This window comes from Mercurialis annua, linkage group LG3, assembly GCF_937616625.2.
Source record: "Mercurialis annua linkage group LG3, ddMerAnnu1.2, whole genome shotgun sequence".
Lineage (NCBI taxonomy): Eukaryota > Viridiplantae > Streptophyta > Magnoliopsida > Malpighiales > Euphorbiaceae > Mercurialis > Mercurialis annua.
The window spans coordinates 76,040,979-76,113,067 of record NC_065572.1 but is presented as its reverse complement, the minus strand read 5'-3'; the positions used below and the strand labels follow the sequence as shown (position 1 = coordinate 76,113,067).

General features: G+C 32.8%; 5 protein-coding genes, 1 long non-coding RNA gene and 2 pseudogenes across 17 annotated transcripts; 5 read left to right on the top strand and 3 right to left on the bottom strand.

Annotated features, from left to right (window-relative positions):
* The first annotated feature begins 5,039 nt into the window (after nucleotides 1–5,039).
* LOC130015304 (uncharacterized) lies at nucleotides 5,040–6,258 on the top strand. The gene is made up of 2 exons (XM_056105116.1): nucleotides 5,040–5,856; nucleotides 5,966–6,258. The coding sequence occupies exons 1-2, from the start codon at nucleotides 5,040–5,042 to the stop codon at nucleotides 6,256–6,258; spliced, it is 1,110 nt and encodes a 369-aa protein (XP_055961091.1).
* Nucleotides 6,259–6,678: 420 nt separating this feature from the next.
* LOC130014733 (uncharacterized) lies at nucleotides 6,679–7,552 on the top strand. The gene is made up of 3 exons (XR_008790503.1): nucleotides 6,679–6,912; nucleotides 7,142–7,286; nucleotides 7,471–7,552. It is a non-coding gene; the product is annotated as an uncharacterized LOC130014733 (long non-coding RNA).
* Nucleotides 7,553–7,902: 350 nt separating this feature from the next.
* LOC126671267 (G-protein coupled receptor 1-like) lies at nucleotides 7,903–11,373 on the top strand (annotated as a pseudogene).
* Nucleotides 10,877–16,476, top strand: LOC126673714 (uncharacterized). The gene is made up of 8 exons (XM_056105115.1): nucleotides 10,877–11,136; nucleotides 11,794–12,476; nucleotides 14,892–15,016; nucleotides 15,097–15,165; nucleotides 15,342–15,517; nucleotides 15,616–15,682; nucleotides 15,764–15,804; nucleotides 16,122–16,476. Exons 1-7 carry the CDS (start codon nucleotides 10,877–10,879, stop codon nucleotides 15,800–15,802), a joined length of 1,419 nt encoding a protein of 472 aa, XP_055961090.1. The 3' UTR covers nucleotides 15,803–15,804; nucleotides 16,122–16,476.
* A 21,868-nt stretch (nucleotides 16,477–38,344) lies between these two features.
* On the top strand, nucleotides 38,345–49,148 carry LOC126671087 (uncharacterized). 12 transcript variants are annotated; one of them, XR_008790408.1, is made up of 8 exons: nucleotides 38,345–38,555; nucleotides 38,635–38,882; nucleotides 38,960–39,149; nucleotides 39,250–39,365; nucleotides 45,331–45,384; nucleotides 47,177–47,319; nucleotides 47,397–47,900; nucleotides 48,011–48,687. XR_008790408.1 is itself a non-coding variant. In XM_050364788.1 (5 exons), exons 1-5 carry the CDS (start codon nucleotides 38,415–38,417, stop codon nucleotides 40,142–40,144), a joined length of 726 nt encoding a protein of 241 aa, XP_050220745.1. In that variant the 5' UTR covers nucleotides 38,345–38,414; the 3' UTR covers nucleotides 40,145–40,728. The 12 variants fall into 12 exon arrangements, 7 of the variants coding, with proteins under 7 accessions (XP_050220745.1, XP_055961192.1, XP_050220749.1 ...); XR_007638915.2 differs by lacking the exon at nucleotides 45,331–45,384 and adding an exon at nucleotides 48,706–49,148 and having other exon boundaries at nucleotides 47,177–47,900; nucleotides 48,011–48,577; XR_007638916.2 differs by lacking the exon at nucleotides 45,331–45,384 and adding an exon at nucleotides 48,944–49,148 and having other exon boundaries at nucleotides 47,177–47,900; nucleotides 48,011–48,875.
* LOC126671086 (peroxidase 66-like) lies at nucleotides 39,774–42,576 on the bottom strand (annotated as a pseudogene).
* LOC126671084 (uncharacterized) lies at nucleotides 43,972–48,509 on the bottom strand. The gene is made up of 2 exons (XM_050364784.1): nucleotides 46,466–48,509; nucleotides 43,972–44,169 (listed from the first exon to the last, which is right to left on the bottom strand). Exon 1 carries the CDS (start codon nucleotides 48,507–48,509, stop codon nucleotides 46,524–46,526), a length of 1,986 nt encoding a protein of 661 aa, XP_050220741.1. The 3' UTR covers nucleotides 43,972–44,169; nucleotides 46,466–46,523.
* A 4,767-nt stretch (nucleotides 49,149–53,915) lies between the features above and the next one.
* LOC126671085 (protein HOTHEAD) lies at nucleotides 53,916–56,345 on the bottom strand. The gene is made up of 4 exons (XM_050364786.2): nucleotides 56,161–56,345; nucleotides 55,414–56,055; nucleotides 54,174–55,128; nucleotides 53,916–54,096 (listed from the first exon to the last, which is right to left on the bottom strand). Exons 1-4 carry the CDS (start codon nucleotides 56,231–56,233, stop codon nucleotides 54,039–54,041), a joined length of 1,728 nt encoding a protein of 575 aa, XP_050220743.1. The 5' UTR covers nucleotides 56,234–56,345; the 3' UTR covers nucleotides 53,916–54,038.
* Nucleotides 56,346–72,089: the final 15,744 nt, after the last annotated feature.

The following is a 72,089-nucleotide window of genomic DNA, read 5'->3' as shown; positions in this document are numbered from 1 at the left end:
AATATTACTTAAGAAAAGGAGACGGACAAAAAAAGTTCGGAAGATTGAATATGTATCAAATATGTATAGGAGATGTATCAAATATGTATCGAAAAAATATCAAATGTATCAATCGTGTATTAAAACTAAAACGCGTCGTTTAACTATTTGTATTTTAAATAATAAATCTATAATTATCTAATATATCGGAAAATATATCAAAAATGTACCAGAGATGTATTGAAAATATATCAAATATGTATTGGAAGCGTACTAGAGATGTATCAAATATGTATTAAAATATACGTATTACAACTAAAAAAAATAAGAAAAAGGTCTGAACAATTGAATATGTATCAAGTATGTATCGGAGATGTATCGGAAATGTATCGGAGATGTATCCATTATATTATTACGATATCTGAATTATATTTTAAATCCAAAGTAACATATTTCAAATCTCCAAGTATAAATTAACTAAATTGGCGTTACCTATAAAATAAGATACAAAACATTAAAAAGTTAACTAACTTAAACACTCAATTGAATAAAAAATAAATTGGGATACTGAAAGAGAAAAACATAAAAAGTTGAGATGTAATTAATTCATCTCTTTCAAAACAAGTGGTTTGTTTTGCAATTTCTCCTTTCTTTGTCTTGCATCTATTCTTCAGTTAGTTTGTATTCAGACCCAAATTCAAACCGAGAATCAACAAAGCTCCACAATTTCATGGCAAGACATGTTTAGATTCGGTTCATATCTAATTAATAGTAGATATTGTTTTTGCTACTTTTCAAAATCACGAATCAATAATCTATAAATTATCTAAATAAAATCCACCAATTACTCAAACCTTATCATAGCCATTGTTGATTCTTTTTGAAGACGGCTCTATCATATTAATTATAATAAATGTATCAAATATATATATCAAAAATATATCATGATAAAAAAAATTAACAATCATCTATTTTTAACATAAATTACAAATTAATACTAAATATGTCGGAGATGTATCACATATGTATCCGAGATGTATCATATATGAATTGGAGATGTATACATCTTTCATACATATCAGATAGACAGATACTAATAAAAAAAGTGTATCTATTATGTATAATTTATGTATCTAAAATGTATCTATAAAATATATCATGTATAAAATATATATTAGAGATGTATCAATTAAATATATTTAAAAACATATATCAAACACGTATTAAATATGTATCTTTATAAATTTGTAAAAGTTTAATAATGTATAAATTTGTAAAAGTTCATATAACGGAAAAAATAAATAAATTCAAATGAAAATTCTTGACTTTTAAGCATACTATTTGATGTCAATTTTCTCGAAAGACCCACCATTAATTCAAATTGTTATCTTGGTATTTTCTTTTAGGCCAAATGTCTTAAAAAGGCCAAACCTTTCATAAAAGTTTCACAAAAGTCCTGACCTTTTAATTTTGTCAATTTTGGCCAAAAATAAATTATTTGGTTTCAATTGTGGCCAACTCTCAAATTGATTTCAATTTGCCTATTTGGCGTCTATGTGATGCTTATGTGTCATGTTAAATATTGAAATATCAGGACTTTTGTGAAACCAAATAATCCATTTTTGGCCAAAATCGACAAAATTAAAAGGTTGGGACTTTTGTGAAACCAAATAATCAGTTTTTGGCCAAAATCGACAAAATTGAAAGGTGGGGACTTTTGTGAAACTTTTGTGAAAGGTTTGGCCTTTTTACAACATTTGGCCTTTCTTTTATATTTATTATCCCATAAATCATTTTCTTCTTCCTTCTTGTTCGTCCTCTTGCTATACTTCTTTATGCAACCTAACCACAAAGCATTGATGTTTGTTTTTAACTCTGTAAGTCCCACAAAGCAACATTCTGCAAATTAAAAAATCCAACATTAAATCAAAAGTTATATGCGCAGATCTGTTATTTTCTTCTTTTTTTGTATAATTATTTTTTAAACCATGTGGAAAAGCAGCCCCAGAGACCACCCATATTGCCGCCGGTGACCGGTGGTTCTTCCATACCACTGTGGGTGACCGGTGACAACATTGGCAGCAATTGACTAATTTTATGTCGATATTGATGATGATCGGCCTTTAGTTAGATAATCAAATCTCTTTTCTGTTGATTTTCATTTATCATCTCTTTTTTTTTGGTCTGCTGCGATAATGACGGCTGCCGTGATTTGTTTATGGGCAGAAAAAGAAATGAGAAAGTGGATATTGGAGCAGAGATATGGCGTGAGGAAGAAATAGACAGGTGTTTGACATAACAAAGAAAAGGTGGTGATGAAAAGAATTGATGAAAAATGGTACAGATGTAAACGGTACCAATAAAAATACAGCGCGTGTAAATTGGGCTTATTTTTGGTCTTTTCTTGTAATTTCTCTATTTATAAATAAAATTATTAAATAAAAAATTATTATAATAATGAGTTAGAATATAAACTAAAATAAACTATTTATAATCTTCTGTTAAGACAATTTTTTAGAGTACTAAATCAAAATAGACTATTTATATATATATATATATATATATATATATATATATATATATATATAATCTTATGGAATAAAATGAAAATAGATTACATTGAATGTCTAATTATTATTTAATCATATGAAATTCTAACTAAAATAAATTATTTCTAATAAATTAGTATTTTAACTATTTGATATTTTTATTTATATTCTCTACAAAAAAATAAACTATTCCTAATACTACTAATTAGATTATTATATGATATTTTATAATTAAATAAAATTTATAGTTTTAAAACAATTATTAATTAAATATAACTATCATAATTCATTGTAAATATAATTATTATTGTTTGACGAGTCACGTTACGAGCCACGTGCGCAGCACGTAAAGCGAGACTAGTAGTTGTAAAGCTAAGAACACACGTAGAATATGATTCATGCACATCACCACTGCCTGCCTTCTGATCCGGTGAGTGAGACCTGCAAAACAAGGTAGAAGCTAACCGGACGGTGGTGGTCCGGTTAACTCTCTGATGCTAAAGTTAGTTTAGTGTTTTGAGCAACGTTTTGAGTATGTGAATGTAGTTGTGTTTTCAGGCATACCTCATACTCTTTTTTCTAGTAGATGATTGCATACCTAGCAGTGTTGTAGTAGGAAAGTGAATCATACTTTGTAAGGATTGATCCCGATTTGGTGTGATCTTCCTTATTCGGATATTAATCCTTTTTAGGAACGTCTTCCTGAATAGTCTCGTCTTCCTAAGTTAGAGCTTATCTTCCTAAGTTGGAGTTTGTATCCAATTAGCAAAGATACTTCGAGATTATGTAGTAGATCTGGCGATCTATCTGAATCCTGGGATCGGCACGCTTTGTCCGAGTCCAATGAGATTCGGTCTTCACCTTGTTGGATGATATAATGGCGGATCCTGTGGATTCAACCATCTTTCTTATATGTTTGATTCTTCTGGCGAAAGTTCGATATTGTCTGAGAATGGATCTCCTCCGACTCGACTCCATTGTAGTTAAGATAGGATTCGGTATCCATCAACCACCAAGCAAATAAAGAAAAATAATATTATTCGGATATTGCTTTCTAATTATAAATTAACAATATGCGTGCTTTTTTTCTCTTACAATAAAAACACATCAATTGAGCATAAACAATAAAAAATTAATTATAAATAATTTTATTTTTTATGAAATATAAATATATTTTGTCATTTGAAAAGATGAAAAATACATACTTTTTTTTAATATCCAAGTGCATACATGTATATAAAATAAGAAATTATGTATATGAATTTTGATTGATGTTTCTCATTTATAATAGAAAAATAGTCTTTTCATATTCATAACTTACAAATATTAATGATATAAAAGACTTTAAAGATTTCATAATAAATGACTTTAAAAACTTACAATTAATTAAATTTATAACTAATTAAAAATAATAATTGATTTTATAGTTTGTAACATTAATGATGTATAAAAAAACTCTTTAAATTTGATTTTTTTATATCACAATGGATTTAAACCTTCTTTTTTAAAATTTAAAATTATCTTTTTAATAAAATTTCTTTCTTTAAATTTTAATTCCACAATTTTATTTTATTTTAAAGGCCTTATCACTCAAAAACCCCTCACCTTTAAACTTTTTTTCAATTCTACCCTGACGTTGAAAATTTGTCAATTTTACCCACTTTTGAATTTTCCGTTTTCAATTGTACCCCAATATTTTAATTTTTGTTAATTTTTTTACTTAAATGATGAAATCATTCAATTAATTAAGTCTAAACATGAAATTAATTTTTTTTTATTCAAAAAAGTACAAATAAGTCCTTTATTTTTAAAAACTAACTAAAAATCATAATCAAATTAACACTAATTTAAATTCTTAATTAATTTAACTAAATTTAAATAAATTTTAAAAATATACAATTAATATATGCGAGACATGTAGAATGTTTTAAATAAATTTCCAAACGCAAAAGACGTTAATTTAATTTTTCAGGGTACAATTGAAACACAAAAATGCAAAATAAGGTAAAATTGATAAATTTGCAACGCCAGGGTATGATTGAAAAGGGGCTAAAAGGTCGGGGTTTTTTATGACATTAGGCCTATTTTAAAATACAATGGATTTAAACCTTCATTTTTTAAATTTAAAATTGTATTTTTAATCAATTTTTTTTAAATATATTCTATGTCATAATTTAAAAAAATAAAAAGTGAAACAAAACTCTTCAAATTTTATAATTTATATTAAACTTTTTGAATTTCATAACTATAAATTTATTATGTGTTTAAAAAATAGTTAATTAAATTATATAAATAAAAACTAAAATAAATTTAAATATAGTTGTACACATAGATGAAATATAGGAAGGCATTTGGCGAAATTGTGTAAAAACTCTTTTGGAGTTCAAGATTATAATATATATAGAAGATAGATATATGATGTGTTGGAGAGCTTTCCTTGGATATTTACCCACTGAAAGCAATTTACAGAAAAAAGGGTTTTATTTAGCCTGTAGATGCAGTTTGTGTAATATGGCTAAAGAGGATATTGAACATTTCTTTGTTTCATGTCCGTTTGCTCAAAATCTCTGGTCAACAATTTCTTCTATCTTTGGCAGAAAAATAAACAGTTATGGTTCTCTGCAAACGTTGATTATGGATGCGTCTAAAGAAAAATTTAGTCCCCAAATCTATTCAGTTTGGAATGTGGCAGTGGTGACAACCGTGTGGTTAATTTGGAAGCATCGAAATTTGATTATTTTTGAAGATCACCAACCTAATATTCATGGAGTGATTCGAAAAATCTTTTGCGCTCTAAAGGATTGTGGCTTTTTAAAACTTCGTCATTGTAATAACTCTCTATCAGACATGACTATTTTGTCTCGCCTTCATATTAGGAGAGTTCCTAAAAAATCCATTAGAGTTGTTTCAGTTTATTGGCGTCCGCCTCCGACGGGGTGGATTAAGGTGAATACTGACGGTTCTGCATTGGGTACTCCGGGTCCTGCAGGAGGTGGTGGTATTTTCAGAAATGCAAGAGGATATTGTCAAGGTTGCTTTTCTATTAATATGGGTGTTTCGTTTGCTTTTTTAGCAGAGATTGAGGCTGCTATATTTGCTGTTCTAAAAGCAGCGGACATGGGTTTTCAATTTGTTTGGCTAGAATGTGATTCCATTTATGTTGTGAATCTTTTTAAGAGAAAGGACATGCAAATTCCCTGGAAGTTAAGAGTGAAGTGGATTGCTTGTTTAAAGTACATTAATAGCATTAATTTTGTGGTTTCTCATATTTTCAGAGAAGGCAATGGAGTGGCGGATATTCTGGCTCATCATGGTGTTTCCATTCAAGGTTCAATTTGGTGGAATCAATCCCCGAATTTTTGCAATCAAACTTTGTATGAAGATTTTTCTGGAAAAGAAAGGTTTCGAATTATTTAACTTCTCCATTCGTTGGATAGGAAGTGGTCTCGACAGATTTAGAGTTGGGTTTGGTCTCAAGGAGAGTCTAGAGCTTAGCAACCCGTCTCGTAGACCTGCCTCATTACTCGTCGAGTTGTTCTATACTGATCTGCTGACTTTGGTGATTTCTGTTCATGATGTTGTGCAGCTGGTGGTGCATATTGCTGCTTCTAGTGATGTTTATTGCTTTTGGTGGCGTTGTTCTTCCTTAATAGGCGGGTCCCCTACATTATTATGGAAATTGCATGGATATTTGCTAGTTCATGCAAATTCACGTTCTTTACTCAGTTGATTCCTGGTGCTTTTCTCATATGCGCCGTCCTAATTTAGCTTTAATCATTGATTTAGTTTCATTTAGTTAGTAGCTTCTTTGAAGAAGTTGGTGTTTTAATTAGTTTGTTTTCTTCTTTTGTACCCGGATTTGGTTTTTTTTCTTCTTCTATTTAATATAGGTAGCAAGGAAAATGATGTATTTGCTAAGAGAGTGTCAACCTAGTTGAGATGTTCGGGTGCGATTCCTGATTTCTTGACTACAATTTTAGATAAAAAAAAATATAGATATAGATTATAGCTGGGATGACATAAAATTATTAAACAATTTAAAATTAAAGGGGTAAAAAGAGTCAAAATGCTCATTTTAAGGTTGTTTTCGTTCATAACACTTGTTTTAATGGTGTTTTGTCAAAAACTACAAATTTGACATTTAGTTGATTTTGTGTCAAATTTTAGAGGCAGAATGTACTTGGATGGAAACAAAATTATGCAATAGACAGAAAAGAAACATTTCGGAATAGCGACGCCTGTGAGATTCGAACTCGCGCGGGGAAGCAGTCGGCCAAACCGACATCGTCTGGTTGCTCCTCTTTTTGATATAATTTTTTTTTCCTCTTAAGACTGAAAAATTAGTTTTGCACAGTTCCGGCGTTTGTATATATAGCATACGGAGGTCAGTGAACGGTGGTGTATCGTTTTTGGGATCGAGCTTGATTGTTGTGTGTTATCTTCTCTTCAAAAAGCTCCGCAAGTTCCCCTTCAACCTCTCTCTGAATATTCTTATTACTCCATCCTTTCCTTTTGACTAGTCACTAACCCCAATTAACCAACTTTGATAATTGCAGCTACTTGCACCTTCTTAAAGCTATCTTTCATTTCACCCACCGTTTTTGTTTGTGCAGGGAATGCTTTGCAGTTTCTTCAGCATTGTCATCTTGCAGGGACCCTTCCAAAGGATTCTTGTGTATTGCTCGGGGCTACTCCACCCATTTCTTCTGTGTTGCTTCTTTTCTCTGGACTACTACTATTATCCTATTCCTACTGTTGGTAATAGCTCCTTAAATTCTACGCCATGCCCACTATATCAACTTATAGCTCCATAAGGGGACGGGGACCACTTATTTATATTTTTCTTGTTACCTCCTCAAGTCTTTCTCTGTAGCTGCCTTACATGTTCATATTTACTTCCAAATTATGGAACTGGAACTTAAATTTTGGCTACTTCCTGCAGGAACCTCATTGCTTGTGACTGTAATACGCTCCATTGGGCAATGCGCATGGACATTTAGGTCAACAGGGAGAACAAGAAAGGCAAGTTCCATCTAGTTTCCCCACTGATAGTGAGGCACATTTTCTATGCTCTAGTTGGAATTGTTTTTGTACACCTGTTTTAGGAAATAGTTAAGCTGCAATATTCATTCTTTTCTAAAGCGTAGAATATAGTGCAATGCCCTTAATTTTGCGTATGGAGTGTTTTTTTCCTGAAATGGAGAGAAAAAATTATTAGATTTTGATAAATATTGGTGGCAATGCTTGAATTCTATATCACATGTAATATGCTCATAGTCTCACCAGTGACCGAATTTACATAGGAGCAGCATTTGTTTTATAATTTTAGTCTCTGATGTAATGGCCATCCTTATGTACTTCTATCTACTTATGCAGGCCATTCACTTCATAACATTTTGGATTGGGATTCCCTCAAGTTCATTTTCAACTTGAGGGGGTCATTTAAATCTACACCGTTCATTATAAAATGAACGGCGTAGATTAATTTAATTAAAATTGTATCTTTTTTATCTACATCTGAACATGACCCCCTCAAGTTGAAAATGAACTTGAGGGAATCCCAATCCTAACATTTTACCCTCCACTCTGAGGTGCAATACTTTACAACGGGTTTACATACTTTCAAGTCATACGCATGCTAAGTAATGCAACTCATGTATGTATTGAACTTCAATCACTTCATCTGTTTTTGCTGTTAGATTGAGTGCATGTTGGATGCAAGGCCAGACATGAAGATACGTTCTTTGCAAAGGTTTAATGGATTATTTATCTTTACATTTATGAAAAGGGGTATCTGGAATAGCACCGATGGACATCCTTTAAACTGTAATTCATTATATGGCGATCATTCACGTGATTTTTGCACCATTCTTGTTGTCTCATGTGCTCGATTTCCTTTTCTTTAATCCTCATTAGGGTCAATATATCAGTAGACCATCAAGCGTTTTGAAAGACTCTGGCCTCCTATTCTATTTGTCTATTTTGGCTTCCTATGCTATTGTCGAAATATTATTTTCTATTTCAGGATTTCATATTTACAACTGTTACATCTTTCTACTGCATTTTGCAGTTCTTATGTATTTTAACTGATTGGTGAAGGTAAAAAAGGTTATTACTATTTTTTTATTGCATTGATTTCTTTACTTGTATAGGGTTTGAATCAATGGGGATACTATCTACTCATCCTAATAGGATCATGAGATTTTGGCTCAATCAACTGCATTCATGATGTCATTGCGCCTGGCCATCAAATCCTTTGGCTCACAGTTCTTGATGTTGGAACAGCTTCTCTCATGGTACTTCCTAAAACCTTAATTGCCCTTTTATTTCTAAAATTTTCCCTAGCATGTCCTGCAGTTATTGTGGTTACATTGGTTGACAACTTGACTGCATCGTTGGATTTCTTTACTTGACTAGTAATACTAGGTACCCAAAAAAAATTCTTCAATTTTTTTACCATAGTGGAAATAAGCATTATGATGCATTTGTTTCAGCATGCGGCAGATGAAACATATCCTAATAAATTACTTCCATGAAAAAGGTGTATCCCCTGCAATGAAAATGTTGCCGTGCTTTTTAACCATAAAATGATATGTGGTATTTGTCATTTTTCCTTTTGTGGCATTAGGTACAAAAAAAATCAGAAAATATGATCAGTTTGGTGCCATTGGAGTATTAATCTAGGGGGAAAAGATTATTGTCTTAGTTTATATGAAAATATGATCATGGATGTTATTATCCTGATATTTATGAAGTTAGAAGCTTAAGCAAATGGAAGGCATTTATTAGTTTGCATGCCTGATGTCTCCCATGACAGACTGATTTATTACTTATAATTAAGGGAATGTATTCTAATTAGCTTTTTTAATGCTTCAGGGTCTTTTCAAATCCATAACATATGGTTTTAACATGTATGTATGGCGGATGATACATGAAAGATTAGATCTGTAAGTCACAGAAACCTGATCTTCTTTCTTTCTTAATGCACTTGATTATTTGAAGTCATTAGCAGGGACCTTGCAAACATCTGCTTAGTTTTGTGCATGGAAACAGTGATTGTAGTATAACTTGATCATCTGATCTTCTTATTGAGAGCCTTAGCTCGAATTTTATAATTTTACACTAACTACTTATGTAGACAGTGCAAAAAATATGTTGCATTTTAATTGGAGCTATTATTTATTCTTATAGTACTTTTTGATTATGTAGGAGAGTTTTAAGCGCCACGTTATGATGCCAGTGGTTTTAGTTTTTCTTTTCTTTTCTTTTCTTTTAAATTTTAATTTCTATTATTTGTAGGTCAAATCATGTGGTGCCTGGGCTAAACACCCAAAAAAAAGATCAATATTTTTCATGCAAGCATGACATGAAGAAGCGTAGGATATGTCAAACTACATGTGATGTTTGCATCCCCTACTTATTCATACACCATATAAAAGGGAGAAAAGAAGAGGAAAAAAAATGTTGTTCTTTTATGGTAATGGATTTGGGATATGTCTATGCTAAATAGTGTTTACTCTTGTTCATGTCATGCTTGCATCCCGTACTTATTCATACACCATATAAGAGGGAGAAAAGAAGAGGAAAAAAATGATGTTCTTCTATGGTAATGGATTTGGGAAATGTATATGCTAAATAGTGTTTGCATTTGTCTGACAGGTTGTGGCCCGAGAGGGTTAGAAGATGGTTCCGTAATGGTTTAAGATTGAGAAATGAAGGGCATGAGAGTGAATTAGTATCATTGAAAGTTCAAGATCAGCATTAAATGATGTGACGCTGAGCATACTTGAATCAAAATATAGGCTGCTAAGCAATGCTCAAATGAGTAGTTTGATTGAATGTTTGGAGATGATCAAATGGAAAAAGAAGAGGGAGAAAGCTTTCGAGTCTGATTGTTCAAAAATTGGTGTAACCTGCAAGACAAGGCAGCGGGATAGGCTAGAAATTTAAGAGAGTTTGATGAGCAGACTAGTAGAGTTGGGATCTGAAGAAGGCAACCGGAGAGGTGGATGTGATATGCATATAACGCTTGATTTGAGATAGTGGAAGATAATCTAGATTTTGAAACTCATATGATCTTCCACTATCTCAATTCTCAAATGAGTATATGTGCTGAGAATCTAGATTTTGTTTAGTGAGCAAAAATGTTTTCATTTTATTGGAACGGAGGATAGTATTACAGCATTTAACAGTTATTTTTGGGACAATATACTTGCAATGAATAAAACAATGGATGTTGCAAAGAATAAAACAATGGAAACAAGTGAACACCGATGGAGCGGGTATTGCTAAGGCTGGAGGCTTGATCAGGAATGATTTAGGAAGCTGGGTTGGTAGCTAGCTTCGCTATGACCGTCGGTGTTGATTCTGTTTTAAGAGCTGAATTCAAAAGAGCGTACCAGGGTCTTCTCTTGGCGTGGAATATGGGATACCGTAGAGTGACCCTTGAGGTTGACAACAAAACGGTGGTGGACAAGATCAACAGCTCAGAGATTGCAGCTCAGTATACGAACCTTCTGTTCGCTATTCGATCTCTTATTCGTAGAGAATGGGATGTTCAGGTTCCGTGTTTAGAGAGGCAAACTTTGTTGCAGACCACCTTGCTTCCGTAGGCAATAGTGATGTGATTGGTATTTCAGTTCATGAGTCCACTCGGAGCAGTCTTGTGCCGTGGATTTTGCATGACATGCGAGTTACATATAGCAGAAGTATTATTGCTTAAAGTTGTTTAGGCTTGTGCCTCTTTCGTTATATCAAAAAAAAAAAAAAACAATGGATGTCCATAACAACAATATTCTTAATCTTATTTAAGTTTGAATGCATAGCCTGAAATGAATATTGTTAATTTGCTTAATCTTTAATCAAGTTGTACTAATTATCAAAAGATGCATAGCCTGAAAATGATACCTCACATGATTATTTTAACTGATTTTGATTTTTTATCAATTTTATTCTTCATTAGTTTCAACAATTTCTATTTTATTTTATTAATGATTATTTAATTAATAAAGAAAGAAATGGTAGATTTATTTTTTTAAAATTTATTCTTAACCTCAAGAAATTAATTGGTGTTTTTAAATTGTATAATTAATAGCTTTCAAAATATCTAAATGACTAGATTAAGAATATACAGCAATTAGAAGTAGATAAAAAACAATTATTCCAACTACTACTATTTTTCATGTTAATTCCAACGCATCATATTATTTTCCTAAATGGAACGACAGCGTTTAGCATGAACTTTTCCATTTTTGTTAAAAATTAGGTTAAGTAGCGGTAGAAAGAAGCAGCAAACAGAAGCAGAATTCCAATTTTTGAATCGAGAGAAAATGGATCCGGATCAGGATCCTGATATTACATCGTGGATTATTGAATTCTGTGCACGCCAAAAGATGTCCAGGCGTTTGCTGAATAAAATTGTAAAAAACCTAAGAGTTCCTATTTCAAAGTGCAGTTATCGTAGTAGGGAGACTCTTTTTCTCCGATTTATTGAAGATGAAATTGCAGATGGGTCAGTGTCCGAGGAAATTCTCGATTTACTGCACATGATTGAAGAATTGCACAATGAAAAGTCTGTCCAAATTAGAGATTCAATGAAATCGGCTTATCGAGCCATAGCTGCCGTTTGTACTGTGAAGTGGCTTGGGGGTAATAGCAATGAAGCGGTGAAGAAAATGTGGAAAGAAAGAGTTGATAAATTAGGTCAACTAAAGAGTGAGTTGCTCACCGGTGAACTGATACAGGAAATAGAGTCGGTTTATGATTCAAATGCACTGAGTGGGGAGACAGAGTCTTTGAGGCTGGTTGAAGCCTATCTGACCGACGCATTTGGTCTACTGGGCACTCCTTTTCTTGAGTTAGCATCTATGCAGATTGCTAATGCAGATGTTTGTTTAAGGAGTGCATTAGGGCTTCCTTTTCTTGAGACGACGGACCTTTCTGCAACAGGTAGTTTCTTTTAATATATTATTTTTGCTATGCTTTGAAATTGTATTATAAAATCCATTTCTTAGTACCATGTTACTGTGGATGTGTTTTGATTCTTGTTTTATTAGTATTTTGTTGTTGTTATGCTTAGAAATTCATTTTTTAAGGTTATGTATTGGGAATGTGCATTAAATTTGTTTCATTAGTATTGTTTTTGTTATGCTTTGAAATCCACTTTTTAGGGCCATGTTATTGGGAATGTGCATTGATTCTTATTTTGTTTTTTTTTTTGAGAGAAAGAATTGCATTCTATTAATGACTTTCAAAGGTTACAATTTCGTTTACCGGAAAGGGAACGTTTCCGTTAAATGAGCAACTCCTACCGAAAAAAAATACCCCATGGGCAACAAGATTACAAGATCTGCGAGCATATTGAAAACGCACATCTTGATTACCTTTAATCGCAAAACAATCCTCAATGATAATTTGTGTATAATCAGCAGCTACACTTTGCTGTTGGAGTCTGTTGGCTACTGTCAGAGCATCAAGCTCACAAATAACCTTCTCAAATGGGAGAGATACCATCATTTCCATGCCGAAAGCTACAGCTCTCGCTTCAGCCACTTCAGCGCTTTGAATACCATTCAGAATCGAGACACCACAACAGAGGACTGAACCCGAAGAGTCTCTGCAAACAGCACTAAGAACTGCCATCTTCTTCTCCGTAGAGATTGCAGCATCTGTATTAATTTTCAGAACTGAAATGGGAGGAGGAACCCAAGTCTGATCTGAGATAGTTCCCCTGGCCTGTTGAATTCCTGGCTGGCTGCAGGTGGCCTTTAGCATAGAGGGGATGCACCTGAAAAGAAAAGGAGGAGGCAACCGATCATTGTTAAAACGACATTGTTCCGATCATTCCATATCATCCACGAAGACATGATAAAAAAACTGCAGCTCCTCTCGTTTCAGCGTACTAAACATAAGAGCCAACCATTCCTGCATAGTTGAACACTCAAATCTATCCACTCTCAGGTTCAATGGAGAAGACAACCAAAGACCCCTAACTTCATCACAGTCCTTCAAACAATGGAGCAGTGTTTCTTCTTTCATGCAGCCTCTCGGGCATAAGGGCGAGACCACCACTTTTCTCTTAGTCAGATTCACATTACAAGCCAGAGAATTATGGCAAATCCGCCACAGAAAGTGCTTAACCTTCGGAGGCATTGGGCACTGCCAGATTTTTCCCCACATCTCAGTCCTAGACATCTCCTCTGATGGGCCAGCTCTATCTTTTAGAAGCAAATTGATAGCCGTATAGTACCCCGATTTAACCGAAAAGATGCCATTCTTATTTTGAGACCAGAAAAGTTTATCTGGAGGCAGCCTACGACTGATTGGAATTTGCAGAATATTGCCTGCATCTTGTTCAGAGAAGACCTGATTAATTCTGCCTGTATCCCAACAACCATTATCTTCATCAATGAAGAAACTAACCGGGTAGTTTTCCGGGAGGTTTAAAGTGCCAATTGGTTTCATATAGTGCGAAGTTGAAATCCATTTATCTGTTTTTGCCATAACAGACCTGCCATGCCCCAAGCCAAACCAGCAGATAGAACCTTTTTTCCTTCAAGAATACTTTGCCAAACGAAACTAGACTTGCGGTGGGTACTGACTGAAAGGAAACTCATCGAGGGATAGTATTTAGCTTGGAAAACTTTGCTACACAGCGAATGCGGATCCTGGAACAGTCGCCATGCTTGTTTAGCAAGCATCGCCATGTTAAACGCCCGAAGATTTCTGAAGCCAAGACCTCCACACTTTTTTGACTTACAGATAGTATCCTAACTAACCCACAGAATTTTCCATTTTTCATTTGACCCATTCCACCAAAATCTAGAGATGGAGCTTTGTAAGTCATTACAGAAGGAGACCGGCAATGCAAAGCAGCTCATTATGTATGTCGGGATTGATTGGGCCACTGATTTAAGAAGCATTTCTTAGGGCCATGTTACTGTGAATATGTTTTGATTCTTGTTTTATTAGTATTTTGTTGTTGTTATGCTTTGAAATCCATTTTTTAAGGCTATGTATTGGGAATGTGCATTAAATTTGTTTCATTAGTATTGTTTTTGTTATGCTTTGAAATCCATTTTTGAGAGCCATGTTATTGGGAATGTCCATTGATTCTTATTTTATTACTATTTTGTTGTTAAGCTTTGAAATTGTATTCTGAACTCCATTTTTTGGGGCCATGTTATTGTGAATGTGTGTTCATTCGTGTTTTACAAAATGTTCAAAGTCTATTGAGATGACCATAATACAAGCAAATAGAGAAGTAATTAACAATATTTGATGTAAATGAGGGTGTAATAAATCTTATATTTGTGTTTATGTGCATAGAATAACTTGGTTATTAATTTCTTCCTTTTTATGTAGAAGAACCGGCTGAGACTATGGAGTCTGAAATCACTTCGCCTGAAGTCACCAGACTTAGAGTGAGAAAAGCACTTAATTTCAGCTGCCAAGAGCTGAAATTATTGTTTGGTGATCCTTGTTTTGAGGTGTGGGTTTGTTGTGTTTTGATTAAGTATATATGTTCATGATACATTTTGTTTTGATGCGTTTTATATTTCATTACTAGGCATTGAATAAGAAGACTTCAATCAATACCCTCTCAACTACTGGCACTCAGGATTTTGATTCTTTTGAGGTATGAGTTGCTCTTTTTGATTTAGCTGAAATCTATTTATGTTATATTTTGTTTATATATGTTTTTTTATATTTCATAATAAGACTTGTATTTATTATGGAAAATGAAACTCTCAAGTCAAGTTAGACTTCAATTGAATTTGTTTGTTAACATTTCTTTTTTTTTCTTTGGCTTAGTGCGATAATTCAGTGGATGACCCAACAACTCAAGTTCATTTTGATAGTTTAAGTATAGATGAAGCGCCTGTATCTAGTTGTTCTAATTCTAGACCCACTGAATTATTGAAAAAGAGAAGGCCGGTCAAGAGGTGGACTTTGGAAGAAGAAGATGCATTAAGAGGGGGCGTGGAAGAGTATGCTACTGTATTTATGATGTTATTAATATTTTTTAGTTTTAAAACTGTAGGATTTATGACTTATTGAAGCTTTTTCTTTCACCTTTTAATGACAGGTTTGGAAAGGGAAACTGGAAGCTCATCTTGCGGTTCAAGCAAGATATTTTTGGGAACAGAACTGAGGTAAAATGTTGAAATCCGTACAACAATTTTGTCTGATTTTAAGTTTTTATAAATGCTATAATTTTTTTATGGCACTTGTAGGTTGATTTAAAAGATAAATGGAGAAACATGACTCGATGAAGGTATATCTAATTTTTTTATTTTGTTTAACAAGCATTATGATACATATGTTTCAGTATGCGGCTGATGACACATATCCTAATAAATTAATTCCAAAAAGAATTATTTGTTGCATGACAATGTTGACATGCTTTTTGACCATAAAATGATTAGTGATATTTGTCATTTTTCCTTTAGGGGCATTAGGTACAAAAAAATTCAGAAAATACGATCAGTTTGGCGTAACTAGATATTAATATACTAGGGGAAAAAGATTATTGTCTTGGTGTATATGAAAATATGATCATGGATGTTATTATCTTGGTATATACGAGGTTAGAAGCTCAAGCAACTGGAGGGCACTTATCAGTTAGCATGCCTGATGTCTCCAATGGCAGACTGATTTATGACTTAAATAAGGACATGTTTCTAGTTAGCTTTTCTTTAATGCTTCAGGTCTTTTCATCTCCATAGCATATGGTTTTAGCGTTCAAGTACGGCGGGTTGTACATGAAAGATTAGATCTGAATGTCACTGAAACCTGATTTTCTTTCCTTCTTGATACACTTGATTATTTGAATTCATTAGCAGGGACCTTGCAAATATTTGCCTAATTCTGTGCATAGAAACTGTGATTGTAGTATAACTTGATCGTCTGATCCACTTATCGTGAACTTAAGCTGGAATTTCATAAATTTTACACTTTAACTGCATATATTGACAATGCCGAAAATATGTTGCATTTTTTGTTGGAGTTATTATTCATTCTTTTATGGAGGAGATCCACATTATGACTGATGTGGGTGATGGTATTTGTTTTTTATTTGTTGTTCAAATCATGTGGTGCCTGGTCTAAAACAAACAAACAAAAATATTTAATACTTTTTGTGCAAGCATGCATAGAAAAGCATAGGATATGTCAAAGGCAAAACCCATCATTGGCTCTTTGTTCTATCAATTTTTATTTCACTACGTGCATGTATCTCATTTGGTTAGTAAGTAGTCCCTCTATCATTATTTTTGTCCGCTTGGGGGCTCAATCTAAGGTATGTTATGCTTATGCCTTAAGCCAGTGTCAACTGAGCGTTGCTTACTCATTGGTTGCCATCAACGACGCCTAATTAGATATATTTGTGACAGCCTGGCAACATATACTATCAAACTATGTTGTTTTCCATAAAAAAAAAACGAAGTTCAAAATCCCTAGACACAATTAAAATTGCCAAATCTCTTTAAACATGACCTAATTTTCAAATATACAATTCTATTGTTAATTTCTTTTTCAAATTGAATGTTATTCTGGTAATTTCTGGCAACGCTAATCTCTCTAAAGTTGACATGATTTTTGATGGTGTATGAACAACAGAGACATCTGAGTTTTATTGTTGTGGAAGACTCATATTTACAAAATGGTTGGATTTTTTTTTCCTTTTGTGTTTATAATTCATTCAGTGAGTTATGGCTTGGAGGTTTTTGGGTTTTTTGGGCTGCTCTGTATTCAAGTATAGGGTTACTTTTAAATATTCTCGTTTTTATTTTATTTTGATTGGTGTTTGATATGCTTTTGTGTTTCCATAGCTTGGGGCAAGAGCTGTTACAGAGATTGTAATCGGCCTTCAAACTTCACCAGAAAATTCCGGATTTCCACCTAGCTGCAGAGTGTTTGTTTATCTATCAATCAATCTATAATCTATAACTATCTTATATGTGGGAGGGGGGGGGGGGGGGGGGGGCAGGCAAAATTACGTTAATAGGCTTCATTAAGGGTATAATTTATAATTGAAAAGATAAAACTAATAAAAAGTTACAATTTAAATAATATTATATAATAGAAGCTAAATACAAATTAACGATACTAATGAAACTATATTTGGATTAGGATTGCTTTTTTTCTTTTATGTAGAAGCAAATATAAATCAGAAGTATAAGAATTTGACTTATATAGAAGAAGTGGAGATTAGCTCAAATAGTTATACTATTCCTTTAAATATAAAGCAACAATTTTATTGTTTAGCGCATATATTTATCAATAATGCTTTTGCTGGAGTCAAAAGTTATCTATTTTGTTTGAGAAGACAAAGTATTGATACATATAAATGCTCCCCCGAAAGCTTGCTAAGGTTAGATTGATTTATTTCAAACAAAATATTTTTATATATGAATGGTTCAACTAAGGTAAAATTGCTTTTACAAGTGTCCATGGACAATTTATGGTGAGATAAAATTTCATTATACATGATTGATAGTAATTAAAAATATGAATTTTTTTTCTCGACTATAATTTTTTTTATCTTAATTTTTCAATTTTCTTTTCAGATATTAGCATCTTTAGGTTGGTAATTATTTAATAATTTATCTTCATATTAATAACCAAGTAATAACAATTGATCACTTTTATACTTAATTATGACATAAATCTAATCGTATCTTGAAATTTTGATTTGATTCATTAGGTAAATTTCTGAGAGATGTTCGCTAGAGATATTCTATACCATAAGTTCATCATTTTTTAAATAAAATTATAATATTAATCTTGTAATTCAATTTTGATAAAACAAATTATGAATTTAGGTATAAATATAATTCTAGATTTAATAAAACAATATAATTTAAAACTATGATATGTGGGGGAGAAACTTATTCAAGTAAGAAAATACAATAATAACAATAACATTAGCCTTATAATCTAAAAAAATTATGAAGTTAAGTACAACTCTAATTCTAATAATACAAATACTTTAATAAAATACACTTAAATATATAAATATAAATAATTTTATAGTTTCAATTCAAACAAAAAAAAAACTTTATATAATGTATTAAAAACTAAAATATTTTATTTAATAATTTAGTTGATATGTAATCATTCATAGCAGTATTAAAATTTGAATTTAAATAAAAAATAATTTATTATAATTTATTTAAAACTTAAGTATTATATTTAATAGTCTAATTAATATTTAATATAAACAACGGGTCATGTAAATGTCGCTCACGTGCGTAGCACGTGGCGAAACGCTAGTAACTATCTTATATGTGGGAAGGGGGAGGGACAGGCAAAATTACGATAATAGATTTCATTAAGGGTATAATTTATATTAAAAATATATAATGTTAATAGAAGTTTAATTTAATTAAGATAATGTAGAAAAAATAGCATTTAGTTAAACTTCAAACTCTATTAGTATTTACATTGATTCGTCCAAAATAAAATGGCTTTCCTGCTACCTTTAAATGCGTGCGGACTCAGATCATGAATCAATTTGGTTCCAATGATATGTGTTAAGCATCAACCAAACTCATTTTATAAGTTTAATTTAAGGAACTGTTTCTTCCTTATGTTGGATTATTAGATATTAAAATGGATTATATATAACGGGCCATAATCAATATTTACTATATATAGCGAGTCATAATCAATATTTACTATATATAACAAGCCATGTAAATATTACCATATACTATAATTTTAATTTTATAACTGAATAAATAAGGTTAATAAAAGGTTAATTTAAATAATATAATATATAAAAAAAGAATTAGCTTTTAGCTAAACATAAAACACTACTAACTACGGTACTATTAAGAATTAGCATATGGTTAAATTTCAAATATTGACTACGGTAATATTATTTTTTTATTGCAATCAAACATTAATTAAACTATTATCAATCTTATTAATTAACCTTTCATTAATGGCAGAAGCAAAAAAAGATATGCATGAACTTTGCATAATTATAAAACTGTTATAACACTTATAATTTATCTCACACACTCGGTACACTAACACACTTGAATTATTTTCAGTTTCATAATAAACTATTAAAATATTATAATTTTAATTTCAAATGATTAATATAATTAAAATTTACTATATATAACGGGTCATATAAAATATCATCACGTGTTATAGTTTCAATCTTAAAAATTTGTAATAATCCATTATAAACTATAGTAATATATATTAATAATTCATCAAAAAAAAATTAATAATATTTAATATATATATATATATATATATATATATATATATATACACACACACATAATTAATATTTGCTATATATAACGAGCCATGTAAATATCACTACGTGCTATAATTTTAATTTTATTAATTTATAATAATTTATTATAAACTATAATAATATAGTTTAATAATTTAATATATATATAACGGGTCATGTAAATGTCGCTCGCGTGCGTAGCACGTGGCGAAACGCTAGTACTATATATAAAAGCACGGATGGGGGGGGGGACAGGCAAATTTACGGAATAACCCTTTTTAATTTATATTAAATAATGGTTTTATAGTCATTAACAAATTAATTATAATAATTAATTACTAAAAATTATTATAATTAAAGTTTTAGTTAAAATGAAATTGTATCATAATAGAGGAATATTTATTGAGTATAGAAAAAATAGCTAATGTTTTCTAAATTAATAGAAATGTCAATTTTTTAGTTTGACTACACTAGCAACACAATTAATATTATTCAAATCTTTGTTAGTTATGTGTAAATTTATAAAAAAATTAATTTGATTTTTTTAATTTTATTTTAAAATAATAATACATGAATTGACGAGTCATGTTACGAACCACGTGCGTAGCACGTAAAGCGATACTAGTTGTGAGAGATGATCTGAATTAACCATTAAACAGATATGATCCAAATATTTGCAACTTTTGTTATTATTAGACTGAATTAGCCTTTAAACAGATAAGATCCAAATATTTGCAACTTTTGTTATTATTTGACTGAATTAATTCAGATTATTGATATTGTGTCAAACTCAAAACTGTTTTTCATTTTGGTTAATTTGGGTGCTGCAGTGGTGAGTTTGCAGAAAGGAACGTGAGAAAAGCCCACTAAAACATTAGTGCCATAATGATAAGTGAGATACGGGCAAAATATTTGGGTCATTTTTGCACTCTTTCCCATTAATCAATTAATTTCGTTATTATAATGGGCAAAGCCAAGTCTTTCAAGAACAATTATACATTTGGTTTGTCTTATCCATCTTGATTTCTTATATATGTATATATATAAAAAGTTTAGGAGTTCTAGTAGATATTAATTAATAATTTGTTAATCAATTTGAACCTTTGTACAATAATGGCATGTAACGCATGTCAGACAATTCTGGAAAAAGTTTGCCAATTTTACTTAAAGGAAAGAATAAAAAATTGGGAGCACTTTAAAGAATAATAAAATTTTCTAAAAGAATAACAAAAATTAAATAAATGTGTGTTAGAAGGACTGACGCATGTATCAATTCTTTTGACGCATGCTGAGGCAGCAGATAAAAATATAAAAAAATACTATTTTTTCGTGCTGATGTAATATATAAAAATCGGTAGGTAGTTAAAGAATAAAGGATCAATTCACCCCTTAATTTGGCACGAAAGAATAAAAAGGCCTAAAATAAGATTAAACAAATCCATAACTACGCAAAACCGTTCAAAAACATTCAAAGAGAGTGAGCTAATGAACCCCGCAACTATGCCAAATCGGTAAAAAAAACACCCTACACACCCGCCTCCATTCAGACTTGCGTCTCTGCTCCATTCCGACTGTCAACCTCCTTCCTCCACTCTAAAACCCTCGTTGAACAGATTTGCCATCTCCGCTCCTCAGATGAAGCTCGTTAGAGAGAAGACGCCGGCAGTGATGAGATTTGATGGAGATGAATGTAAAAAGTACAATAAAATACCTATATATTTTTTTTATAAAAAATTATTTGATAAATGAATTTTTAAAATTGTAGGTGTTTTTTTTTTAAAATCTTCAAGCACTAATTTAACAGATCACAAAAATATTAAGCAATATTTTAAATTTTTTACCATTTTTTTGTGGAGAGTGTTTGAAAAGCAGGTGTGAGTGGGCGAGGGTGAGGGAGGTGTGTTTTTGACAAATTTTGCATAGTTGGATTTTTTGACCCCATTTCACGATCTTAGGCCGTTTTGATCTTTCGTGCCAAGTATCACGGGAGGGGGGGGGAGTTGATTTTTAGCGACGGACATGCAATCCGTTGCAATTTTTGGATGAAATTTTTGGTGCCTCAATTTTCGCCAAAATTGCGTCGAATTCGTCTCTAAAACCTGTTGAATTGTTTTACAATTTTCAACCAAAATAGTGACAGATCCGTCTCTAAAATCTGTTGGTAATTTTTGACGGAAAGTTTTCCGCCAAATTAGCAATGGATTTCGTCGCTAATCCGTCCGAAAATGACAAATGTAGCAACAGATTTTCAGTCCATCACCAAAATTTGTCGGTAATTGGTTGCTTCCTAGTAGTTGAGGAAAATAGAATTATTTTTGAAAATAGCAGTCGATAGTGAGTTTATACATTTAATAATGAGTATTAATAAAGTGCATTATTCTATATTATAAAACGCTTCAATTGAATTTCACCTACACTTAAACGATTTGAACACTGATACGGCTCTAATAGAACAAGCTACCTATTGGGAAAAAGTAGGATTGTGTGCGCACCTACGATAAGAAACATAATACATGAAAAATATGAATAATAATAAACAAGAACGGCGCTATAAAGAACACTTGTCAATAACTAAAGATATACGGAAACTCGGTTGAGCACATGCTCGGAACTTATGATCTCAGTTGAGCCTTCTCTCGGGATTGAAATCTCGATTGAGCTATCTCTCGGTACTTGTATCTTGCCAGTAACTCAGTCGAGCAACATTCTTTCGAGACCGTGCCCAATAATAAATTACTATATAACTAATAATTATATGAAACCTTGTGAATAACATAACAAATCTAGAGTTTCATTCGGTTCCGTATTTGATTGCACGTACATATGATGTTTTAGCTTATAATTTTTGTTTTTAATTAGTATTATGTAGTAAATTATATAAACTCACTTAGATTTATCTAACTCGTTGTTCCCAATTTTTTTATAGGTTTATAAAGTTTTATTGGAACAAACTTTCACATTCTTCTTCTCGAAGTCTTATTTTAAAATGTGTGTGTAAACAAAGTTTTAACTCTAGCACCGTAGTTGTATCTAGAATAATGTTTTACTGAATAATTATAAACTCGGTGTATATAGTTGCATGCTATGACGCTTGTATTTTATTCTAAATACATATGTTGTTTCAAATGTTGTTTATGGTATAATGTTATACTGATGTTTAAAAAAAATCATATTTATTTAAAAAGGATGATCTAAATGTGACTGTTTAGGCTTCCTACGAATATCAAAGCTATCACTCCTATTTCCTATCGCCGGTCGCAATCTAAGAATTTGGATAGGGACAGTATTTCAACGTTAGGCTATAATTTTGATTAATTTCCTAAATACCGTGTTGTTAAGAAAGGATGAGTCGATATCTGTATAAACTAAAAAAACATTAAAGCTAGGACGATTGATGCATTAAATTTCAACAATAATATAATTAGCCCAAGCGAAAAAGCAGGGGGCCTTCCATATCTCTCTTCTAATCACACAGATTTCCAGAATTTTGTTTTCAATATGCATCTAGTAGATTTGCGCTTCTTGGACCAGCCTTTACTTGGTGCAATTGCAGGCAATTCCCAGACACCATACAAGAAAGACTATACAGAGTGTTGTGCTCAACTGAATGGCTACAAAATTTCCCTACAGCTTTAGTTGAGAACCTTATGGACATAAGCTCTTGTCATAGACCGCTGCTGCTACACTTCAACAGCAAGACTACTAAACAGCCACCACGGTTCATTTTTGACAAAAGATGGATCAAATTTGAAGAAGTTAAAGATATAATTCTGCAATGCTAGCAACAACCTATCGTTGGATCAGCCATGTATAGCATCCAACAGAGACTAAAGCTGATTAGGAAGAGTCTGCAGATTTGGAAGAAAGATAAGAAGACTAACTCAAAAGTCCAAATTGAACAGATAAGCAAAACTTTAAAGGAAGAAAAAGATAGACCATTACAAAGATTGGACTGGCAAAAAATAAGACAGCTAGAGAAGGATCTTTGTGCAGCTAACATAGAGGAGGAGATTTACTGGGCACAAAAAGCACGACAAGATTGGCTTAGATATGCAGACAATAATACAAAATTCTTCCATGCCAAGACAAAACAGCGACACAAACGCAATTCAATCAATGGCATTCATGATGCAGGCAGAAACTGGTGCACAAAGCAAGAAGATATTAATAATATTATATGTTCTTACTTTAGGGAAATTTTTGCATCCTCTAACCCCACTGGTATTGACGTAGTTTTCTCAGATTTCCAAAAGAGAGTCACAGGGCAGATGAATGACATTCTTACTAAACCAGTTTCTGAACTAGAGATCAAGGAGGCAGTTTATTCTATAAATCCTTCCAAGGCTCCGGGGTCGGATGGCTTCACAGGTGCATTCTTTCATCATTATTGGCACATCATAAAAGCAGATATCACTGCATCTATTCTCCAATTCTTCAATGGTGGCCGATTCCTGAAAAGCATGAACCATACTCTTATAGCACTAATTCCTAAGGAGCTATTCAGTACCACAGTAAAAGATTTTTGCCCAATTAGCTTGTGCACAATGCACTGTAAGATCATTGCTAAAATCCTTGCAGCTAGACTTCAAAAAATATTGCCTAAAATTGTGGACCCTTCCCAAAATGCTTTCATTCAAGGAAGGTCCATTTCAGATAATATCCTGGTAGCGCATGAACTTCTTCATTTCCTGAAGACAAAATCAAATGGAAAAAGATGTTATTTGGGCCTCAAATTGGACATCAGAAAGGCATATGACAGAGTGGAATGGCCATACTTAAAGTCCTGTCTGTAAGCATGGGGTTTCGCAGAAAAATTTATCACATGGTTAATGGAATGCATTACATCAGTGAGTTATTCCATTCTAATAAATGGTAAGTCAATGAATTTCTTCTCACCTGGACGAGGACTTCGCCAAGGAGATCCTTTGTCTCCCTTACTTTTTGTGTTGTGTGCAGAAGGGCTCTCACATCTCATCAAAAAGGAGATATCCAGGAATAACATCTCTGGTATTAGGATCAACAGACATTGTCCCTCAATAAGCCACTTGTTCTTTGCGGACGACTCGATGATATTTGCCAGAATCCAACCAAGTACAACAAGCTCCATTCGAAGAATTCTATTGCAATATGGCCAAGCGAGTGGGCAAATCATTAACCTTCATAAATCATCAGCCTGTTTTAGCAGAAACACGGATGCAACATGGATAAATAGCTTCCTAGCTGAATTAGATATAGGGCTGATGCAAGCTGCAGATAAATATCTAGGATTACCAGCACAAATTCAGAGATTAAAGAACATCACTTTTGCAGGTCTCCTGCATTCATTGGAAGGGAAATTAAGTGGGTTGACGGCTAAATTCCTCTCTCAAGGAGGAAAAGAGATTCTTATTAAAACAGTCCTAATGGCTATACCTGTATACGCTATGATGTGTTTCATGGTGCCTAAATCATTATGTCATCGCATCAACAAGTTAATCTCTAAATTCTGGTGGGGCAAATCACAAGAGGAAAAAGGAATAGCTTGGATAGCTTGGAAAAAAATTGTGTGCGAGTAAGTGGGCAGGGGGATTGGGAATCCGAGATCTAGAAGCATTTAACAGAGCTCTATTGGCAAAACAATGTTGGAGAATCTTGCACAGTCCAAACAGTCTTCTCTTCCAACTTCTCAAGGGGATATATTTTCGCACATCTTCTTTTCTTCAAGCTACAAGGAGCAATAACCCTTCATGGGGGTGGCAAAGTCTTCGTCAAGGTCTGCAACTTCTTAAACAGGGCATCAGATGGCAGTGTAATAATGGGGCGCATATCAGAACATTATACGATCCATGGATTCCTGGATCATATCCTTTCTACCCAATCACAAAGAGGATCTAATTGATACCTCCACAAATCAATGGAATGCAGGTACAATTAGAGCTCTTTTCAGATAGGAAGACGCGGATTCCATTCTATCAATCCAATTCCCTATTGCTATACAGTAGATAGACTAATATGGCACCACACTTTGCATGGAAAATATACTGTGAAGTCAGGATATTACATCTACCTGCAGGAAAAAGAGGAAATTGAGAGCACAACGCATATTCAACTTTGCTTATCGAAGGCCGACTGGCAACATGGAGTATAAAAATTCCAAACAAGATTTGAATTTTTATATGGAAAATTTTTCATAGAGGAATACCTGTAGCAGAGGCGATTAATTTCAGGGTAAAAACAGATATGAGATGCCCCCATTGTACATAAAATGAGACTATACACCACATGCTCTTCCATTGCCCATTTGCCCAACAAGTTTGGTCGCTGACAGACTTATATTTGATTGGGAGAGCTATACCAGAAGAGCCTCTAGATCTTATTTGGAAGAACATTCAGGAAGCTCTTGATGGTGCGGAAGACTCCAATAAGTTCAGCTCAATCCTTTGCTTCACCATCTGGTCCATCTGGAAGGCTAGAAATGCAAAAATCTTTACTGACAATGTTTGGACTGTGGAAGAGACTCAAGCTCATGCGGTACAATACCGACAGGAATATGAGGACGCTCAAATGGTAGATAAAGATCAGGGAGTCAGGTCAGGGACTAGAGGTGATGGTAAATCCAGCATGGTGTGTAATGGAAGACAAGATATCGAAAACGTCCGGCCAGATTCCATAACAATCGAATATGATGGGGGAACTATGCATGAGCTTAAAGTCGGATCTGTTGCAGGCATTGCAAGACCCAGGAGGGAATGGTATTAGGACAATTTGCAAAGTCACTCAGAGGTATCTGGGATCCAGGAACTTTAGAGTTCATTGCTCTTCAAGAAACAATGCTGTGGGCAAAACATATAGGGTGGCGAAAAGTGACTTTCAAGGGAGATGCCATTTAGGTCTCCAATTCGATCAATTCCAGAATGTCAGCTTGCTATAGCATGGGAAATCTGTCAAGATATATGGCTAATTACAAACTCCTTTGATCACTGCCACTTCAAATGGATAAAGCGAGACGCTAACAAGGATGCTCACTAATTGGTTCAATTGGAAAAACACAAGTTCCGCCTTGATAGTGTATCTTATATATACTTTTCTTAGTAGCTTCTTCTGTAATCTACTAGGGGATAAAAAAAATATATGTTTTGTTTTTAATTAATTTTAATGATAAAATATTTCAAATAATTTTGATAAAAATTAAATTAAAGAGAAACTGAGCCTGATTGATTTGTTTTTTTTTTTAGGGAATTAATTTGGTTTTCAGTTTCAACTGAATGTACACTTTGCAAGTAAACATAAATGAGGCATAATTTTTTTATTCAAATTTACATTTTCTTACTGTTATTTTAAATTATCTTATCATTATACATTTATATATAGTGTTTACTAAAATTCGTGAATTATCCATGATAGTTTCTAATTTCAAGTGTTAATTTAAAATCATTATTAATTATAGTGTATTTATAATACTTTCTTTATCCTAATAAATTATTTTTTATATAACAATTAAGAAATGCGGAAAATAAATTTAGGCTACATAATGCAAAAGCACGAAAGATTAAAATTTTATTTGTAATGTTTTAAAACGTAAGAATTTAATATGCTAAAATATGTGTCTGATCTCACACTTCGATCTGCCACGTATGCACATGAAATACAAAAATGAAAAAAGTTAGAATTTGTTTTATAACTTTTTGAACATTAAGATTAAATCGCTATAAACAGCTAAACGTTAGATTTTAATATATCAATATCCCTTCAATTACAATAAAGGGAACTATTAAAATATCAGTTTTAAAATTTTAAAATAGTATACTATTTCTTATGATTTTCTGTTTGATATTGTTGAAATCTTAGCTAAGATGATTTTTTTATGATTACAAATTCAAGAGTTGAAAATAACATTTCTTTGCATATTTTTATTGGGAAAAGGGGGTAAATATACCCCTATGGTTTAGAGTGTAGAGCAAGTAGGCTTTTTTGAATTTTCAATCTTAATTAAGTCTTTAATGTTTCAAAATCATAACATCCAAGCCCCTATATCTAACAGTGTTAACGAAACGCTATTTTTCGGTACTCTCTTTTTACGTGTATCGTCCATGTCACTTTTCACGCGGCCAAAAGGGGCCAAATATGCCCCTATGGTTTAGGGCATGAGCAAAGTAGGCCCTCTATGAATTTTTGATCTCCATTAATCCTCTAATGTTTTAAAATCAACCCGTCCAAGCCCCTCTATCTAATAATGTTAACAAAACACTCTAAGACGTCACTCGCTGCTTACATGGAATGTCCTTATGCAATTTGGCCACGTAACAGATGATTTTTTTATTGAATACTCATATGCATTGTGAAACTTACTTGTAGAGACTATCCATATCTGTTATGTATTTTCATGAGAAGTGGGCCAATTTTTTTACGAATGGTGCACATAGTCCTTTCATACAGACAAACAGACGAACAACGTCTATTTGTCGTCTATCCAAACCCAACTGGGTAAAAAAGACATATGTCTATTTTGTTCGGCATTTGAATCCACCTGGGTTCGAAAGAACGAACGTAGATGGTTGTAAAATGATAACCGGTTGAGGAAAAAATATGTGGTAAAGACGACGGAGAACTAACGAAAGAAAGTAGAAGAAATAAAAAGGAAAAAAAGGTCCTTAAAATTTTATCGAAAAATAAAATGATTTTTGAAATTTAGAGATGAGTTGGCCACATGAATTTTTTTATTGAGATATGAGTTAACGTGGACATTCCATGTAGGCAGCAAGTAACTGCACGTTAACGTTGTTAGATAGAGAGGTTTTGATAAATTGGTTTTGAAACGTCATGGGCTTAATTGAGATCAAAAATTCATAGAGGGTTTAATTGCTCATGCCCTAAACCATAAGGCATATTTGCCTCATTTTGGACACACGGAAAATGACATAGACATTCCACATAGGCAAGAAGTAACGGCAAATAACGTTAGTTTAGATGGTCTGATTTTAAAATGTTAGAGTTCAATTGCGATTGAAAATTCAAAAAGGTCTTGCTTCCCATCCTAAACTATAAAGTCGTATTTTCCCATTTTCCCATTTTTATTGGATGAAATTGTTTTTTGAGAAAGAAATGAGATTGTCGTGCTCTATTTTGTTATTTTATTTTTAGATTATACAGTATAAATATTAATTTTAATTATTATTTTAGAGATTCTTCTCGAATTTGTATCTCAGTGTTAATAAATAATTTATAATTTTTTTTATTCAAATTAGATACTACAATTTATATCTTGAGATCAATTTAATTACTTTTAATTTTTTAATCAATTAAATTTTTATATTTATATCTCGAGGTCAAATAATCCGTAATCTATATATCTTAAATGTTTAATTTATTTGACTCTAAAATTCAATTTTTTAATAATTAAAAAAGTCAAAACAACTTATTTAACTATAACCGGTATGTAGAATTTTAATATTTTATCTTCTTTAACTTCACATTGGACGACTCTGTTGAGAACAAAAACCCTAAGAATGGCGAATTCAATAGGTAAGATATCGGTGATCAATCCATCATCAGCTCCAACCAACCTCCGTTCAGCAAGTGTTGATAAAAATACCAACTCGTAATATAGTGGACTTTAAGCCCGAGTTATCGCTCCCACAGAGATAGAGGTTAAGCGAGAATGATTCGTTCAAATCCTAACTCGTCTAGCAATGAAATAGGGAATTTTTGTTCAAACGCAATTAACAACTAAACACTACGCTAATCAACTAACAATTGCAATTAAACAACGATTACTAAATAACGAATTAAAACAAGAATTAAAAAGCGCATAGAGGATGCTAATCATGCCAAGGCGAATCCTAGGTAATAGGGTCGGGTCTTTAGATATTGGTTCGAGTCAAGCTATTCGAGAGTATCAATTCCGCTCTCTCGAGCCGGAAGTTCAAAGAATCGTTACTTGATTAAAACATCGAAATCTAACTCACTCTCGTGCAATTAGATTTTGATAGAACTAATCAAGCCAATTAATTCGCAAACTACACGACCGTTAAATCCCTAAATCACTCCCGTGCATCTAGGTATCAAGCTTATGCTAACTAGATCCGTTCAATTAGATAACTCTCGCTAAACTAATTAAACATGAATCAAAGATCAAGATGCCAACTTAATCTAGGCATTAGGTCCAAATTAACACAACAAAACCCTAATCCAATAACTCATTCTAATCACCTATTTAATAATTATAGCAATCATAACAACCCCTAGACTAGGAATATAGCTACTCATAACTAAAGTAATACTAACTACTAAGCAACAATTAATATGCATAATAAAGATTAGAATGATTACCTTAAGTAGAATGGATAATAAAAGCATTAACAAGAAAATGAAGATCCAAATAATAAACTTGCATTAAGTGGGGTGTCAATCCCAAAAATCTGAAAATAGTATATGAACACTAAGAACAATGATGATCCTCTTCCAATTGAGAGCAAAAAAACTAAAAACTACAACTATTGATTGATGTCTTACAAAATGAGGTGATGAACCCTAAAACAAGATAAATTTACTTATATAGTCTTGACAAATAGGGAAATAAAAACATCCTAGATAAAGTGTGCTGGGCCAAAAATGAAAGTGGACCAAGCAAGGCTCGTTTTCCCCAATTGATTTGTCTTCTAAATTCCAGCTATGTCTTGATCGAGAAGTTCATTAAAGAGGAACTTCTCGATCAAGACCTTCTTTGGTAAAATACCCAAGTATTTTCTTCATAGATATCTCGATCGAGAAGCTTGGTGAAGTGAGCTTCTCGATCAAGACTTTTGTTAATCCAGGCTTCTCGATTCCAACTTGTAGCTTCTTGATCAAGACATGTTCTGAGGCTCGCTCTTCTTCGATTCTTTGCTTGCACTTACCACTTTATAAAATCTTCAATGCTTTACACTTTTAGCCCAAACTAGCCCTACAAACGTTTCGCTTTACTAAAACATAAACACACGTAATAAGGCATAAAAACACATAAACGTGCGACAAAACATATTATAGCGATGTGAAAACTACACAATAACTAGGAGTATTTTACTCCTATCAGCTGGTCATGATCATCGCAACGGTGAACCTCGTCAACCAACAGTCGTCTACTTTGAGAACTACCCCCCAAAGTGGTTTTACGACGACATAGAATAGCTATTCAGTAAGTTTGAAATTCATGGCAAGGTGACCTTAGCTAGATGTCTAAATAGGGGGGGACAAGAAGTTTGGCTTTCTTAGAATTAATTCGGACGTTGATTTGAATTCAATTCTCAGGAAACTTAACCAATTTTATATTGGACCTTGCCGAGTTAGGGCTTTTTATCAATGTTCCCTACTCCAAGAACACTGCTACCCATGCAACACAAGCAGTCTTCACGTGAACAGTACCCCAACAAGGAGATTCGATCTACTGCAACCCGTCAACCCTTAGCCCAGTTTGAATTTAAGGATTCGATACGTGACTCAAAGTCCTATGCCAATGTAGTTTCCAAGGTCTGACCCTATCTAAGGACATCACTAAACTTATTAATGTTCATGATTTTCTCAAGGACATCAAAGTGATTTATGAATCAATCTCTTCTCTTAGAGGTTGTAACATTATGATTAACTTTCATGACGTAGAGTACAAAAACAAGTTTATAGCAGAGTTTTCAAGCATGGTGGCTTTCTTTAAAAGAATTATTCCCTAGGATGCTAATTTCACAGCAACTGAAAGATATGTATGGGTATCTTTCTTTCGTATTCCAATTGTTTCCTAGAAAGAGGACCTCTTTTTGTTACTTGGCAATAGTATTGGCATATCATCACAGTCAATCCTTTGGTATCAACTAGAGATTGGCTAGATGCTGGATCGGTCTTAATTTCAACAGCTCAAACACATATCGGTTTTTATATCCCATTTGTCATCAATGGGAAAGAGTTCATTATTCATGCACATGAACACAAATTTTTCATTTTTAACAAATGGAATGATAGAGACAGATGATGATTCAGATTCAAGTTCGGATTCCCCGTCACTTTCTCATTCGATTTAGGAAGTTGAGGACTCTCAAGCCAAATCACCTTCACTTGGTGTATCTTCTGTTGGTTCAGGTTTTGACAAGAAGAGTTTGATGAACATTACATACAAGCGTAACTTCAAAATTAGGAGCAAAAAGAAGTTAAGTTTGCCTCCGGCAGAATAACCTTCATCTAAACAAGTTATGGTAGCAAAGGAAGAAAACATTTTGGAAGCGAATAAATCCTGGAGTTAGGTAAATTAATGGGTTTATTTAATGAAACTGGGAAAGACACTAATATTCAGCAGCTAGCCAAGAATATCACCAAGGATAGGCAGATTCAGATTGCATAATCTGATTCTTCTTCTCGTGGTAAACTTCGTTTTCATGTCGACACATCTTAAGTTTATTTCTTGGAACTGTCGTAGGGGTATTCACAGTTCTCGAAAACAATCTTTTATTAAAAAGCTTGTTTTAGATCAAATGTTGCTTTTCTAGGATTGTTCGAAACGAAAAAGGATTCCATTGATCTGTTTATGGTTAGAAGTTTTTGGCCTAACTTAGACTTTGATTTTACTTTTGTTCCTTCGGTTGGCGCTTCAGGAGGTTTATTATGGATATGGAATTTGGTCTCTATTAATGTCACTTCTACTATTTCTAGAAGTAGATGGATTTGTTCTGATTTTACGCAGGAAGGTTCTATCTTTCGTCACATTCTTCTTTACGCTAGGACTTCAGTGACTTATCGAATTGCCTTTTGGAATGAAATTTTATAGCTCACTTTGTTTCATGGCTCGGTTTTTATTAGTGGCGACTTCAACAAAATTTTGGAACCGAAGGAAAGAACAAATTGCTATAGGCTATCTCATTTTATGATTGCTTTGAGATATTTTATCAATGAGGCGGATTTTATTGATTTACCTTTATTAGGTATATCATTTACTAGGCATAATTCAAACTGAAGATCTCGAATTGAACGTTGTCTTATCTCAGCTGCACATTCTACTTTGTGGCCTTTTATGTCTCTCACAACCTTACCAAAAGGCTTATCAGATCATTCTCCTTTGCTCTTAACAAGGTGGATTGGGGTCTAAACCCATTTCGATCAATCGATGCTTGGTGGAAGCATGATACATTCTTTAACTTTGTGGCTACTTCTTGGATATAAATTAGTCATTCTAATACTGCTTTGGTTCCTAAACTCAGAAACCTCCACACTCGCTTGAAAGACTAGAACAAGCGAACTTTTGGTGATCAGAAAAAAGTTTGCTTATATTTTACAACAGATTGACGCATTCGACTCCCTTGCTGATACTCGCCCTCTAACAGATCCTGAATTCACTTTGCTTTCTTCTCTGCGGATATAATATTGGTTTGTTGGAAATGCCTTGGAGTCAATATGGAAGTAGAAATCGAGATTAAATTGACATTTAAATGACGACAAAAATACACGTTACTTTCATAGTATAGCTTCAGTTCACTACCGAAACAATGCTATTACTTCTTTTGAAATCGACAACATCACCAAAAGATCTGAGGATATGAAAACCAACATCAGATTATTCTTCAAATCTATTTTCGAGAGGAAACATAGGGTTGTTTACTCCCTTTCTCAGTTGCAGTTCAGACAGATTACTACTAGCCAGTCGGAGAGCCTTATTCGCTCTTTTAATGAAGAATAAATTCTTTCGGGAGTTAATTCTATCAATTAATCAAAAGCGTCGGGTCCAGATGGCTTTAACTTCTTCTTTTATAAATGTGCTTATGTTGGTGAAAATACGCAAGCGTACATATGCCAACTTGTAATACAGACTGCAAAGTCCGGATATCGAACCACAGAGAAAGCTACTAAAGACAACCAGTTAGGAGACTCGATTTGGATGGTCGAAAAGATAATTTGAATGTTGTTATTAAACAAAATAAATTAAAAGAACAATTATGGCTAAAATTTAAAGCTGTAATGAAAATAAGGTTTACCAATAATGAAAAAGCATGGATTATTAACTTTCATTATGCTGTTCAATCAGATTGGAATATGGATTTGGTTGGTTTACTAAGGTTCAGGCTAATCGTAAGCACCTAAAATTCTATCTCGAGCAATTGCAGGCAAAAACATACAACGAACTAAAACCAGGCTAATTACTCACTCTCGTACAATGATTAACCTAATTATTGATCAATTGATGTTTATGAAGCAAACCCTAGGAACACATACTCGTCAATTCATTCTCACACAATTAACTCCTACGTTCTTAATTATATTGGTCTATTCCAGTTTTACTCTCTCAAGCTAAAACCAAAACACAGGACAATGAATAAATTAGCTAAATAAATTCAAGTGTTAAGAACAATAATTAAAACATAGTAATAATAACAACCCAAATCCAATTTGTTTAAACAGCCATAAATCTCATTAATAATCCCCAATGAAGGGTTTAGCTACACATATTCAGAGATAATTCAACAATAATGTAATATAAATTCATGGCTGAATAAGAAACAATAATAATTAATCTCATAATAGTTATCGTACCTTAATCAACAATAATCCCAAAACAATGATGAAGAAAATTCAGAATACAAGCTAAAACGATGATCGGTAATCAAAAGCTAAACTAAACTAATGTAAAAACTAATGTCTAATGTGGCGAACCAAGCGAACCCTTCCTTCAATGTCTAATGCGGTATTTATATGTCTTCTGACTCAGATAATGACTTTAGGTCGAGTTTAAGTGAAAACTCGGAAGTGCCCTCAAGTTTGGTGGTGTTTGGCAATGTTTCGGGGCATTTTTGTCCAAAACAGGTCGCAGAAACCCTCAAGTGCACGTTCGTGCACATTTTGTTGATTCTGGGAGTGCACGTTCGTGCTCCATAGGTACATGTTCGTGCACCCCATTACTTAGCCAATTTTTCATTTTTTTCTTCAGTTTCGCCTTCAATTTTCCTTCGGCCAAAGTACACGTTCGTGCACTTTAGGTTACACATTCGTGGACTTTTCCTGTTGCACAACTGTCAACTTCAAAAGGTCATAACTCGGTGTAGAAACGTCGGAATGAGTCGATTCTTGATTCTATGGAAAGTTTGGGATGTCTACTCTATTTCTTGAGAAGAACATAAATTCATCCGAAGTTTGTAAATATTCCAAAATCGTCAATCAATGCAGCAGGGTCAAATTCACAAGTGGGAAATTGTGCTCTCGGCGTCTATTTTCATCGGATCTTCACACAACTCTCCTCTAAACTTCAATTATGATCCCAATAGCTTCCAAATAGCTTGAATATCATGAAAAACTCCCCCATTATGCCTGAGATACTAAATTAAAAAAATAAGTACAAAGAAGCTCAAAACAAACGTCAAATGCACATATATGACATATAAAACACATAAAATATATGAGTATTTCTACTCCTATCAGCTTAGCATTTCTGAAGTAGGATATCTTTATATTTGTTCAAATTGTTTCATGACACTGGTTTTCTTCCTAACGGTATAAACACATCATTTAATGTCCTCATTCCTATGTTTGCTGGCTCGAAAAAGTAAACTGACTATCGCCCTATTAGTCTAGTTAACGACATCTATAAACTTCTATCAAAGGTTCTTCCCTTCAGGCTAGCCCTTTTACTTTCAGGTATTAATTCTGATAATCAGCATGCTTTCATTAAAGGAAGAAGTATTCTTGATTGCTCTATGCTTGCAAATGAGGTCCTACATATGGCTAATAGGAGGAAAGACAGTTTGTTGATTATAAAGCTTTTGATAGCATAGACTGGAATTATCTTCTTGGTGTTATGGTATGATGAATTTTTCTACTATGTTGATTGACTAGATGTCTAAATATTTATCGACTGCAACAACCTCTATCATGCTTAATGGTAGCCCTACGGAGCCTTTTCCTCTAGAAAGAAGTGCTAGGCAAAGTGATTTGATCTCCATGTATCTTTTTGTTCTCGCTCTTGAAGGCTGCACTCAATTTTACAAAAAGCTAAGTCAATGGATCTTATTAAGAGATATTCGTATAGTGACAATCATGACTCCATAACTCAGCTGCAATTTGCTGATGATACCCTGTTCTTCTTTCCTTTTGACATCATTAAGCTACAAAATTTGACCAGAATCCTCAGGTATTTTGAGCTTATTTCAGGTTTAAAGAACAATTATCAGTTCTCCGGTGAGTATTAATATTGCAGATCATGACCTTCTCGCGGCTTCGAATATTATTGGGTGTAAGATGGATGACTTTCGAATCCGACATCTTGGCCTTCCTCTTTCATATAGAAAAATTACTTCAGGTACTTGGGATCATGTTATTCAGAGATTTAAATCGAAATTGTCTTTATGGAAAAGTTCTTTATTATCTCCGACTGGGCGTCTTATCCTCATTAAGTCTGTTCTTCAAAGCATTCTGATTTATTATATGTCGGTGTTTAAAATTTCTATCAATATTCAGAATACTCTAGAGTTTTATATGAGACGTTTTCTTTGAAAAGAAGGCATTTCAAGTAGAACCTTGTGTAAAGTTTCTTGGGACCATATCTGTAGAGTTTATTCTGATTTGACTCGTCTCGACGTGAGAAATCTTGGAAAATTCGTTCAGAAAAGAAATATTCTCTTTGGGTAAAAATTGTGGTCTCGTCTTCTAATATTTCACGTTGGTTTTTTTTTGAGAATGGCGCTAATAATTCAATGTCACATATTTGGAAAGTTACTTGGGCGCTTGTTTTCTCTATCAGAATTCTTGATACCTTTATTAGTCATGTCTCATTTCGGATAAACAATGGGAATTCGGTTTAGTTTTGGCACAATAACTGGATTAACGACAAATTTCCTTCGAGAATTTATCCTCGTCTCTATGGCCTGTCTAGACAGAAGTTTTCTTCCGTCAGTGAAGTTCATTCGTCCAGCTGGAAGTGGAGGCGTAGACTTCGTATTTTTGAAAAATCAGAGTTTCTCCTATTCTACGCTAGCATGGACCAACTCGTTCTCACATCTGCCAATGAAGACCTAATCTGCTGGTGTGGGAAAGCACAACAGATCACAACTCGTTCATTAGCAGTTGTTTCTCAAGCTTAGATAACTGCAAGCCCTGCCTTTTTGATGTTGTGGAAATCAATCAGCTCTCCTCGCATCAAGTTCTTTGCTTGGACAACTTTACATGGAAGGATAGCCAGCCGCTCTTTCCTCGCTCATCGGAACATAATTCCTCAAGCAGAAACAACTTGTATCTTTTTGCGGCGAGATTGAAGAATGCGATCATACTCTTATGCATTGTTCTTATGCTAGATCAGTTTGGAATTTGAGTTTTTGCTCTATATTATGCCTCGTAGCCTAGAGGACTTTATTTTTTATTAGCGTTGTTTGATTTACAACAAATCATGCTCATATTTTTGGTTCATTATATGAGTCTTTACTATTTAGAATTTATAGAAAGGATGGAATTTGCGTATTTTTCAGAAAAAAATCATATTAGCAAAGGAGATAGTTTTTGACAGTTTCACTATAGCGACAAACAGTGGCGGAACGAGGGAGGGTCGAAGAGGGTCGGCCGACCCTCCCTCGCCGGAGATTACAAGGGACCGGTGCTACTCTATCACCGGTCCCTCTTTATGTCGACGCCCAGCAGATTTGCTGGGGGCTGCCTGCCATGAAAACCAGTTGCAGCGCGGCGCTGCAACTGGTTGTTTTTAGGTTTTTTTAAAGGGCCGAACGACATGTCGTTCAGCCCTTTACTTAATTATTTTTGTTCCAAACGATAGGTCGTTTGGATCAATCCAAACAGACTTGTCGTTTGGAACTTTTAATTGAAATAGAAACAGACCTGGCCCGCAGGTCTGTTTCTTTTTCAATTTCAAACAATTTGTTTGATTCTTTCAGTAGTTGGCCCTCTTTTTCTTTCCTTTTCTTTTCTAAACCTTAATTATTAAATTGGATATTTTTCACTCAATTAATCATCCTATACCAACTAATTTTTAAACCCACCATTATTTCTACTCAACCATTAAAAGTATTGTAATTTTTTCTATTTTAATCTATTTTTTTTCTATTTTTTTTATTTTAACCTAATTTTTTTCTATTTTAACCTAATTGTTTTCTATTTCCAACTCTTGTCCTTTTTGATTTTTAGTGTTTTTTTAATTATTTTATGTTATTCGTTATTATCAACTCAACATTTAACACTTTTGTTTGATTAAATTTTTTATTTAATGTATTTTTATATTTTAATGTGAAATTCCGACCCCCCTAATTTACCCTTCTGGTTCCGCCACTGGCGACAAATTACTTTAAATTTTTTAATCCGTCTTTCTCTTATAGTAGTTTGGAGTTGTTTAGAAATCCGAATTGTATTTTTTTTGGATGATTGTGTCCGTTTTTGCCTCGCTCTTTCACCTCTTTCGGTTTTGAGTGTTGGCTTGCCTTTTCTTGGCTTTTTATAAAATTTCATTCATTAAAAAAAAAAACTTATTTAACTATAAACACAAATTTTAAAATTCAGTTGACTATAAAAATTAATTATAACTTATTTAATTTCGAGATAAATTTTGAAAGCCGGATTGAAGGTTTTATCAAAGTAAATAAAAGAGCAAAATTGGATGATTCATTATAAATTGGGAAACTAAAAATAGAAAAGTCGAAAGTGAGATGAGTATGGCAGCAGAGGCAACAAAGAAGAGAAAGGCTGGAGAGAATGTTGCTTCGTCATCATCAAAGGCAAAGTGGCCTTTAATCAAACCTAAAAAGAATCTGCAGATTTCTCTTCTCAAACATAGCGATCTTTTTATTGTACGTTTTCTTTCCCATCTTTAATTTCTTCTGTGATTTAAATTTGTAACTGTTTGTTTGCTTTTTGAATATGATATAGGTGCCAGATTTCTTCACATCTGCAGAATCAAAATCTTTTATTAAAGCCGCAGAATCAATTGGATTTGAACACCAAGGAAGTCTTGGTCCATCAAAAGGAGAAGCGTATAGAGACAATGATAGGATAGCTGTCGACGATCCTGTGCTCGCAAATACAGTGTGGCAATCTGGGCTTAACAGGCTGTTTTCCGATATTAAAATACGCGGAAAAGCTGCTGTTGGTTTGAATTCAAACATCAGATTCTACAGGTTAATTGACAATATGTAATATAATAACAATTCTGGCCCTGGGTGTTTGATAATGTAGTCGCAATTATACTTTGCAGGTACAAGGTAGGCCAGCATTTTGGACCGCATATTGATGAAAGCGTTAATATCGGTGACGGGAAACGCACTCATTACACTCTCTTAATATATTTAAGTGGCCATTCTAAACCCAAAACTAAAACTGATCAAAATTCTCTGGCTGGAGGAGAGACCGTCTTTTATGGTTTAAGGAATAGCATTGTGGCCGAGGTAGGTTCCTTTTGTTTTTAATTAATGATGTCTAATCTGTTGTACGTACTAGCTTTTAGGTTTAGTTTAGTCTGATGTGCCTGTTTATAGGTGGCTCCAGTTGAGGGTATGGCTCTACTTCACATTCATGGAGACAAGTGCATGCTGCATGAAGCCAGGAACATTACCAAAGGCATCAAATATGTGTTCCGCTCAGATGTCGTTTTTGCTTGACAAGTAAATTTTCAGAACCTCTTTTTCTGCAAATGCATCATAACCCTTGCTTTGTCAATCTTTATTTGGCACTAATGTGATTGTGTAACATATTCTTGCATTGAAGTGTTTTTACTTGAAAAGCACAATGAAATCTTTTGGATGGCGGGGGGTTTCTTCCATATCTGCCTCCCTCTGTTTTTAGCATTCTGTTCATGTCCAAGTTTTCTTAATGTAAACAAAGTAGGATGAAACTACTTTTCTATTGGTAAATTTTGATAGATGTTCTGTCAATGGTTTAGTAGATGTGTTTTCTTTTGGCCTCTTAAAAGCAAAAGTATACCCAGTACCCCTATAGAATAAGGAATCTGCTTCTATCTTAATGTTAATAATGCACTGAAGCTTTTAACTTCATATATCCTGCTAAATAGAAGCAATAACAGATCTGTAAAAGACCTTAATATTATTTACTTTACATCCATCTTCTAATATCATGCACAAACACCATGTAGTGAAATTTCCATAAATACAACACACGGGACTTTTTCTAAGCAGGGAATTTTGTTGCAGCAAGCAACGGAAATGAATAATGAATTTATTGAGATAGGGAATCAGTAATAAGATGTTCAACCTCTCATACTTGAATCAGAAAAAAAAACATATAGAAAAGAGAACCCTCCGAAAAAGAAAATTCCACCTTTAGACTGCACTCCCTCATCAACTCTATCTCAGTTAACCACTCTGCAATTACTTCTGACTTCTCCTTTTTCAGTTACCCCAATATTTCCAAGTTTTACCATTGAAGCAGCAAATTCCCTAAAGAATAAACTTTGATCCCGTGCAAATGTTTCAACAATCCATCGGGTTCTGTAATTACCAAACAATGCTTGATCCGATCCAAAGACACCCTTTTTCCTTCCATGAGTTGCTTGTAGTAGTCATTATCAAAAGCTGCAGAGGTCATGTCTCCCGCAGTATGATCCTCGTTTGGTCTTGGGCATTTATTTCCTAGCTTCTCTGCAAACTCACTGTTCATGCTTGGATCAACGTCATGCACTGAACTGAAATTGTGAAGCCGTGCTTCAAATGAGGAGCAGTGTGAAAAACCAAGAGTGCGGCCACCTGATAAAGCAACCATGTCTTTGATTCCCAAACCTCTCTTGGCAAAGCTTTGGATGAGTTGCGTCGCATTGAATGTTGGAGCTGGCAGGTTAATCGTATCATTAGCTTTGGACACCCTTCCGTCCTTCCTTCCTTTCAATACATTCCAATAAGGTCCTCCTGACTGATGAAATAGAAGAAGATAGCTATGATAGTAAGTTAAGGGAAAAGAGATTAGAAGAATGTGATATGTTTAAAACAAATCAGTTTTAACTATTAGTCCTCATTGCTCACAAGATGGTAGTTTTAAAATGTATATGTTTCATTACCATGGCTACCACATCTCTTGCTGCTATTGCTATGATGTCCGCACATGAAATGGTGTGTGGACAAACTGTTTCAAGCGTAGCTTTGGCATCATCGATCACATATCTTTCTCTGCTTGGTTTTGAGAGGTAGATTCCAGCAAAACTGATGCATCGCATCCCTGTCAATATGTAAACAATGAGATTAGACATGTTTCATTATTTCAAACATGCTTATAGTCTATAGACATCTGTGACCGAACTGGTTAATTGTCCAATTACGTGAATACGTCTATCTTGACATTGAGTAATCAAAATTAATGGCTGGGAGGCTGTGCATGCATAAGAGTTATGCGTGAACAATTTTGTGTTGGTAGGCATGCATGTGATCTATCAGGTTATGGATGTACCCTTATGGAACAGTCATGGAAGAACATTCTAAGGAGCCGAGCTGGGACCTTAGGGTCATGGATGGAAGCATTATGAACTGTCTGTAAGATTATTTTCTCAGCTTGTGGACATGTTTGGTCATAGTAATGAGCATCAAGCGCAGCTTTTGAATGTGATACTAAGAATAAGAAAAGGGAAGTTGTAAAAAATGAGAACTTCGTAGTAGCCATTTGCTAGTTTTCAGATAAAGGGCACAATAGAAATTAGGAAAAAACTGATGAACGGTACGAGTTCCATAGAAACATGGGCATTGTTAATATATAGTGATCTACACATGCGAAGGAGACATTTAAGAAATTTAATCTAGATTTCATATACATTTAAGTTACTCTGACATGAAATAGAGGGTCTGTTTGGTATGTGCTTTGAGATCAAGTATTTCCACTGCATACAAATCCTGTATGTTTATTTTTTGTTCTGTTGAGTGAACCTGAGTATGTTTGGACAGTTAAGCAATAAATAAAAATAAAAATAATGTTTTTATTCTTATTTTTGTGGCTGTTGGCTCATATCTATCAAGTTGGTTAATACAAAGGAAAAGACGGATTTGGTGAGAGATGGAGTACATAAAATAGTGTACTGCAATTTATAAATAATCTGAAAAGGGAGGCTCTATGAGGAAGAATAATTAAAAGGAAATGAAAATTGGTTTGGCGTAGTGATTGGCGGATAAAACACTGAGTCTCTATAATGTGTTTCCTTTTACTTTCCAACAGCTGCATCCTCCAAAATATAAAGGCTAAATCTATCTAAAGACCCTTATACTATATCATTTTTGTTCAAAAAATCCTTGTACTATTTTTTTGTTCTTTAGGTCCCTCTACTTACATGATTTTTGATTTTCAAATTCTTTTTTAGTTTTTTCTAGTCCCTCTACTTACAAGATTTTTATTCCTCCAATCCCTCAAAAGGACCTGAAAATCGGAATTTTGCCAGGTACAGGGACTTTAAGAACAAAAATTAGTACAAGGACTTTTTAAATAAAAATGATATAGTACAAGGACCTCTAGATGAGTTTAGCCAAATATAAATTTTGAGACAATATGTCTTGCATCATAAACATGGCATTGTTTTTGTTTTGGGTTTTGAAAATAAAAATAACTATTCACTCCTTTTCCTACTATTCGTCAATTTGTTTTATTTTTTATAAATATTTTATTTTTTTACCCTAAGCATCAATAAATGGCTAAATCCATCTCCAGGCCCTTGTTTTCATTTTTTTGTTAATATGATCCTTTTCAAACTTTTGCCTTTATGTAGTCCTTGTACTTGATTTTTTTTAATTTTATTTGTTTTCTGGATAAAAAGGATAGAAATAAAAATTGACCATTAGAATGAGATAAAATAAAATCTATTCTAACAATTTTAGTAATGACTTATTTTAAACTATTGAATATTTATTATACATTTTTTGTATTTTATATTTTTATAAAAAAATTGTCAAAATTTTGTCTCTCTTCAAAGATTTTCTTCTGTTTACTCAAAATTTACCTATAGTTCTTGTAATGAAAATAAATTGAATACCTTGATTCTCAATATATTATGACATTCGTCAAATATGTTTGTGTAACCCGTTTTGCAATTGTCACTTAAATTGATGTACACATTCTATTTTCTTTTTATAAGACTCCTTTAGGCTACGGAAGTGTAATTGATTAAAATGATTAGTTTTATTCTTAGAGCATCTCCATTGCATATGCTATACATAGCCAAGTGTTAAAAATAGCACATATTTAGATTTTAACTCCAATTGATAATGATATATTAAATGATAAATTTTTACTTATATACTGATTTTTATTTTATATGTAAGAAAATAAAATATTAATTGTTATTTCAATTATAATTTAATTATCAAATCTCATTAATAGTTACTAATTAAATATTAAAGTATATATTTTCAGTAAATAATTTTAAGAAAAATAATGTTACCTTTAAATTTAAATATAATACAATAAAACGTTAAAAAATGTTATAAATTGAAATTAGGCCAAATCCTCAAAAAATACCAAACCTTTGCGATTTTTGTCAGTTATGATCAAACTTTTTAAAATTTGCAAATATAACCCGTTTGGCAAATTATGTTCCTTTTATAGCCAAATTCAAATCAAACTGGTTTTCTTGTCAACATGAAAACCATGTATATAAGATTTAATGACTATAAAATATCAAGCATTTACGTGTTGTGTCATAATAAAATGTTTAATCACAATAAAAAAAACGATTCAAAATGGCTATAAAAGAAACATAATTTTCCAAAACGGATTATATTTGCAAATTTTGAAAAGTTTAGTCATAACTGACAAAAATTGCAAATTTCTGATATTTTTTGAGGGTTTGCCCTTAAAATTATTTTAATATTCTTTATATAATATGCTTTTAATTAATTATTGGAATTATTATCTTTAATAGTAATAATTAATCATTTTATGATTTATATTCTTATAGAAAATATATTATATTAATTCTATTTTTATAATTTATTATTTAATTTATATTTAATAATAGAAATAATTATACAATGTTTTTATTAAAGAAAAATAAATAATTTGTTTCTTTTATGTTTTATTAATTTAAATAAATTATGTTGGTACAATTATAATAAATAAAATTACTATTAATGACATTTTATAATTAATTTAGAGGCACATGCTAAAATTGATGTCAAATTTAACATAAAATTTAGCATATGCTAAATTTAACACATGATATAGTATTGCAATGTAATTGTGCATTTCATTCTAAATTTAACATCATGAGATTGATTTAGCATATGAGTTGAAATGTTTTTATGTTAATAGAAAATTGTGTAAATCAATCGGGGTTTGTAGGTACTTTTGAAACAAAGAGAATAACAGGTTTTCCACTTTTAATATAAGTTTTGCCATCTCTCTTTTTTTTAAGATCGAGAAATCGAGTGGTGGAACTATTTTCTTATCGCAGTTGTCCCCATCATAGTTGTCCCTGTTGGCCTAGTCAAAGTGACAAACAAAAAAATAATATAAATTAAATTAAAATATTTAGAAAAATGTTCATCTCGCATGAAAAACACACACTATGAACACATACATGTAAATATGATACACAAATTTATTTGGGAGATAATTTTTGTTGAAGTTATTTTTGTTAGGCTAATCACCTATAAAACTACCGACCTTTCATTTTTTTTTCAATAACACCCTCACCTTGTAAAAATTTCAATAACACTCTATTTCACATTTTTACATTTCAATAGCACCCTAAATTTAAAAAAATAGATGATTTTATTATTATAAGGATTAAATTTTATAAAATAACTAAATGAAAGGGTCATTTTATACCTTTTTCTAATTAAACAAATACAAACACATCCCTTAACTTAAAAAACATCTAAATAAGCCCTCTTCCCCGCTAATTTAAATAAAAAATTAAAAAATATTAATTTCTACCCTACATTTTTCCAGTCTCTTCCTCACCCCGCCACTCGCCGCTTCTCCACCATGGGAGGACGAGCTCGTTCTCCCATGGAGGACGAACAAATGAGAGGACGAGCTTTTCTCGTCCTCCCATGGGAGGACGAGATTCGTCCTCCATGGGAGGACGAGAACACCTTGTCCACCATCCTCCCATGGAGGATGAGTTCTTGAGGAAGAACAAAGTTCTTCCTCAAGAACAAGGAAGAATTCTGTTCTTCCTCAAAAACGAGGAAGAACAGTGTTCTTCAAAAAAAAAATGGCGACTCGCGGTCCGAAAGAGTCGGTAACGGATTTGAGGAAGTGGCAATTGCTCGGAATTTAATTATTTTAATTAAATAATTTTTTTTATTATTATTCATTTTTAAATATGGAGAAGATAGTTTTTTTGTAGTATTTATAACATTCAATATTATTTAGAATATGTGGTAAATATAAAGGACTAATTTTGAATTTTATCCAACTGAAAATAGTTCAGTTTAATACTTTACGGTGCTATTGAAACGTAAAAATGCGAAATAGAGTGCTATTGAAGTTTTTACAAGGTGATGTTATTGAGAAAAAAATGATAGGTCGGTAGTTTTACAGGTGATTAGCTTTTTTGTTATGAATGTTACTAGCTGGAGAAGATTAGTTAATTTGTTAACTCCAAGACCATATGGCTCTTTTTCTGTGCCGCAGTTTATCAGATTTGAATCACAAGGAATGGAGTAATTGCTGATCAAAAAAGAATAGGTAGTGATCAAGTCTTCAGGAGCATGGGATTTTTATGGCAGAAAATTTGAATGCAAAATTTAAAGATACTCCAAAAGCAAAAGAAATAAAGAAGATTGAATTGGTAATTTATATGATATTCACTGAAAATTAAAGAACTAAATGGAGAGCGAGACAAAATTCAAAAACAATTGAATTAAATGATAATTTTTCAGAAAAAATGGAGGGAATTGTGGGATTGTATTTAGTTTTGGTTTTGTTATTAATTAAAAGGTCTAATGTCTTAATAAACCCCGACCTTTTAGCCCCTTCTCATTCCTACCCTGACGTTGAAAATTGGTCAATTTTATCCTATTTTGTGTTTTTGTGTTTCAATTGTACCCTAAATATTAAATTGACGCCTTTTTCATTTTGAAAAAAAATTCAAACACGTTTTCCATGTCTAGCAAGTATTAATTTACGTGTTTAAAATTTATTTAGATTTAGTTAAATTAATTAAGAATTTAAATTAGGTTTAATCTTATTATGGTTTTAGTTAATTTTTAAAAATAAAGGACTTATTTATACTTTTTTGAATGAAATGAATTTAATTTAATCTTTGGACTTAGTTAATTTAATAATTTCATTAAAAAATTTGACAAAAGTTGAAAAATTAAGGTCCAATTAAAACGATAAAATACGAAATAGGATAGGATTGAAAAATGGTTAAAAGGTCGGGAAATTTTAAGGCATTAGACCTAATTAAAACTAAAGGGTGGGTGATAAAATCACAAAACAACATCAGCATCGTAATATTATTATTTTTATTTGCCAAAGCATCGTAATATTATTAAAAACATTCTTGAACAAAGAGGATGAGTAATAGGACAAAAAAGTGCATCTTCTCATTGTATGAATTCTAAGAGTCATGTGAACTAAGAGGAACACGCAGCGATTGTATTCTAGTAACTGAAAATGTGTCAATGCGAGCATTTGGCGAGGAAGTATCTTTGCATTCCTTAGTATACTAGATTAAAACATGCACTAGTGTAAAGCTGCTCTGCTAAAATGATTGTGCAATGGTTTGCTACTTCGAATGACACAAAAAGTTCATGGGGCTTACCTATGTTTCCATTTTGTTTTGTATGGCAAACTTCATAATCCAACAAATAATGCTGTGTTTAGACTTCAACTGTTTTCTGATTTAGAGCTGTATATCTCCACTTGGCCTTCTCCACAAAGTCCGCATCTAGGAACTGAGCAATGAAAGCCCAGAGCCTGTAAGTATCCTCAAAGTTGGCCAGGAACCCCAGTGCAACCGTAACAACTGTTATTCCCAGATTGTCTTTTCCTTTCCTGTTTACAACACCTGATGGTACAACTTTTTCATACTTATCTGAGAATGAGATATGATTTAGGATACTGTAGCTTAGAGAAATATTGCTTCGATCAGCTAGTTTTTGTACAAGAGCAGCCTCAACTTTTTCTCCTTTCCAATCAAACACATTGAATGCCAATGCAGCCCCACGGTCAAATTTTACCTTTGGCCCATATATTCTGATCACAGGGATTTCTTCAGTGTTTGGATGCTTCAGCTTCATCAAAGCATTCACTAGCCAATTAATTAGGCACCTTGCTCTTTTACTGATTTGTGTCAGTCCCAATAAATCAACCTGATCCAACCCTCTGCATTCAATTTCCATGATCCCATTTCTTCTGGTTATTTGTTGGATTGCCTTAGCAGGATTTCTTAATCTATTACTTTCTGCTTCTTTCTCTTCCGCTGCTGTTTGACATTCAGAGGCTGAAGTTTCCATCACTTCTTGTTCTGCAGTTGTTGCGATTTCAAGCTCGGAAGTTACCTCTGTGATCACTTTTGAAGTTGTTACTCCACTTTGGTGCTCAGAGGTTTCTCCATGTTCCAGTTTTCCAGACTGCATATTCGAGATTGATATTGGACCTGAAAAGGAGTTTGAGGTATCTAGTTCTTCCTCTTCTATTTCAAACTTAGATGTCTGTTCAATTTCTGTTTCAGTGCCAAAAGTTTCATCTAGGAACCAAAACAGCTTCTTTGCTGGAATGAGACTTACCATTCCAGCACTGATGGAATCCTCCAAGAGTGGGACGGTAGATTTCTTGACAAAGAGACATCCAAATCCGGACGGGTTTTCCCCAAAAATCTTGTAGAAGGAGCAAATGAGGAAGTCTGGACGGATGAGGGAGAGGCCGAAGCTGTCCATGTCCTTTGGCCCTAATGCACAAGCATCGATCAAAATATGCCAGTTATTCTCCCGAGCTATATTCATCCATAAATAAGGATACCTGGCTCCTGTCACTCTTGAGTGGAGTGGGAAAACAAACAGTCCCCTTTTCTTCCTCTTTTTTCTTTTCCTCATAATCATCTCCTTCAGCTTTGCTGAGTGAATCCTCAGCCTCGGCCATGAGAACTCTGCTGACATCACCTGGGCTCCTTTCTTCTCAGAACAACTAATCATTGTTTCCACTGCTTCACTCTCATAGTCATAAACCGTCAGAAGCTTCTGACTAGAGCGGAAAGGGTAAGATTCTGCTACGAGTTTGAAAGCTGATGTTCTATTTGCAGTGAAAACCATACAATACTCATTTTCAGATATTTTGAGTAAACTCATAATTCTTTTCTTCATTGCAGATTCTAGTTCTGATTCTTGACCACCATGAAGTAGCTGCGTCTTCAAATTTCCCGTCTTGTAGGACACACTGAAGAAGGGGAAAAGTGAGGTTTTTGTTCGAGTGGGAGGAGAAGAAGGAACAATTTGTTTTCTGCAGTCATGATTTTGTAGCTGGGCATAGGAGAAGAGGCCGATGCCAATATAATCAAGGCAGGTATGGTGGGAGAGAGAGAGGTGCTGGTATTCTTGGGCTCGGATTCGGTCGACTTGGTAGCTATCTGCATATTCCGGATAAGCTTTGCTGAATAGAGTAAATGATTCTTGCAAAGATGGGAGAGACTCGGGATTTGTAAATTGGGCGTTTGGTAGGATAGAGGAAGTAGCTGTTGCGGCAAAGTTATGGCGACATGTCGCTGCGGTGCTTCTGGTCCTTTGGGGCTCAGGAAAGCCAAGCATAGGGCTTGGACAGCAGCTGTGAAGGCATACATGGGAGGCTTCTTTTAGACAAGGGGGATGCATTTTTTTCTTCCACTCTCTCCTCGCCAATATTGATATTTATTGTTGGCTTCAAAGTTTCTTTTCTTACGGTCAGCTTATTATGATTATTTCTTTGCAGTCTACTTTGTTTTAAATGTGACGTTGATAGGCTTCTTACTCTTCAAAAGAAAAGGTCACTTTGAAAAGGTCAAATTTTTGAGCTCCCCGTTTCTTGCAGGTTTCACCAAGTTGACCTTGTAATTTATACATACATAGCCACTTTTGAGGCAGCATCAGAAATTTTGTTTCAAAGGATAAACTGTGCACATACATAATCTTTGTTTCAAAATTTTGTCCTGGCATTCTTGATTACCAAAAAGGCAGAGGCAGCATCAGAAAGCAACAAATGTAAGTGGAAGACAGAGCCAACTTTATGTTGGCCAGCATTAAAAAATAATGACTCTTATTTGCTTCAGGTTTAAGAAATGCAAAGCTCCAGTCCCACTCCAGCGCATGGTGAGCAGAGTCCATTTATTTGGTGCCATGTGTCCCTCCAATGATTACTCTCAGGTCCAAGTCTCTCTTAAAATGCTGTTATGCTTGTTTTATTACAAAACTTGAAATGGATAGTTTCAATTTTTAATATTAATTGGAAAAAGAAGTATTCTTTACAAACCACTATATTGTTATTGTTATTTTTTTTTTTCATGAGTATGGCCAAAACATGATTTAGAAACTCAAAAACTCCAGTTTTTTTCAAAACAAAGTGCAAGGTGTCAATTTTTTTTAGTCTTTTGATAAAGAGAAAGCAAAGTCACAAAAGCATATTATTAGGGGGGAAAGAATGAAATTTCTAACATTTAGTGTTGAGTTATGGACGTGACTTTTGCAATGTTTAGATTAGGAATCACCTAAGAAAAGCATCTTCCTAGTTGAATTTAGCTTCAAATTTCCTACTAATAAGGTACTTTAAAATAGGCAAAAAGACTCAAAAACTACTCACCTTTCATTTTTTTCAATAGCACCCTGACCTTGTAAAATGTTCAATAGCACCCTATTTCGTATTTTTACGTTTCAATAGCACCCTAAATTAAAAAAATTAAACAATTCCATTATTATAAGGATGAAAGTATTTAAAAAAACTAAAATTAGGGGCTATATTATACTTTTTGTTGTATGGTCAAATTTAAAGAACTCCTTTAACTTAAAAAATATTCAAATATACCCTCTTCTTCACTAATTAAAAAAAAACTAAACATATCCGACCCACCCGCTCGACCCGTCCTCTTTCTCAACCATGCCACCACCCACCGTCAACCCACCGTCGCTCGTCCTCCATGGGGAAGACGAGCAGACTCGTCTTCCTGAGGAAGACATGCTCGCCTTCCATGGGAAGCGAGCTGATCTGCTCGCCTTCCATGGAAGGCGAGCAAATCATCTCGTCTTCCTCAGGAAAACGAAGAAGTCGTCTTCCATGGAAAACGATTCCCGACAACGGGTCTGACATGATTCCGGAAAAATGGGGTCGGAAGTATTTTATTTATTTAATTTATATGAAATAATTTATTTTTATTTTTTTTTAGTTTAGGAAAAAGATGGTCTTTTTGTATAATTTATAACATTAAATAATATTTAAAATATTTGATAAATTTGAAGGGTATTTTCTGAATATTATCCAAGTGAAAAGAGTTTAATTTGATACTTTAGGGTGCTATTGAAATGTAAAAACACAAAATAGGGTGTCATTGAACATTTTACAAGGTCAGGGTGCTATTGAAAAAAATTTGAAAGGTGGGTAGTTTTTGAGCTTTTTTGCCTTTAAAATATGGCTGATTTTTTTTTTATTCAAAACTTTGAATATTTTAATAAGGGTTAATTCCACAAAAAAATCATGAACTTTACATAAAGTTTCATTTTAATCACGACTTTTAAAAGTTGCTAAATAAAACCATGATCTTTCACTTTTTTTCAAATCTATCACCCATTATTTTCCGGTGTAATTTTTACCTTTCATTTTTTTTCAAATCAGCCGGATTCCGGCTGCCACGTCAGCAAAAATACATTGAAAATCAATTTGGTGATAGATTTGAAAAAAAATGAAAGTTCATGGTTTTATATGGCAACTTTTAAAAGTCGTGATTAAAATGAAACTTCGTGTAAAGGTCATGATTTTTTTATGGAATTAATCCATTTTATTAACTACAATCAAAACTTTCAATTTTTACAATTATATCCATTTTGAAAACTTTTTTGCACTTATAATAGAAATTTTAAATTTTACCTTTTAAATCCAAATATTTGCGTTTTCTATCAATTGCGACCAAATATTTATTAACTCTTTTGAAAAGTTAGACAAAAAAATTAAATTTAGTCGTAATAGATAAAAGATGCAAAAGTTATGATTTAAAAAATAAAATTTAATTTTTTTGATTATAATTATAGCAAAAAAAGATTTTAAATTGGACATGATTGTAAAAATTAATCATAAAAAAAGACAAATGTTTGAATCTGAAAAATAGTTTGAAATTTTAAAATATTATAAAAGAAATTACCAATAAATCGAGTTGACGCTTGGTATTTGATAAATTAAAGAAATGGTCTCTAAATTGTATTTTAAGATAAAGGGTAGTTTGTCCTCATATCATATCAAATCATCATATTATATCATCATATTATATTATAATCTTGAGTCATTTAGAGAAAATAAACAAAAACATGATGAGTGGCATACTAAAATTTTACGAAGTAGAAATTATTTATTTAATATTATTAAAAAACAATAATTGATATTAATATTTTTAGGGTTAATTGCAAATTAATTCACTAATTTTGACCCAATTTATAATTACAACATAAATTTTCAATTTTGGCAATGTTATTCACGAACTTAACTAATTGGGCCAATCGATACACCGACAAATGTCCGGCAATTTTTTGGTGATTTGGAAGCCGAAGAAGCCATGTCACATGCCACTTATGAAACGCATCGTTTCAAGCAAAATGAACCGTTTTATTCATCTGAATCAAACGACGTCGTTTCTTTCACCTAAAAACGGCGTTGTTTCTTTCACCAATGAATTTTAGTTGAAAAAAAATTAAAGTAAAACATAATATGTTTTTTTATATAATTTAACTATTTTTACATTATATTGATTGAAGGATGACAATTATTTTCCATCAAATGTCTTTTATTTATTTATATGACATATTTCTTATTTTTTAACTATATTTTAAAAAACAGTACGTTGATAAAAAAAATTGATTATAAATTTTAAATGTTTAGTTATAATATTATTATGGAACATTTATGCCTCTAAGGTCTGTTTACAGGATCAAATGAGCCCTTAACGTCCAAATGGGTTCAAATATGCCCCCAACGTTTTAAAAAGTGAACAAATAAGCCCTCTGATTTTGATAATCGGACACCCAACGTCTCATTTATAAGTTAAAATAGGGGTCTGATTGTTCACTTTTTAAGACGTTAGTGGCATACTTGAACCTTTCTGAACGTTAAGAGCTCACTTGATCCTGTAAACAAATCTTAAGGGCAGAAATGACCCTTTTTCTATTATTATTTATATATTATAAAATATGAAAAACAATTGAAATTAAATAAAAGTAATTAAATGTAATTTTATTATTTTTTTGAGTGTTTTTGGTTATGAAATTTAATGAATTTTTGTTGAAGTTTATGAGTGGTTTTAATTTTTATTTTAAAAATTATGAATTATGACGAGTTTTTATTAATATTTAAAATATATGAAGAGCTTTATTATGTTTATAAATTATGAAATAGAAAATATTTTTAAAATTATTAAAACCACCCTCGTACCGCGCGGACATCGACCTAGTATATATTAATCTATACTATATATAAAAACACGGATGGAGGGGGGGGGGGGGACAGGCAAATTTACTGAATAATCCTTTTCAGTTTACTATTAAATAAAGATTTTATAGTCATTAACTAATTAGTTATTTAATTAATCACTATTGTAATTAAAGTTCTAATTAGAATAGGCAGCTAAATTATCTCCAATTTAATTTTTAGTATGTAAAAAATAACTAAATTGTCTCCAAATTAGTAGGAATACCTATCTTTTAATTTGATTGAACTACAAAATTAAAATATTGTATTTGATCAATATATTATTATTTAAATTTCTATCTTATTATTTTTAAAGATAGAAATTAATAAAATTAAGTTAATTAAATTAATTATTTAATTATGGCGAAACCGAAACAAGAATAAATTCAGTATGGAAAATAAATTTATCACCGAATATATTATATTTACTTTTACAAAAATTCTTAACTAACTTAATATTAATTATAAATAAAAAATTGATACAATAATGCTAAATTTACTAATAATTTCATTGACGAGTTACGTTACGAGCCACGTGCATAGCACGTAATGCGAAACTAGTTCAAAAAAATAAGGCATCTAGTCCACGGTAGGAATTGCAAACTTGTGAGGCACGAAGGCAAGTTGAAGTGGAAGAAAGAGGAGGGTTACAAATTAGAAAGAAAAATAAAAACAAACACCCAAATATACTCTATTGATTATAAAAAAAAGTTTGATAAAAACAGGTATACATTTATATCCTCACGTGTTCTGCTTTACTTGCAATTCCTTTTTATTTGCTTTCACATGACGTAACGTAAGTGTTGATTGCAGGCAATGGTTGAAATAAGTTTGAATAGAGAGTAGAGTTATTTTGATTTTGGGCTTCTAACCAACTGATGGGCTTCAGAGGAAATCCTTGACCTTGTGCATTATGTATGTATGTATGCATGTGGTCAAATTTGAGGTTTAAAGCAGCAGCATATATACTTTTTTTTTTTATCAAAGCATATATACTTGGATTAAGCTAAAACAGTCACAGGGCAGCTCTTCTTTGGCAAAGATTCACCTGCCATACAAGCGATTCACTTGATGAATTGTATCTGCAGTTGCTACTCCTCAGCTTCTTTATATATTTTTTTCTTTGAAGGGTGCCATTCAAATGTCTCTTTCTTCAAAAACAATCGCATCATATTTTTTATTACCACGAAGATTCTCTTCTGATATATGTTGCCTTTTCGATTTTTCCAACTTCATATCATTTTTCAAAATTATAAAGTTTATTACTATTTTTAAATTTAACTTGCAAATATCAAAAATTAAATATATTTAATAATTCAACAAATTTTAATTCATTTTAAATGTTTGTTTGAGGAAATTTTTTATTTTTAAAAAAATAGAGATATCTAGTTATTTTAATTTAAAGGTAAATTTTCTTCGATAGTCACCGTACATATCACACAGTATATTCTTATATTTTGAAAATTAATTTAAATACCCTCAGAGCAAGGAGAAATCAACATAGCCACTGACAAAGTTGATTTACTTCAGGAGAAGAAGATCAAACACAGGATATCGAAAATTATGCATTATGGTCAAACTCAAACAAGAAATACTACTAGCTATCATGTTGAATAAATTCACACCAATTCACCAAAACTGATCAAATTCAAGCTGTACAAAATTACATCCATAAATGAACAATTCTAAACAAAATAGACCCATCATTCTCTACGTCTTCTTCTAGAAAATCTCTCACGAAGAATCCTCTTTCCCATGTACCTATATAATTATCAAAAAATTAAAATATATAAGAAAATGGGAATTAATTAATTAAGTTGAGGATGAATATTATTTACCTTCCAAGCATCATAACAGTAGCTTGAGGATTAGTTCCGGGAGAGCGAAGAAAAGTGGATCCATCAACAACCCTTAAAGCGTCAACACCCGTAACTTTGTAATCTTGATCCACAACCCTCCCAACCTGGCAACCTCCATGATAGTGCCAGATGGTCATGACAGTGTCGATGCAAAATTGTTCCAAAGAAAATGCCGTGTTAGCATGCCTCGGTCTCAAATTCACAGGCAGATCGGCCATGAGGCTAATGAGAGACTGAACGGGTACATAATCGTAACGGAACCTTGAAAATGCTTGAGAGTTTATCACAGCTATGATCGTTCTCATGCCTTCAACACAAAGCCTCAAGTCCTCTGGGTCCTGGAAATAGTTAAATCTCACTGATGGATTGTCATCTGGATCTGTTGTTCTCAGCCTCAGATTGCCTCTAGACAGAGGACCTTTTATCTTTGCTAGTATAACTCCACCTCTCAGCGTTGCATTCACTAGAGAATTCATTGTTTCAACTGCTCTTGCCATTGCTTCTCGGCTCAGCATGTTGGGCTCGCTCGTCTGGTTCAGCGATTGCTCATAGTCCCCAATAAATCGTTGAGCCCAATTGTAAGTGTAGGTTAAACCACTGGCTGTCTCGATAAAGCTACCAGATTCAGTGATGCCCACTACTTCAATCAGTGAGACCTCCACCGGCAAGGGTGAAGGAATGACCAAAAGATTCATAGGGTTGTCAGCCATTCCTTCACCCACCATGGGCTTGTCCAGCACCACAGGAATACCGTGCGACAGAAGATGCCTTGCTGGTCCAATGCCGCTCAGCATCAGAATTTGAGGACTGCCAATTGCACCAGCTGACACTATGATCTCATTTCTGGAACCTCTGTTCAAGATTGCAGTGTACCTGAATCCTACTGCATCCTCAAATATCACCCCATATGCTCTTGGTTTCAACCATGGGCTCCCTGTCCCAACAATAACAATCTTATCTTATTTTTCAACCTATAATAGTAATACAAAAACATTCACATCCTTTGCTTACAAAAGATCACTCCTTATACTCACCTATAGTTATGTTCCTCAACTTTTGAATGAATAGTTACAAATTTAAATTTAATTTTGTCGTTACATTTGATTAAAAACTTAGTATGTATATATTAATTGGAATAGTTTAAGTATGTAAGAAATAAAACATACTAAAGTTGATGGGTATAAAGAAAGAAAGCAAGAATGAATAGCATAAGCTTTACCTCTATGTGTAAACAAAATCCTGAGAACAGTGGCATGCAAATAAACTCTAATATTTCTTGGCTCAGCATATTCAAATAGATCAGCAGCAGTATGCCTATGACCTTTTGTGTCAAAGATGGTACCTCCAACTTTAGTTCCGTACAGATGATCATAAGTGAATCCGTTGTCAGGCAACACTCCTGCTTCTATCAACCCATTTCTCACCGCAGATTGCCACTCTAACATCGGCGGCCTAAACGCTACTCTTCTCTCTACCCATTCGTAAGAAGCATTTACCAGTCTCTCATCCCACCCAGCGTCGTTTACATAAGTAGCACTTGCGCGCGAGTAGAATCCCGCGTTCAGGGCGCTTCCGCCGCCCAGAACACGTGCACGCGTGTTGTAAACCCCATCCTCAGAGGTGAATTGCTGAGAAGGGGAATCGGGAGATGCATCGGATAGAGAAGCAACAAAGCTGTCTATGTTTGTTATGTTGGGATTGCCGTAAGGAGAGCCGCCTCTTTCAAGGACTAGCACGGTGGCTCTCCGAGACAGAGTTGCTGCTAATGGACAGCCTGATGTCCCTCCACCGATTACTATGTAGTCGAAGTGTAGCATGCTTGGACCTGAGCTTGCTTCCCGAATAAAACTGTAATGCGGACCTGCAATTATACACATGCGAATCTTGTTTATTATTTTTATGGTACAAGAGAATAAATTAGTTTTTATTGCACAACTCATGAGAAAAGAGTAAAATTCATATATACCTCTAGCTGAATAAGAGGAGACATGAAACATGAAAATCTGGACGAGAACAATGCCTATAAGTTTCCAAGACATTTCTCTAAGACCTTGTGCAATTTGTAAATTAGAAATGTTGTTTACATGTATAGCTATATGCGTCCTTAAATAATATGTCTAGTGACTTGATTTCTTTGGGTGCAAAGATGTTCACTTTTCCATGAGAAAGATACACAATTAAGTTACGGTTCAACTACAATTATTTTACATACAAAGATACTAATCTAAATTGGTTAAAATGCATGATGTGTTATAAATACTAAATATGAATGCGCCTAGCTAAATTAACCATTCGCCCAACCAATATCCCAATGCGACAAAATAAAACAATTTAATGCGCACCTCTTCTTTTACTAGGGATCGCTCACCGCTAAGACATAATTACATATTAATTAACTTGATACATATATGGTATGGTCTAGCGATTATATTGATCTTCCTAATCCTTGTCACACCAAATTAATACTTGATTCGGTCTAGGATCTTAAAAATTTAATGCATTTCTCTTATTCCATATATTTTCTTTTTGTGAAAATTTCTTATTCTATATGGTCAAGCCTCTTAATTAGCTGTGTTATATTGGTTTGATTAATATAGAAAGAGCTTTCTATATAGTGTAGTCATTGAAATTAAGAGACATAGTAAGATGTTAGTGGCTAGCCTTCTTCTAGCTAAGTTTATCTAATTTGAGCTCTCAATATTCATTCCAATTTAATGTGTTCGTTCAAAACATCAAACTTTTAGAGGATACCCCCATGAAATTCTTTTTTTTTTTGCCAAAGAAATATCTCCATTGAAGAAAAAACGGCTTAGGAAAGCCTCGAGTCTAGCCACAATAACCTAGCTAGCGAATTGTTACAAAAATGATTATCTTTACGGGCTTACTTGGCCACAATATGCGTCACTCAATTAAACTAACGATTAAAAAAATTATAGGAATGCGACAAAATATTTTGACATAAAGTCCTACAATCTTGAAGAACGACATTGCAATCCCACCCTACAGACGAATTACCTTTCATAGCCTCAAGAATGCTCCTAACATCTCCTTTAAAAATGGGCTCGGTAAGGTTGAGACTTCAAGCCAAATAAATCGCCTCTCTAAGAGTAAAAGCTTCCACAAGCGCGGGAGACATGAGAAAACCGACGGGAAGAAGAAGCAACAGCCTATCCTAGGTGATTCCTCGCAATGCATGCCCCTACCCCAACCAGGGACTCTATGGGAAGCTCCATCGAAGGTAACCTTAAGAGTGTGTTTGGATACATGCATTTGAATTTCAAATTTGGATTTCAAATTTTACGTTTCAAACCCTACATTTTAAATTCATAAATTTCAAATCTATTATTTCTATCGGACAGCAGCATCGGGTACCTCCGAAGAGTGTGTTTGGATACATGGATTTGAATTTCAAATTTGGATTTCAAATTTTACATTTCAAATCCTACATTTCAAATTCATGAATTTCAAATCTATTGTTTCTGTCGGACAGCAGCATCGGGTACCTCCGAAGAGGAGGAGCCTGATCCTCCAGAAAAAAAAATTGCAATTTTTTTTGAAAAAAATCATTGTATTAAAAAAACAGAAAAAAATTGTCGGAAATTTTTTTTTGTCGGACGGCGGCAACGGGTACCTCGGAAAAGGAGCCTGATGTCACGACCCATTTTCATGAATCGCGACCGGCGCTAGGGTATGGGTAATATAGTACCAAAACTCGTAGCTTGCCTTTCAATTAACATATAAACACATAAACCTGCAGAAAATCAATGCTCGGGGGCAACCGAGACTTCAGTCTAAATCTAGCTGTTATAATATTTAACAGTTAATAAAACATGCTTATCCAATTCCGAGTCTAAAATAGATTTATCATAAACCAATGTAAATAATATAACATGCCAAAGCAATATAACCAGTCGAACCAATCCGACAAAATATATAATAATAATAAAGACGTCTAGTTACTACTGCGGTCTAAGAATAAAACAGTTTTACAGTTTATCAAAAATAAATGGAACCTCCGAGGAAAAGTAAATGCGGAGATCACCAGACTCTCTCAGATCATAACCCTGGGAAAAATTGGGAAAACAACGGGATCATATATACTGAGATAAGTTTATACCACTATCTATATTTATTAAGTGGAAAACCCTTAAAATCGTTTAAAACATTTAATAGCGATATTACGAATAATAGTTGGAACCCTAATCCACAATTCTAAATAAATATCATAATCCAATAGGTCTGGTCCCGAGAGCTGAGTTACACCGAGTTACCACTGACCACACTTATACCAGAGTCCCGAGAGCTGAGCTACACCGAGTTACTCTACTTGGTCCCGAGAGCTACGCTCACACCGAGTTACCACATTTCCATATATAACTTACCCAGATCAATACCGGTGCGCACGCAGTCCTAATGATGCCCATTAGGTAGCATGTTCCAACTAGAAGCCATAATATAAAAACAGTTCGAAATATACGTACAGTATATATATTTAATATTAAAATAACAATTTACTTAATAAAGCGGTAAATAGTAAGTACAAACTCACTGTTTGCTAATCCACATGAATACCGGCAAGTAACTAATCCTGGTTCCCCTCTGGAGCACGAACAATAGACGGATCTAGACAAATAAAATAATTATTAAAAACAGACCCTAACTCTAGAGAGTACTAGACACCACATAGGAATAGCACAAATAACACGTCGGAATAATACAAGCCAGAACACACAAAAATACCCATTAGGTAATAAAGCCCAATAAATATAAGTCTATTGAGTTCTCGCTTTAAAATCTAATTTATAAATATTATTTAATAATCTTTAAATAATAATTAAATTTCCAAATAGTGGGTTAATCGAGTTATCATTAACTACCAAGCTAACCTCACTTGTCGGGTGAACCAAGTCTAACCCGACTCAAAACATTTATTACTATAAACCCGAGTTTATATTTAGAAAACAATTCAATGAAATAATAATCCATTTTAAAAACGGAACTCAATAACTTCAATTTTAAGTAACCCAAAAATCTACTCATTTTAAGTTTAATAAAATTTAGAGACTAAATTGTACTTTAGCCAATTAGGGACTAAACTGTACTTTTGCCAATTAGGGACTAAATTGTACTTTTGCCAAATTGATATCCAAAATTAATTTTATTGCTTTTGTTTATAATTAAAACAAAATATAAGGTTACTACCCAAAAACTTAATTAAATAAGTTTTAAAAATATTTAGGGGCTAAATTGTAAATTAGCCAATTTAAACCAATTTGAAATTAATTATAATTATCCGAGTAATTATATTAGCTTAATTTATAAATACCCATCGTTTAAATATATTATTTATAACATATCTAAATTCAAAGTTATTATTACACAGATTCAATTTATAATAACTAAAGGAACTCATTTGTTTTAGTCAAGATAATTTGATAATCAAGTTGGCTATTTAGCCATCTTCTCATTTCAAACAGGGCAACCAAACCCGCCAAGCATGAACTCTCCATTTCCACCATTTTTAAACTAACCTCATGCTTTTAAATCAAGAATTCAACTCCCAAAACTTAATCAATTAATCAAGACTACAATCAATCCATATCCTTAATCATAATCTAACAATAACTCAATTCACAACCATTGTAACAGTGACGACGAAACAAGGAAACACGTTCATGGAGCCGAGGTTGAATACCATAACACCAAACCGAAACAAACGTTCTAGTTAATTAACAACTAACATTCCGGGCTATTCTTGATTACTGACATAACAAAATCACAGCCAAACAAGCAAATCCATTCGGCAGTAACATCAAATATCAAGAACAGGTAAGGCAATTCCAAAAACGGAAATTGTCCGGCGATTGAAATGAGATCGATAGCGTACCGTTCAACGAAAATGAGGTGGGGAATCGAAGGTACGCGAGTCTAGATCGTCTGAAAACAAACGGTTTTGATTTCGATCTAGAAACGAATGAGAACGATCAGAAATACGCAATGCCGTTCGAAAGTAAAATCTGAAATTTCAAAACAACTTACCGTTGATTTTCAGCAAACTTCAAGAGTGATTTTGATCAGCGAATCTTCAGAGAATTGGATGAACAATGGCAGCTAGGGTTAGCTTGCAGCAAGGAGAAGAGATTAGGGTTGGAGTTTCGTCATTTAAAGGCTCCATAACGGAGAAATAAATCTCCAAACTACCCCTCCCCCCCCCCCCCCCCCCGCAAGGCCCATTGCTGGTCTCGTACGAGACCAGCAAAAAGGCCTTTGTTCTCGTTCGAGAACCACGTTCTCGAACGAGAACAAAGAGAATTAACACAGGTCTCGAACGAGACCTGTGTTATTTCGAACGGGAAATAAAGCCAATTTCCCTTGGGCCAAATGGAGTTGATTAATTTTCTTGGGCCCAAGGCTAACCCAATGAACTAACTTGAACCGACAACCAATTTCGAATAATTTCAAAACACTCGGAACCACGTCGGAAATTACAAAAAAAATAAATTAAAATTTTACGGGATATTACATTATCCTCCAATTCAAAAAAAAATATCAAACAAAATATGTGGATTAAAAAAATTCAAAAAATATTTCCGTCTGATGGCGGCAAAGGGTGCCTCGAAAGAGGAGGAGCATAATCCTTCAGAAAAAAATTTAGAAAAATAATTTTCCGAAAAAATTACCGTCGGACAGCGATGGCGGGTATCTTGAAAGGAAGAAACACTCTTCCACCGGAAAATATTTTTTCGAAAAAACAATTCGGAAAAATATTGGCCGGATAAAATTTTCAATTTCTTCTCAATTCGAATCGGGTTACAGTCGATTTTCGACTGAACTAATTCAATCAGTAAATTTTTAATATAATAAAGATAATGAGATTTTTTTTGAAATCTATGGGTTGTAGGAGTTATTTTAAATCCTCAACTTTGTATGTGTTACAATTAATTTGAATTTGACTCAAATCCAAATTCAACAAATTTTACAATCGAAACAAAAGATTTGTCATACAGTTATTCAAGTGCAGCAGCATTGTGCATTGGTGGATTTCAAGTTTAGCTCAAGATCAGTCTAGTTGTTGCAGCATTGGATTCTTCTTGAAGCATTGAATTCCTCTCTGACTTGGATTCATGAGCTGGCATTCTGATCTTCTCAGCATGAGGAGCATGTTGCTGATGTGGCATATCAGCAAGGAGCATGTGTATTTGATCAACAACTGCTTTGTAACAGATTAGATTCTTTTTCTGTTTTGTTTCTAAAATAACTGCTTCTCCTTCACTTATAAAAGGAATCAACAGTTATTTTCTCTGTAATCTTTTTCACATCAATAAAGAGATTGCTTTGTTTTACAACATGGTATCAGAGCTTTTTGCTCTTATTTTCCTTCATTTTCTCGTTCTTTCTTAGCTGCCAAACAACTTTAATCCATGAAATCTTGAGATCTTCTCCTGTTTTTCCTCAAATCTTGAGGTTTTATTTCTCTTTCAGAGTTCATATCTCTTTTATTGATTAAAATTTGATCTTTAAATCTGCATTTTCAACAAGAAAATGGCTTTTAGGCAAGAAGAAGTCATGTCGAGCCCTTACTTTATGCATCCAGGTGAGAATCCCTCTCTGGTGCTTGTTTCAGCCTTATTGAATGGTGGAAATTATCACAAGTGGTGTAGGTCTATGAGAATGTCTCTGATCTCAAAGAACAATTTCAAGTTTAGATGATGCTAGCTTTAAAATATGGGAAAGGTGTAATACTATGGTCATGTCTTGGCTATATCGTGTTGTTTCTTCTACAATAGCAGAGAGTATTTCGTGTTTGGATACTGCTCTTGAAATTTGGGATGATTTGAGAGATAGATTTTCTCAAGGTGATAGTTACAGAATAGGAGATTTGCAGGAAGAGATTTTCACTTTTCAGCAAGGTACACTTTCAATCACTGAGTATTACACTCATTTGAAAACTTTGTGGGATGAATTAAAGAGTCTGAGGCCATTACCTAATTGCAGTTGTGTTCCAAAATGTTCATGTGGAATTTTAGTTAATATGAAGAGTAATCTTTCCAATGACTAAGTGATAAGGTTTTTGAAAGGGCTTAATGATAATTTTGCACAAGTCAGGTCACATATTTTAATGAGTGAATCATTGCCTCATATCAACAAAGTTTTTTAATTAGTTATCTTGCATGAGAGGCAGATAATGACTCCAAAACAATCCACTGAGGTGAATGCTTTTACAGCAAAAGGCATGGTTCAGAATCAATTTGATTTCAATTCCAGTCCATTTGATGATGATCAAGGCTCAACCTATGAGTCAAATGTCAACTATGTTAGAGGAAGAGGAACTCCTTTCTACAGAGGACCTTACAAGAAACCTGGATATGGGAATTTTCAATCAAACAAGCTCAAATTATGTTCACATTGTGGATATTCAGGACATACAGTGGATATTTGCTATAGAAAACATGGATTCCCACCTGGCTACCAATCAAAATATAAAGGAGAAGGATCTCAGTCAAATCCAGTGAATTGTGTTGACACAAGGACACAGGAAATGAACATTGAGACAATGAATTCTGACTATAATGGTCACAGGAACTATCCTATGCAAGGAAGTTCAAATTTTGCTGACAATGTTAATACAGGTTCTTCTATAAGTGATGTTTATCATTTTACACCAGAGCAATACCAGAAGATCATGGCACTGATCCAGCCACACAGCTCAAATGATAACTCACATGTCAACTCTCTCATTTCAAATTTCAGACCTCAGCCTGGAAAACCAGGTATTGTTTGTTCTTGCCAAAACAGTATAAAAAACATATAGGAATGTTTGGATCTTAGATACTGGTGTTACAGACCACATTCTCTGCAATTTTGATTACTTTACTGATTCAAAACCAGTTTGTAATGTCAATGTTAAACTACCAAATGGAGAACTCATACCAATTACACATATAGGTTCTGTGAAGCTAAATGATGATCTGACCTTAAGTCATGTGTTATATGTGCCTACTTTCAACTTCAATCTTATATCAGCCAGTAAATTGACTGATAATAGAGAAGTTTGTCTGATTGTCCATCATGATTCCTGTTTCATCCAGAATCTTCAATCCTGGAAGAGGATTGGATTAGCTAAGAAGAGTGAAGGATTGTACTTACTGCTCCAAAAGAAAGAAATTTGCAGGCTACCTAAGGATGCAGTTAGAGTAAATAATGTTGCAGTTAACATTTCTGACAATGTATGGCATTATAAACTTGGCCACTTATCTTCAAAAGTGTTGAAATGTATGCAGAGAATTGATTCTTCTATTGTAGATTCAATAAAAGGGGCATGTGATGTGTGCCATTATGCCAAACAAAGGAAATTATCCTTCCCTGTAAGTACTTCAACATATGAATCTACTTTTGATTTGATACATGTAGATATTTGGGGTCCAGTATCAACAGCTTCTATCAATGGCTTTCACTATTTTCTCACATTAGTTGATGATCACTCTCGTTTCACCTAGTTGTTTCTGATGAAGCATAAATCAGAAACAAGGACTATAATGTCTAATTTTGTTAACTATGTCAAAACTCAGTTTTCAAAACAAATAAAGGTGATTAGATCAGACAATGGTCTAGAGTTTATGGATAATGCTTTCTATTCAACTCATGGCATTGAACATCAGACAACCTGTGTATATACCCCACAGCAAAATGGCATAGTTGAAAGAAAACACCAGCATATCCTAAACATAGCAAGAGCTCTCAAATTTCAAGCTTCTCTTGACATCAATATCTGGAGCTACTGTGTTCAGCATGCTGCATATCTTATTAACAGAACATCATCTTCTGTCATTAAGAACAAGACACCATATGAGCTGCTATATGATAAAATGCCTGTTTTGAATCATTTAAGAGTCTTTGGAAGTCTTAGTTATGCAAGCACAATTAGAGTTAACAGATCAAAGTTTGATACAAGGGCTTTGAAATGTATTCTACTTGCCAAAATCAACAAAGGGGTATATTATGTATTGTTTGAGTTCACAGGAGATTTTGGTTTCAAGAAATGTCATTTTTTATGAGCATATATTTCCTTATAACTCTAATCCTCAACCTACCACTTCACAAACACCTCAACATCTGGACTATGATCTTTACTTACCAGAACATCAAAGTTCTTTGCCACCTAGTCCAGATGCTTCTTTAAATACCTCACCTCCTTCTTCACCCTGGAGATCAAATCCTTCTCCTTTACCTCCCAACACCACAGAGTCTTTATTCACCAATAATGATTTTCCAGAATTGAGAAAATCAACAAGACAAAAACAAATCCCTTCTTATCTAAAAGACTACACCTATTCTCTTCCATCTTCTCTTCAAAAACCTACCACAAGTCCACATATCATATCCAATGTTTTATCATATGCTCATTTATCTCCTGCTCATAGACAGTTTGCTCTGAATATTACATCAACAGTTGAGCCAAAGACTTTTAATCAGGCTATCAAATATGATTGCTGGAAAGATGCAATGGAAACTGAGCTGCAAGCCTTAGAGAGGAACAAAACCTGGATTGTCACAGATTTACCACAAGGCAAGGAACCCATAGCTTGCAAATGGGTGTACAAAACAAAGTTTAAATCAGATGGAAGTATAGAAAGGTATAAAGCAAGGCTTGTTGCAAAGGGGTACAATCAACAAGAGGGATTAGACTACTTAGACACTTTCTCACCAGTTGTTAAAATGACCACAGTGAGGACCATGCTTGCTTTAGCTACAGTCAACAATTGGCATTTGCAGCAACTTGATATAAATAATGCATTTCTCCATGGAGATTTGCAAGAGGATGTTTACATGACTATTCCACCTGGATTTGCTTCTGTTGGTCCTAATAAAGTCTGTAAGTTGCAAAAGTCCCTCTATGGGTTAAAGCAAGCTAGCAGACAATGGAATGCAAAGCTTTCTGCTGCTCTCATTGCTCAGGGATTCAAGGTTTCAGTAGCAGATCCTTCTCTTTTTATCAAAAGAACAGGTGCTCATTTCACAGCATTGTTGGTTTATGTTGATGATTTGATAGTAACAGGCAATGATTTAGCTGCTATTGATAATATAAAGTCCTTTTTACATGCTACTTTTAGCATTAAGGACCTTGGTCAACTCAAATACTTTCTTGGTCTTGAGGTTGCAAGATTTCAGAAAGGCATTACTTTGTGTCAAAGAAAGTATGCTTTGGATTTACTTTTTGATATGGGGTTTATTCATGCAAAGCCTGTGCCTACACCCATGGTAAATTCAAAGAGATTGCATAAAGAAGATGGTCCTTTATTACAAAACAATACTGAGTTCAGACAGTTAATAGGCAAGTTATTGTACTTATGTGTTACAAGGCCAGATCTATCATTTGCAGTCCAACAATTGTCACAATTTTTGGACTGTCCTACTACTATACATTTAGTTGCTGCTCATAGAGTACTGAGGTACTTGAAGTCTGCTCCTGCCAAAGGATTGTTCTTTTCTGCAACTTCTGATTTGAGTCTGAAAGCCTTCTCTAATTCAGACTGAGCAGCATGTCTTGACACAAGAAGATCCATATCTCGATATTGTGTATTTCTAGGCAACTCCTTAATCTCTTGGAGATCAAAAAAGCAGAGTACAGTGTCCAGAAGCATCTCTGAAGCTGAATATAGAGCATTGGCTGTGTTGACTTGTGAACTTCAATGGATCAAGTATCTTCTGCATGATTTTTCTCTTCCTCAAACAACACCTGCTCAGTTGTTTTGTGATAACCAATCAGCTATTCAATTAGCTCACAATCCAGTTTACCATGAACGTTCAAAACACATTGACATTGACTGTCATTTGATAAGAGAAAAACTGGCTCAGGGTCTTATTCATCTCTTACCTGTTCATACTTCTAAACAGTTGGCAGATTGTCTGACTAAACCATTGCCACCGGCTTCTTTTACTTACTCCATTTCCAAGCTGGGCATATTGGACATCTATGCTCCAGCTTGAGGGGGGGGGGGGGGGTCATACAGTTATTCAAGTACAGCAGCATTGTGCATTGGTGGATTTCAAGATTAGCTCAAGATCATTCTAGTTGTTGCAGCATTGGATTCTTCTTGAAGCAATGGATTCCTCTCTGACTTGGATTCATGAGCTGGCATTCTGATCTTCTCAGCATGAGGAGCATGTTGCTGATGTGGCATATCAGCAAGGAGCATGTGTATTTGATCAACAACTGCTTTGTAACAGATTAGTTCTTTTTCTGTTTTGTTTCTAAAATAACTGCTTCTCCTTCACTTATAAAAGGAATCAGCAGTTATTTTCTCTGTAATCTTTTTCACATTAATAAAGAGATTGCTTTGTTTTACAACAATTTGGCTTAAAAAATCCAATAAATTTTACAATCTAAACAAAGAATTTGGCTCAAATCTAAATCCAAATCCAAATTCAAATTCGAATCCATCTTTATTCAAACGGACCCTAAAAAAAATTTGATGAGGAGGAAACTAATGAGCAACAGTAGTAGAAGCTACCACATCAAGACTCGTTCGTCTAAGATCCCTACCAGCACAAAGCGGAGAGGACCACTCCGCCAGCTGCTCACTAGCACGCCTAAAGATTTAAAGGTGGAAATTTTTACACTCCACCCAATTATACTATGAACGAAGGATCACTTTACCCCCTCAACTTGACACAAAATATCAAAAACGTCCAAATTGAGAAAATCGGATCACTTTTACCCTGAACTTAACAAAACCGGTACAAAAATACCCCTATACTGACGTGGCACCTTCATTGGAGAGTGAGATTCTAATTAATTATAATCTACTCTAATTAATTATATTTAAACACTAATTAATCATAGTTAAACTCTAATTACTCTAAGGGCTTTTTTGAACTTTTTTCTAAAAAAAATTAAATTTTTTTCCAACTACGGCGAGGAGGAATAGCCTCCTCGCCGGAGATGAGCTGTTGCTCCGGAGCAGCAGCTCCGCTCCTCGCGTACCTCGCCTGAGGAGCGATTTGCTCCTCAGGCCAAGAGCAGTGCTCCTCGCGAAAACGAGGAGCAGATCTGCTCCTCGTTTTGACGAGGAGCACGATGGACATACCCATCTGGATTTGTTCATCAATTTGATGAACATACCCACGGGTATGTTCATTAAATTTTTGATGAACATTGTTCATCTATTTGATGAACAGAACACAGGTCTGTTCCTCAAATCAGACCCACGGGTCTGTTCATAAAATCAGACCCACGGGTCAGATCATCAAATCAGACCCATAGGTCTATTTCTAATTTAAAAAGAAATTAATTTTTTTATTAAAATTTTAGTTTTTAAAAAATAATAATAATATTGAGGGTTAATTTGTTATATGAATAAAACTTATGTGTTAAATTGTTATATATATAAATTTTGGAGTGTTAATTTGTTATTTTAAGTTTTAAATTAAAACGATTCAATTGTTTTTTTTTTTTAATTTTTAACATTAAACAAAAATTAGGACCATTCTAAACCTTTTTCTATTAAAAACTACCTTAAAAAACTACTTTTGAAAACCGGAGAGTCTATCTCACTTTCTTAGGTGAGAGTGGGGAGGGGGTTTTTAACCCGATTTTGCCAAGTTCAGGGTAAAAGTGATCTCTTTTTGTCAATTTGGACGTTTTTGATACTTTATGCCAAGTTGAGTGGGTAAACTGATCCTTCGTTCATTATATTATATATACTCCAATTTTCCTTTCTTAATTTTCAGGGATAATTACTAAAACCCCTCCTGAAATAAGACCTAACTAATTAAGTCCTTCCTCACGTTTTAAAAATATAAAATTTATCCCTTAACATTTGCTCAAATTCACTAACACTCCCCTTCGTTAGTTAATGATGTTAGTTTACTTAGTCAAAGGATCAAATTGTTTAAAATAATATTCATTTAAACTTTAAACTTATTTTTCTTCACTTAACTTCAAAAAAATTATAAAAATCAAATTAACTTTAAAAAATTATTAAATTATAAGTTGACTTTTTTAAAAATTGAGAATTTATTCTTTATTTAGTACGTTAATAATCAATTTCTTTGTAGAAAATTATTAATACATAAGATTCAAAAAATATATATTTTTATAATTATTTAGTACAAATAAATTAATAGTCAACCTATAAATAAAAAATAAATATTATTTTTCCAAAATCAACTCCTAATTTTATAATGTTTTAAATAATAATAATAATAAGTATTATTATTATTATTGTTAAAAGAATATGTAAATTTAAAATAAAATAAAATTATAGTTGATAAATTATGATTTTAAATATAATTATAAATAATTTTTTAGATTTTATTTTGATTTTTATGATTCTTTGAAGTTCTATGATAGAAAAATTAGTTCGGAGATTAAAATGAACCTTATTTTAAGCAGTTTGATCCTTTAATTAAATCAACTAATACCAATAACTGACGGAGGGGGGTATTAGTGAATTTGAGCAAACGCCCGGGGGAAATTTTATATTTTTAAAATGTAACAAGGGACTTAGTTAGTTAGGCCTTACCTTAGTTTTTTTTTTAGTAATTATCCCTACTTTTGAATGACTTTGTTACCCTTAATTATTTTATTTTATTTTGATATATCTATTTAGAGAAATACGTATATTACATTTTGACCTCTAATTTTTTTGTACAATTCACTGCTATGAAAAAGGATGTAATCATTGATACTATAAAATTATGGCACTTCATTTTTCTTATGATTAGTTTATGTTTTTTTTTATAAAATTATAAATAAATGTATTGTATTTTTATTTCAAATGTTTAAAAGTTTTTATGCATTTTATAATTGTTTGTGGCTTATATATAATTTTATATTTTTGAAGTTGTATGAAAATTTATATATCATTTGTCCAAAATTATGGGTGCATATAAAGAGAACAAACAATTTATTTCCTAAAATATTAAAAAATTATATATATGTTTTATGTAAATTAACAAAATATTATATTATGCTATGTATATGGAGTGTTTTTATAAAAAAAAGTGTATTGTCGTTTAGTTGATTCATTTTAAAAAATATAAAATAAATTATTATTTTAACATATGAGTTTATAAGATTAAAAAATGAAAATGAATGAAAAGTAAACAAAATTGTTTGTAACTAAAAGTTAGTATTTATTAAATAAAATTATGTTATTCCCAGATTCTTTTATGTGAAATCAAAGAGTTACCGAAATTATACTGTATTCGAGAAAATAATTACATGACATTTAGTAAAAGAGAAATAGTTTTAAAAAAGGATAGTAAAATCATTAACAATTGAAAAGTGCGAAATTGGAGAGCAATTATTAATAAGTGGAGTGCAAAATTCAATTTCTTTTATTTTTAATTCATTTAAAATTATCAATAACAATAATATTTTTATTAAATAATTTAAAATAATGAAAATTCAAATATATTACTTTCATGACAAAGTTGGATAATTTATTTGCGAAATAAACGAAGATAAATAGAACAAATCAAATAAAAAATTCTTACATTTTATTTACCTTTTTAGTCTATTTGTTTTGAATCAAATAAACTAAGTTTGTATTTTATTTTTAGTGCTTTCTACGCTTATTTAGAAATAATTTTATGTTCTTTCATTATTTATAAAAAATATAAATAAATTAAAGTCATTTTCAATTTACAAGTATATTTTTAAAAGGAGAAATTGTCATAATAAAAGCATAGAAAGCCAAACCCAACTCTTTATCTATACTATATATAAAAGCACAGATGGGGGGGGACAGGCAAATTTACTGAATAATCCTTTTCAGTTTATTACTAAATAAAGGTTTTATAGTCATTAACTAATTAGTTATTTAATTAATCACTATTGTAATTAAAGTCCTAAATAGAATAAGTACCTAAATTATCTCTAATTAAAAAATAACTAAATTGTCTCCAAATTAGTAGGACTACCTATCTTTTAGTTTGATTGAACTACAAAATTAAAATACTATATTTGGTCAATAGTTAATTATCTAATTATGGTTATTACAAAACTAAAAAAAAATTAATAACTGAATATATTATATTTACTTTTATAAAAATTCTTAACTAATTTAATATTAATTATAAATAAAAATTGATATAATTATAATAAATTTACTAATATGTTCATTGACGAGTTACGTTACGAGCCACGTGCATAGCACGTAATGCAGTCATTAACTAATTAGTTATTTAATTAATCACTATTGTAATTAAAGTCCTAAATAGAATAGGTACCTAAATTATCTCTAATTAAAAAATAACTAAATTGTCTCCAAATTAGTAGGAATACCTATCTTTTAGTTTGATTGAACTACAAAATTAAAATATTATATTTGGTCAATAGTTAATTATCTAATTATGGTTATTACAAAACTAAAAAAAATTAATAACTAAATATATTATATTTACTTTTATAAATTTTTTTAACTAATTTAATATTAATTAAAAATAAAAAATTGATATAATTAAAATAAATTTACTAATGTGTTCATTGACGAGTTACGTTACGAGCCACGTGCATAGCACGTAATGCGAAACTAGTATTTAAAAAAAACACGTGTATAATATTAATTGTTAACTACCTCTCCATTACTTCCTTATTTTTAGGAGAAAAACTCACTTGTTTTCGACTTTTTTCATTGTCTTCTACATGAAAGCTTCATATTCCAAAATTTTTCTTTCTATATTTCTTGATTGGCATGACAAACTACTTCCCATTTTAGACAAATTTTCAAGACCCAAAAATCTAAATCATTCCTGGAAAGTTTTTTTTGCTTGCTTGGTTTCTTTATGTAGACTTTAAACTATTCTCAGTGCATAAAAATATTGATAAAGCAGAAAAGGTCTCATGTTTCTGAGTTTGTTCAGTAAATATAATGTTGGCGAATCATAGTGATTGTTACTTCTGTTCTTATTTGGTGATTGTGTATTATTCCATCATTTTTTAAAATAACAACCAAATATAATAATAAAAAAAATAAATTGAAAATTAAAAAAAAAATTATATAATTATAAAAACAAATAAATTTAGAGAGTCCATTGAGTAGAGGTTAAATTTTTACTCTCTATTATTAAAGATGCTCTTTATTTATTTAAAGATGCTCTTTATAATAGAGAGCATTGTTGGAGATGCTCTTAGAATGATACGTGCGATGGGAGTGTTACAAGTGTATGTGTAATGTTACCTGATTGGATGAGAGAGAGAAAATATGTACCGCCCCACCACCATCCCAAAACAAGGCTAAATCCATCTAGAGGCTCTTATACTATATCATTTTTGTTCAAAAAATCTCCGTACTATTTTTTTTGTTCTTCAAGTCCCTCTACTTACATAATTTTTGATTTTTAAGTCCTTTTTTGGTTTTTTCCAGTCCCTTTACTTACAATTTTTTTGTTCCTCCAGTCCCTCAAAAGGACCTAAAAATCGGAATTTTACCAAGTACAGGGACCTGAAAAACAAAAAAATAGTATAAGGGCTTTTTGAACAAAAATAATATAATACAAGTGCCTCTAGATGGATTTAGCCCCAAAACAACAATAAACTTATAGAGTCCCGTCAAACCAAAATTAGAAGAAAGATCCATTTAGAAACTCTTATATTTTATCATTTTTATTCATGAATCTTATTATTCACTTTCAATCTTTTTTATCCTTCTACTACTATTATTTGAATCTTAAAGTTCTCATTTGAACAGAATTTGACAAGTGTATCTCATTTGCTGTTAGTGAATGTCTAAAAAACATTTTAATATAATTGATGTCCTTAAAAACCTCTTAAATAAAAATGGTATAAATAAAAAAAATATAGTATAAAAAAAAATTAAAATAGTTAAATGTATATATTGGACCCTCATGTTTGGTTCGGTTTTGAATTTGAATATAATTAACTTTTTT

Excerpts from the sequence above, each read along its gene's own strand:
- LOC130015304 (XM_056105116.1), top strand. The coding sequence starts at position 5,040 with ATGGCTAAAGAGGATATTGAACATTTCTTTGTTTCATGTCCGTTTGCT. Across the intron at positions 5,857-5,965 it reads TCATGGTGTTTCCATTCAAG|GAAGTGGTCTCGACAGATTT; the intron begins GTTCAATTTGGT and ends TTCGTTGGATAG.
- LOC126671085 (XM_050364786.2), bottom strand. The coding sequence starts at position 56,233 with ATGTCTTGGAAACTTATAGGCATTGTTCTCGTCCAGATTTTCATGTTT. Across the intron at positions 56,056-56,160 it reads CTCCTCTTATTCAGCTAGAG|GTCCGCATTACAGTTTTATT; the intron begins GTATATATGAAT and ends GTATAATTGCAG. Across the intron at positions 54,097-54,173 it reads ACTGTTATGATGCTTGGAAG|GTACATGGGAAAGAGGATTC; the intron begins GTAAATAATATT and ends ATAATTATATAG.
- LOC126671087 (XM_050364788.1), top strand. The coding sequence starts at position 38,415 with ATGAGTATGGCAGCAGAGGCAACAAAGAAGAGAAAGGCTGGAGAGAAT. Across the intron at positions 38,883-38,959 it reads TCAAACATCAGATTCTACAG|GTACAAGGTAGGCCAGCATT; the intron begins GTTAATTGACAA and ends TATACTTTGCAG. Across the intron at positions 39,150-39,249 it reads GGAATAGCATTGTGGCCGAG|TTGAGGGTATGGCTCTACTT; the intron begins GTAGGTTCCTTT and ends AGGTGGCTCCAG.
- LOC126671084 (XM_050364784.1), bottom strand. The coding sequence starts at position 48,509 with ATGCATCCCCCTTGTCTAAAAGAAGCCTCCCATGTATGCCTTCACAGC.
- LOC126673714 (XM_056105115.1), top strand. The coding sequence starts at position 10,877 with ATGACCGTCGGTGTTGATTCTGTTTTAAGAGCTGAATTCAAAAGAGCG. Across the intron at positions 15,166-15,341 it reads AGGATTTTGATTCTTTTGAG|TGCGATAATTCAGTGGATGA; the intron begins GTATGAGTTGCT and ends TCTTTGGCTTAG. Across the intron at positions 15,683-15,763 it reads TTTTTGGGAACAGAACTGAG|GTTGATTTAAAAGATAAATG; the intron begins GTAAAATGTTGA and ends TGGCACTTGTAG.